The sequence below is a fragment of the Neodiprion pinetum genome, chromosome 3 (genome assembly GCF_021155775.2).
Source record: "Neodiprion pinetum isolate iyNeoPine1 chromosome 3, iyNeoPine1.2, whole genome shotgun sequence".
In the NCBI taxonomy this organism is placed as follows: Eukaryota; Metazoa; Arthropoda; class Insecta; order Hymenoptera; family Diprionidae; genus Neodiprion; species Neodiprion pinetum.
This window is the reverse complement of record NC_060234.1, coordinates 9535649-9607737: the sequence shown is the minus strand read 5'-3', so window position 1 is coordinate 9607737 and position 72089 is coordinate 9535649. Positions and strand designations below refer to the sequence as shown.

The window sequence follows — 72089 nt, the reverse complement described above, 5'->3', positions numbered from 1 at the left end:
GGCTATAGCTGTGAGGGAAACATTAAAAAACTATTTTGTGTCTGAAGAAGGTTCGGTTGAATGGCCGTCTCAAATGGTTCGACTAGGAAGAAGAAATATTTGATAGCATGTTAGCAGTCAACTGTCGTTTCAACTACATTAATTCAAGAAACTACTGCCAAAACACTAATTGAAACCCTGGTAATTATGGATCCGATGTATGGTTTGTCATGGTTATGGTGGCAATTAAATGACTTTGATTTCAATTTTTTTTGAATAGCGATTTCTTACATATTTTCGGAGCCGAATAACTTTCTAACGAAGGTCCTAGAGGTATAAACATGGTCAATTGGCCCTGGAAACATATTTAAATTATTCTTAGTAGATATGTAAGTACTAATAATATAATAAGATCCTCAACGTCCTCATCTCTAACACAATTGGTATTCGAGAAATATCAAAAATAAAAAAAATAAAAAATTTCACAAGATTGACTGAACCGATTAATCATTCTTATTATTATTATTCAATTTTTTTTCAGGCCCTGAAGCCGAAGCTCCCTAAGGGCCTTACATAAACAAAATACATGATTTTTGAGGCAAGTAAAAACAATGATTAACATCTAGAAATTAATCTAAATTTATAACAAAGAGATGCCGTCTTGTACCAACCTTTGGAATAATTTTAAAACAGTGTAATTTTACAAAAAAATTCTCAAAAGTGAATATCATAACATTGTGGGGTAATGTGTAATACTTTAAGAAAAAGATTGAAAGTTATACCAAAATTGTATCACGGTGAAAAAATCAAATTTATAGAAAAATTTTTTTTGTAAGACGATCTCATGAAACTACATAGTTCTTAATTTGTTGATACGGTCTATTATCAGCCACCAAAACATATTAAAAATGTATATAAATCGGTTGAGTCATTTCAGATACAAATTTTTTTTTTGTTTTTTACATATTTTGCTTGTTCTCGAAAATCAATTGTGTCGGGGATCTGAAACTTTCAGTATATTATCATTTTATTACTACCTGCATATTCTCCAAGTATTATTTAAATATCTTTCCGTGGCCAATTTACCATAAGCACGCTCTTTCTATGTGTAAAGTTACATAAATTGGTGGTTAGGTAAATTTTTAATCATTTGAACAGTTTGAAAAAAAAAATACAGGTATTTATTTGAGTTTTATTGGACATACTCCAAGTTACCGTGCCTTGGCACTGAAATATCATATTTACGACAAAAATTCATATCGTTTCCCATATAATCAGGGTTACCCAGTAGCTTGTGCATGTTTTATCTAATATATATTATGTGTTTCGTTGAATAAATTTTATTTTTAAAACATTAACACACAATCACGGATTTCGATGAATGTGTATGTTAAGACAAATTGTAATTATTTTTTTTTGGACTTATCTGTCTCTTTTATTGCTTTAGCAATATCTTCCCAGCATTGGTTTTTCCTCTGCTGGTTTGAATACTTTGGGTCACTCATGTCGTACAATTTAGTGTACGGCTGAATCAGGAGGATTAATATTTCTTCATACATTATTCAAGTAAATTAATATGCACAAACTATTGCAACGGAAAGACCTATTCAAGAGCTGAAAATACGAATCAACGCAACTTCGTTTTGCGGCGGGAGCGTTACTCATTTTTGTTTGTTTTCCGATAGCTTTTTTCGTCATGATAACAATACAATACGGATTTGATTACGTCTACATCAAATATCATTATTTCGATTGTCGTTCGTTATCAATTGCTTCACTATGTCGTTGTATAGAAGCCTCTACGATACAAAACGATGCGATTCAATTAACTATAATTTTTTAAATTATCATCACACATGGTGCTATAGGAAAAACATTAGTTTAGATCGAAAAATGACTTTTGTGAATTTCCACGAATCTCTATTAATTGTTGGCTCTCTAGTATCAAAAAAACATGCTTTTGTAACAATATCGATTTCACCACAACCCTTAACAGACACCCTTGAGGATGTTCTTGCGGCATGGTTCTAGCATTAGGAAAACGATAAAAATTTGATGTATAGTTCATTTCACCTGTATGAATGTGTGTGCAAAATTTGCAGTCGATGGACTTCACGGTATAAAAGTTATTCAAGATTAAAATCAACGTGGGTTCTTATGGAGTAACACCATATTTCTGCATTTGTGAATAAAATAAAAATAGGAGTAGCATTCAGATTTCATCCAAACTTTTTATGTGTATACATCCAATACTAAAGAATATTAATGAAAAAAAAATGGGGGTTATCGTAGCGGTTGTCGAATTATTTATTAAAAACGCAAGCGAAATGGCCAAAACAGACTGCAGTTCGCGTTTCGTCTGTCAACGTGAGAGAGAGAGGGCGATGCGCATAGGGATGCGCGTACGGCATGGAAGAGAGTGTGAGAGAGAGAGACGATGTGCAATGCTGAACATAGTTTCTCGCCGCGTCGCAGTAGGGCCAACCGTAAAATAACGAAATAACGCAGTGGCATATTACTTTGACTTCGAAAAAGTGATACAAGTGAAAATATGTCTTTATTAATGATCAATAGTATATTTCATGCTTTTTAACTATCATTTTATGCTTCATGTACATCAAATATGTCCGATATGGGCGACGGTTTTTTTTTTACAGTTGGATTCAGGTCAAATTCATGTCCAAAAGTTTTCAGTCAACCGTCACAAAATAGCAAAATTAAGTAATATAATAATATCCGGAGCCAAAGAAACGTGGTCGGTAACATCATTGTAGTCCTTTACAACATCTAAGTGCCTATGGTGCGTATTGTAACGTTCTAGACGTTACGTTAATAAAATATGGATCCGCGAGTTTAATTATCAAGCCAAAATCAAAGGCGGAAATAAAATGTTGTGAAAAAGCTTCAATAGCGTAATATGTGTTTCTCGTTTAAAGTCTGAAACAAGACTGTTTTTGCAATAATGTTGGTTGACGCAGCAACCTTATTCTTTTGAAAGACATAAGAGGTTTATAAACGTCTTTTATCTATGCTGACTACTAGATCATTAAAGAGGGGGCAAAACGGGTGATTTCACCCTTTGTAACACTACTCCCCCCCGAGGAAAAGAGTCGTCCCGACTCGGGAAAGATAAAACAATTATAAAAGTGATCTAGCAGTCAGTGCTCAAAGGTGAGTTGGAGCTGTGGCTCTAAAAATTTGGAGACTCCCTTTTTTTACTATCTGGCATTTGCCCACAGTCTCAAGGTAAACCACAGAAAACCTTGAGCAGATAATTGAGCGTTAAATAATTTCAAAAATTTATGTGCCTTGTTTTATAAAGGTAAGTGTTATTGAGTGTTATGTGGCTTCATGAATTCGAAGTTATCAGCAACGGCCCAGATTGATGTCGGAAAGAAATTCAATCTTCTTCATGAAGGATCCCTCCGAAACAGGTTCGGATGAAAACATCGAAGCGGGAACCGACAATTCCAGGACCAAATAAAATAAAAACAGACTTCTCTTCATAGGAAATAAGGAAATAGTGAGGTGACTGATCCTAATCTTCTTTAGAAATAGTTCACCCTAGAGTTTTGGAAGGACAAATGTGAGTGATGGTACAACAATTCAAATTCACTAAGTGAATTTGGGAGAATACTCGAATAAAATAAATTGAATATGTATTCAAAAGAAAAGAAACGATCTTATCTGATTCATTTCTGCGTCCTTCTTCAAAATTAGGCCACCAGTCATCCTAAGGAATCGGGAAGGTCGGAAGGAAAAGGCTGTTTGGTTAATAACCTGAAAAAGTGCTCACAAAAACTGACACTTAAGGTTAATAAAATGTGAAAATCAAGCAATCGCTCAACGACCTCGAAAAATAATCGTGGCTCTATTCACATTGACAAACCAAAGCCTATCCGACACAAAATCCGATTCAAAAGAAGAAGTTTCTAGAAAGAAACAATCGAAGAAAACAAATTTCAAATTGATTAGCAACTCAGAAATAACAACACATTATCAAGCTTCCGTAGTAAGAAGAACCATGTCCAAAATTCACAACTTAATAAACGTGGGGATATTAGCCCAAACCTTTGACTTTGCTAACTTTAAAAACTTGTCAGAAGAACAATTAGAAAGCAAATTCCAGAATTCATGGAAAAAGTTTTCTTGTGGGTTTTTCGATTTTCGAATCGAAGAAGGAAAAATTGGTCCTCTCTGCACGTTATGCTGCACCCGCAGGTAAATGAAAAACAAACACAAGAAACATCCCCTTATTTGAATAGAAATTTAAATTGAATTTTTTTTTTTTTTTTTTAAATTTCAGTCCTGAACATCTGCGAGGTAAAGTTGACCTCCACGCAACTCTTCAGAAGGACAATACTTCCTGCACAGTTTGCAAAGATAGCCTTATCCTTATTGAAAAACCGACGGAAGGCTGCTCCGAATGTGAGGCCGTAAAGATTGAATTGAAAACCATCATTAAAACCGCATACCACTTCCAAATTATTTAGTTTTTTTTTTAACTGTTCAAATATTCTTGAAAATGCAAATGAAATAAAATTAAATTGCAAGGTTTAACTTTATCCGTGTGTCATTGCAAAACAGAAGCTAGAATAAACTTGATCGGCTGTAGATTCTGCATTGATAACCAAAACAGGAGCCGATAAAGAAAAAAAGGTTTGTTTTACTAGCCAATATTCATGAACCTCATGAATAGTTCTGAGTAGCTCTAAAGAAATGCTCGATTCCTCCTCACGAAAACGGAAACTAACTCGAGCAAAAGAGATTTCTGGGGAAACTCGCAAATAAACAATCAAATCTACTCTGAGTTCAGACGAGCGAATGAGAAGATCGAAATTTTTCATCAATAAATGAGATTCGAAGTCGCGAAAATTACCTAACCTTCGACGAGCTTCTACAAAACAATTGCTACGGAATATCGATCTTTCCATCACCTTGACAGGCAATAAAGTCGTCTAAAGATGTCTATCTAACATAACCATTTGAGCGAAATGCTGAAAATAATAGCAATAACGATCTGGGTCCTGATACATCAGATCTAAAAGATTGATTCCAGTTACGTCTCGATATTCCTCAAGAGGTTCCAAAAGTGTACAGACCTGACGATCTGCTAAAAACCTCTTGGTGAAAGTTGTTTTTCCGCATCCGATATTCCCTTCTATAATGATCGTAAGCGGTCGAGTTTTATTTAAACGAATTCCAAAAGACAGATTCTTCTCCCAATCGATGACCGACTGTAAAGAAGGTCAAGTCGATCACAGTCGTCAAGGGTGTTCGTTTGAAGATCTAACCTTGAAGGATGTTCCTGGTCTTGAAGACACTGTTCCAGGTTGATCTTCTTCAAATGGAGCAAGACGATCCAAGTGTACCACTTTCTGACGTGAATGAGGAGATCTTCGGATTCTATAAACAACATCAATTATCCGGTTAACCACTAAGTAAGGGCCTTCCCAATTTCTTTGAAGTTTTGGACATCGTCCTTTCTGCCTTCGGGGTTGAAAGAGCCAGACGGAATCTCCAGGATTAAATTTTAAATGTCTGGCTCGAATATCATAGCGAGTTTTTAACTTATCTGAAGCCATAGAAATTCTACTCCTAGCAAAGTGATGAATTTCTTCTAAACGTTGTTGTAATAAAAAGGCATAATCTGTTTGATGCTGTCTTTGCACAGGAACAGGGCCTTTCTCTAAATCTGACGGAAGTCGAAGATTTCTTCCTGTAAGCATGAAGACCGGCGTCTGCTTCGTCGTCTCATGAATCGCAGATCTATAGGATAAGAGGAAGAAAGGGATCCAGGAGTCCCAATCTCTCTGATTCTGCTCTACGAAGGACGACAAATATTGCAGCAAAGTTCGATTCAGACGCTCTATCATGCCGTCAGATTGAGGATGCAAAGGAGTCGTTCGAGTTTTTCTAACCCCTAAAATCTGAGTAACTTCTTTCATTAAGGTTGACTCAAAATTTCGGCCTTGATCAGTATGAAGTTCTAGAGGAACTCCGTGTCTGCAAATAAACTCTTTAACGAATGCCTGTGCTACAGTGGAGGCTTCTTGATTAGCGAGAGGGATCACTTCAGGCCACTTAGTAAAATAATCAGCAATAACCAGAGCATATTTATTTCCAGAATGGGTTAACGGGAGAGGTCCGAGAATGTCCATCGCTATCCTTTCAAATGGAGCTCCCACGTTGTAAATTTGAAGAGAGCTTTGTCCTTTCGCTCGAGGTCCTTTCTTTGCCGTGCAGATTCGGCATCTTCGGCACCATTCCTCAACGTCCGTCCGGCAACGGGGCCAAAAGTAGAAGTTGCGAATTCTGCCCAGAGTTTTATTTGAGGCGAAGTGTCCGCCTGCAGGAGAATCATGATGAAGAGCAAAAATCTCCGGAACTCGTGTCCTGGGAACCAAAAGTTGCCACCTGATTTCTTTCAAGTCTGCAGATTCCCATTTTCGATATAAAATTCCATCAATTAAAAGGTTAGAGTCCCATTGTGCCCAATAAACTTTCAAATCTAGCTCGGCTAAAGATATATCCTGCCAGTCCGGGCGAGTTTCTGCTTCCTTCCAAGACTTCACTTGAGTCAAAGTGTCGTCCTCTTGTTGTGATTTTCTCCATTCCTCCAGATTATTTTCGAGAGAAATCTTCCGTATTAAAAACGAGGGGTCACGGTTTTTCTCTAATCGTGCACACTGCTTACACTCTGGCATTTCTTCACAGGGTCTTCGAGAGATAGCATCGGCGTTTCCATGATGAATTCCTGCTCGATGACGAATGTCAAAATCGTACTGACCGAGCCTTTCTAACCATCTAGCTACCTGACCTTCGGGAGATTTGAACGAAAGTAGCCACCTGAGAGAAGCATGATCTGTACGTATCAAAAATCTCCTACCGTACAGATAATGGTGAAAATGTACTACGGTTTTAACAACAGCTAAAAGTTCTCGACGAGTGACACAATAATTCCTCTCAGTTTTACTCAAAACTCTGCTGAAATAGCTTATCAGTCTCTCTTGACCTCCCTGAATTTGTGACAGAACCCCGCCTATTCCTGAAATAGAGGCATCAGTATCTAAAATAAAAGGAAGTTCGACCTCTGGATAAGCTAAAATCGGCGAAGAAATAAGATTTTCTTTCATTTTCTTGAAAGCCTCTCCGCATTCCGGGGTCCAGTCAAAAAGAATCTTGATTCCGGTCAAATTATTGAGAGGTTTAGCTATACTAGCGAAACCTTTTACAAATCTTCGGTAATACGTACAAAGGCCTGAAAAGCTCTGAATTTGTTCTTTATTCTTAGGTGTCGGCCAAGAAGAAACCTTTTCGATCTTGGATGGGTCGGTCTTCACACCTTGTGCTGAGACGATATGTCCGAAGAAGCCCACTTCTTTCTGGAACAAATGGCATTTTTTCGGGCTCATTTTTAGGCCTGCTTGCTTCAGCCTGGCGAAAACTTGTTTGGGATTTTGAACTTCTTCAAAGTTCTTGCCAAAGACGATTATACCGTCTAAATAAACAAGGCAAATTTTGCCATTGAGCCCATGGAGAACAGCCTCCATCATTCGTTCAAAGGTAGCCGGGGCATTACTTAAACCAAACGGCATAACCTTGAACTGCCATAATCCTCCTAAACCCGTAACAAAAGCTGTTTTTTCTTTATCTAGAGGACGATTAGTGAAGCCCAGGGACTAGACGATGGCTCAATCACATCGTTCGCTAACATGTCTTCCACAAGCTTCTTCACCTCTTCTCGGGCGTTGAGAGCGAGTCTTCGAGGAGCTTGTTTAATTGGTGAACTCTCTCCGACGTCGATCTTGTGCTTGACAGAAGTACATCGGCCCTTATCACCACTATCTTTGGCGAAAGAATCTATAAATTCTAGCAAAAGAGATTCAAACAATTCTACCTGAGCTGGATTCAACGAAATCAAAGATTTCTCAAAAAGGCTCTGTAAATGTGCAGGAAAATGGCGTTGAGAATCATCCTCTGAAAGTTCTATTTCACGAATTCTAGGAGGAGTCCAATAAATTCCATTTCTATTCGTACAAAGAGCTATTTCGCGATTGTTTGAAGCTAGTGAATTTCTCTTGGTTGAGATAACACAGTTATGAGCTGTAAGAAAGTCTATCCCCAAAATACCTTCATCCTTTATATCTGCTATAAAAACCTTATGTGGAGAGTCGATATACCCAAAAAGGTTAATTTAGACAGTAACCTGTCTTAAAACCAGGGTCGTCTCTCCAGTGGCTGTTCGCAGGGGTAAAGAGGGAACAATCTGGTCATCGGATTTACAGAGATCCGACGGAACTACGGTTACTTTCGCGCCGGTATCTATCACCCAAAGACAATCGACGCCATTTACAGTACCGTGCGCGTAGAAACCAGACTGTCGTAGACTTCTAATTAAAAACTGTTCTCTAAGAGGGCTTTCACTCTTAACAATCTGCGATGATTTTCGCCCCGACAAATCATCCGAAATTAGTTTTTTGGACGAGTCCCTGCTGAAGAGCTCGTCTGAGGACTTGCTTCCCCAATCTCTTTATCTTTCTTACGCCAGTTATAAGTGTTTGGATTCGAACTTTGCATCGGCTGCCCGTTAATCTTTTTAATCAGGAAACAATGGTTGGCGTCATGTCCTATTTTTTTACAAAATATACAAGTCAAGCTGGTTTGATTTGACATGGCCGCGTTTTTAATTTCACGTTTGTTTTTCTGGTCTTGAAAAGAACCACGATTTCTTTGTTTAAAATTATTATTGTTATTTTTATTTCTAAAATTTTGAGGTTTTGGTTCCTCCGAGTATTCAAAACCTCGTCTTTCCGAGGTGTTTTCGGACACCTCAATCCGACGAAGCTTGCTCGTCTCAAAATATTGTTTCCGCATTACCTCCACCTCAAGTGCTTTGGCCGTTGCCTCTCGCAGAGAAGTGAGACCCGATGTCCCAACGGCCATTTTGATTTCTGGATCACTAATTGCGTTTAAAAAGGCTTGAGTCGCTAATGAATTACGAGACGGCTCGTGATCTGGCAAAGCTATACGAGAAAGCCGTTCAATATCTTGACTAAGTGACGCGAGGTCTTCGTCTCGTCCTTGTCTTCTTGTCTGTAATTGAGCTGTGTACAATTTTGTCAGATGATCATTTCCATATTTCAATTTAAGCGCGGAGCTAAGTTTTTCGTAATCGGAAATTTCTTCTTCAGACAATGCCGTTAAAACATTCAGAGCCGGCGTCCGAAGACAAGAGGCAAGGCTGTGGGCCCTCATGGCGGAGTCCCACTGATTATGCTTTGCAATAGTGTTAAATTGACGTTCATACTCTGCCCATGGAATCTTTCCATCACAAATTGGCGGTTTCAAAGGACAAAAGGGTTTCTCATAAATCTGAGAAGTAACCCCAGGAAGTCTCGAATTATTCAATTGACTCAAATGAGAATATTGAGGCTGAACCTGAGACAGAGGCTCGGAAAAATCAACCTCATTATTTACTCTGTTTCTACAAACTGGGGATTCAACTACTCCCCTAATAAAAGGCACAGACCTTGAGTTTCGAACATCCTGGATTCGTCCTGGATGTCGGATCTCTTGAACAACGGGAACAGGAACAGGCGAGGGAACAGGAGAGGGAACAGGAGTAGCGACTCTAGAACCTTGTGGTGTAACAGCCGGTCCTCCAGTGCCACTCATTTGATGAACGGATTGAAGGGCCGCCACAGTCGTCCGAAGAAGGTCTTGAAGATTAGTTTCTGAACGCTCTCGAGCCTCCCCTTCTCGCCTCCGTTGTTCCTGTTGCTCTTGAAGCAGCTGGATTAGTTGTTGCTGTTGTCGAGCAGCAGCTTCTTGTTGTTGTCTTGCCGCTTCTTGTTGTTGTGACAAGATCTTCAGCAGATCAAGCTGAGAGACCGCCGAAGGAGTTAAAAGAGGGTCCACTGAAGGTGATGAAATTTCTTCTGGAACCCTCGGATTTTCCATGAGAGAAGATTCTTCTCCGCCACTTTCCCTTCGACGTGAGCGTGTCATACGACTATTGCTCATAGTTAAAGTTCGCGCACTGAATTGACTCGATTAATAAGAACTCAAGATCCCACTTCTGAAACCAGTGTAACTTTCTAGACGTTACGTTAATAAAATATGGATCCGCGAGTTTGATTATCAAGCCAAAATCAAAGGCGTAAATGAAGTGTCGGGAAAAAGCTTTAATTGCAAGATATGTGTTTCTCGTTTTAAGTCTGAAACAAAACTGTTTTTGCAATAATGTTGGTTGACGCAGCAACCTTATTCTTTTGAAAGACATGAGAGGTTTATAAACGTCTTTTATCTATGCTGACTACTAGATCATTAAAGAGGGGGCAAAACGGGTGATTTCACCCTTTGTAACAGTATTTTATCTTCGTAAGCCGAAAAATTCAATCTATTTCGAATTTCAGTCACTTTTGTCTGGGATTGTACACCAAGAACATCCTTAAAATCTCGTTTTTCAACAAACACCTTAAGGTCCTTTTCCGTTAGCTGCGGATTTAAAAACGTTATTGTTTATGCATGAATCTAAAGAGAAAAAAAATAGATTGTATATACGGGCAATTCCATCGATTAACGACAAATGAACGGAACGTCATAAATTCGATCTGAAATTTTAGTCTTTAATAACTTGTACTCAGATTGGATAGTCCACCGAGTTGCAGCCCTTTGCGACTCACCGGTGGCGATAAATCGGACATAGTCCGTACGCTAGGGGTCGAAAGGTGGGCAATACATCCCGTGCGGAAATTGAAACCGGGAACTGGCCAGGTACTTACTGGTCAGTTCTCCCGGTTTCAAACCGGGCGCTGAGCAGCCTTTCCGGCCAGCTCCCGGAAAGACAACTTATTAGCAAATGTCATTGATAATAACGCATTTTACAATTAGATCTATTAAAATAAAAAACCTAGCTCATCATTTTCTCCCAACCGGGGCTCGAATCCCGTCGCTTGCAGTGTTTAAGCTCACTTGACAGGTACCCTACCTACTACGCCAAATTACTTTGTGAAATTAACGACTTCATTTTATTCATAATACAATGCACGTTCTACAGACGGGTATGACAGATGATGCAGTCACTGAAAATTCACCAATAAGATTATAATTTCAGAATTCGTACTCACAATTCAATTTTAAATAAATTTACAAAAGCATTCACTTTCCAAAGTTAGTAAATTGTTAGATAGTCCGTAAAATTACAGTGTAATTATCTGAAATTGAAAAATTGCTTATTCCAAAATTAACGTGGGAATTCTTTGGTCTTTGTTGGGATCTGATACTGTTAAGTATGCTGTATAAAGTTTATACGCGCACAACTTGAGTAGATTCACAAGAAAATTCCGGAGTTTCCAAAAATTAATGAGAAACCTTGTAATACAGTACGCGTGACATACTATCAATTGAAAATGAAATTCTCTAGGGTGATCTTAGAACCCAGATTTGGGAAAGTCGAAATCTGACTGATTGTAAGGAACTGAAGGTCCACATGCGACTTTTCGGAATTCTTATTCATCATCTTATTCATCAGAATTCTTATTCATCAATTTGTAAAATTGGATTACTTCTGAGAACTATGGGCTTTATTCATAACATCGAGCTTACACAAACCTACAGCTGGTTACTTACGCCGTTGGATCCGGACAGCCGAGAAAATGTCGAGGATGAAGAATCATAGGATCTTCCTCCTACGATGTAAGAAACAAGGAATAATGCCTAAATACTTAAATTTCTCTAAGACTACCTTTGATTGTATTAATTTTAACCTGCCAAGATCAAAAACCAAAGCTAAACAACTCACAACTGATTTCCAAATAGCGCTATTGAAGTTAGAAATCAATGATGTTCATACACACATTATCAACTCTGAACAGACAATGATTAACCTCGCAGAACAAATTAACCTTGAACTAGGGAGTACTTTAGGAAATAAATTTTTTGAATCCCAACATCGGATGCTAAACAATAAATTCATTGCTATCAAAAAACCGGAATATCATTAAATTCACTAATTTACTTGCTCAAAAAAAATCTTTGAACAAACACAAAGACTCGTATTCAATTGGAAAAAATAACTGGTTAATAAATCTAACTGATACTCCTATTCCAGAAAATGTTACTGAAATAGTACAACTAGGTCACAAATTCGGACGAACATACAACAAACGCGATCTTCCGGTCTTCAACCTCATTTCCAATTATGAAGAAAAAATTACGAGTTTTCCTAATGAGTCAAGAAATAAAGTTAGATCCGATTTCACTAACCGTGTACTTGTTTTCCCAAAGTACCCCAAAAACAACATCAATAATTATGTCACTGACAAAAAAATTCGGGACACCATGATTTTTTAAAAAAATAACCCTGAAATTATGTTTTCAAAAGCTGACAAAGGTAATACGTCGGTTGCTATGTATAGAGACTCTTATAACAACAAAATGAGACAGCAGCTTTCTGACACCAGCACTTACAGAATTGCTAAATATGATTTGTGTAACTCCCAACAAACTAGGGTGAATAAGCTCACGTTTAATTGGTTTACCTCCAAACTAATAACCAAAAACCTACATAGAAGCATTTCTACTTACAACAGTGTCCCTCCACGCGCATATGGGCTACCTAAAATTCACAAAGAGGATGTCCCATTAAGAATCATCGTCTCATTTGTCAATAGCCCGACCTATCCCTTAGCAAAGACAATTAATTCATGGCTCACCACCAATATCACTCCTCCCACCTCGATAGTTAAAGATAGCTTTTTCTTAGTTGATACAATAAAAACATTGATTATCCCGGACAATTATACGTTAATATCGCTAGATGTAATATCACTCTTCACCAACGTTCTTACAGATCTCGCATTGCGTGCAGTAAACAACCGTTGGGCTTCTCTTGAAAATAAGATCCCAATTCCCCTTATTGAACTTGATAAAGCCTTAAAAATATGTTTTGACTCCGCAATATTTAAATTTAATAACGATACTTATGCACAACAATTTGGTTTGCCCATGGGATCTCCTCTCTCTCCAATCCTGTCAGACCTGGTCATGGAAGACTTGGAAACGTCTTGCATTAACAATCTTGGTTTTGATTTACCGTTCTATTTTCGATACGTGGATGATATTCTTACTGCCGTTCCAAAAGAAAAAATAGATCACACTTTTAACCGATACCATCCAAGATTACAATTTACTATCGAAACAGAAGAAAATAACGCCATCAGTTTCTTAGATGTATTGTTGATACACAACAATAATAATGTAACGTACTTTGACGTTACGGAAAATAAATATGGATCCGCGAGTTTAATTATCAAGTCAAAAGAAATCAAGAGCGTGAATAAAATGTTGTGAAAAATGCTTTAATGCAAGATATGTGTTTCTCGATTAGAGTCTGAAACAAGACTGTTTTTGCAATAATGTTGGTTGACGCAGCAACCTTATTTTTTTGAAAGACATAAGAGGTTTATAAACGTCTTTTATCTATGCTGACTACTAGATCATTAAAGAGGGGGCAAAACGGGTGATTTCACCCTTTTTTAACAATATTATTCGTGAGCGATATATTTTTCTGTATCTCCAAGTACTGTATGTATACCTAAACACCTGGCAGCTGCCGCACTAGCAACGCAGATGTAGGGAAGGTCGTTGATTTGGCATGGGACTAATTTTGCGAACTTTATTTTTTAGCAAATAACAATCAAGGGATTTTCAATCCAGCGGGGATTCGGGTGGATCCCAACCAGCCAGCACCTCCGAGCGTTGAGGCGGAACCTCAATGGCCCGGAGGTGTCAATGTGCGACTGAGGCCCCCGGTCCCACTACAACAGCCGGGGGTGGCGTGGGGGGTCGCCCCGAATCCCCAACATCCGGGATACCACTGGGGCTACGCGCCGCCCCAGTGGTATGGATGGCGGCAGGCGCCCCAACAGCCCCTAACGCCGGTAAGTAATCTTGTGTTTTCGTACACAATTACGCGTGTGCTTATGCATTTTCTTTGCCTAGATTCCGGAACTGTACGGCGAGCGACAGGGGCTGTTGATGGCGGCCCCTGTACAGCCGCCACCGCCGCCAATCCAGTCCCCGACGATGGTGGTTCCGCCCCCCTCACCTGCTGCCTCCTCGGCGGCGAGGCCTGATCGCGCGGCTAGCCCGACGCTTGAGGTACGTCCCCAGCTACATATTTGATTGTTTCCAATTTTTTTTTTTGCAGTTATTAAAAGAGTCTGTCTAAGAATTAAAAAGTAGCCAGTATAATGTAACGATGACCGTCAGTAGATATCTTCGCGAAGCATACCATATTTTTCTGATACATTTTTATTGCCCATGGAGTTGGGATGTTATACCCTAGCCGCGTATGAACCGCTGTATACTGTCACTGCCGTGGCGAAACAGTTTTACTTTTCACTGTTTTCGTATTTTATAATTTCATATAGAATAGCTGCTCATCGGTCAAATATGCTCGTGACATTGAATCACAATTATTTGGTTGTTGATAGGAACGGATCACGGAGGCCGTCCGGGTGGCGGTGGCAGCCGCTATGGCCACCGGCGGTCCCGTTCCTCGAGGGGAAGGCAGCCGCCGAAACCGAAACCGCCGCCGTCGAGGAGGTGGCCGGCGAAACCGCAAGGGCGGGAGAGGGGGGGGGGGGGGGGGGGGGGGGGGACCAACCCACTTTTAATTTTTATTAAATTTAAATCTTCCGAATAAAATATAATTTTGTAAAATACTCTCCTCGATCTGGTCAGTACTATTCATTTCACAACTTCCCATAATCCTCCTATTTACGAATCACGTTGAAGAAAACCCTACCGTGCAGCCCGAGGGGGAAATAACTCGGTGAATTGTCGTGCCGATAGGTTTGTGAATTCATTATAATGCACCTGATTTAATGAAAATTAATTGAATGGATACGAAATAACTGAAAACTGAACTACTAAAAGTTCTGACTGAAATAATGAGAATTAACTGAAAAATAAATGAATTCTGGAAAATGAAGTCAAGCTGATTTAAATTAGTTTGGATTCATGCCCAAATTATCTGTTTACTGCGAAATAAATTTAAGGTATTACTACGGTAAGCTCTGTGGTGTGTAATCGAGCTCGGTTTTTTTAAAACTTTTCATTTGGATAACGATTAACATCTTTGCAAATTTTCAACACAATTGTTTCGTGCATTTACTAGAAAATCAGGGTTGAAGTCAGCACTCGTAACACGTATTCCCTATTCCGATACAATAAAACGCGAATGTTTTTTTTTATATCGTACTTTACCCGTCCGCGTCAATCTGATGAAAAATAAATATCTGGCAGAGAAGAAATGCAGGTAATAATGTTTAAAATATTAGGAATTTTTCATTCATAGCACTTATTGATACACACGTAAAAAGTCCTATATTCATGACAAAATCTCTCGTGCGATGGTTGAGGGAATCAATTTTACTCATTGATAAATGTTTTATTTGTGTATTGTATGGCAATTTTGCCAGACATCATAGATGTTACATAAGTTATTTCGTCATTAGAAAAATTGCTTCATGAAAGTTCCTCATTTGATAGAAATTCACGGAAAACTGTTATTGTTTCACATTCAATAAACTAGAGGGAGGATTATAATATCAACGAGTGGTATTGAATTTCAAAAAAGGAGGGATAGTACTTGGAATCCGAAGAAGTTGATTCCTTCGAGAGTTCCAAATTTCTGTGAAATCTAATAAGATTGGAGTGAATCCGTAGAAAATTGTAACGTCTTCGAATGATTTTTTATGGTTTTTCGTAGCAATTTTCAGTTGGGCGCATGATTGACCGTGCCGGACTTTGATGTACAGCAGTAACACATACCCTGACTTTTCATGGGTCGTATACGATGCGGAAACCAACCCAAAACTCACTACCGTATCCGTAGCGTGTACCATCTACGAGAAGTCACGGTATGTAGTTTTATAACGATTTCTACCAAATGAGTAACTTTCAGGTAATTCGTCTAATGTAAAAAAAAAATTTGGTAGCATCATTCAGAACTAGGCGTAATTGACCAATGCAATGAAGCATATTTTAGTATGAAATCCTTATTTGTTGAGAATTAAAAACAGAAAAAATTGGCAAGCAAATCTTCATCAGAGTTTTAACAAGGATCGGCCCTGTAAAATATTTGCAACGAATCTTGAACCATTGTATGCGGTAATTGTATGTATTGTAACGTAGCAGTTCGGTTAGGCCTGCCCGTTACAAGAGACTCCCTGAACCCTGGGCGAGATCCCGGAATCAGGGTTTAGAAAATCGAGTCGCGAAATAATCCTAGAGAGCGCCAGAACTGGAGTCACGCACCCGAGCTTCGACAGGGACGAAATAGCGCATTGCGACCAAGATATTTCAGGCTTTTGTTTTTCTTATTTTTTTTCGAGTGCACCGGCTACCCTACAGCGACCGACTCCGACGCTGAACATCTTTCGAGGCAAGGCGAAACCACGGAGATCCTGCGGGAAGGACACCGAGGCTGCGGAGGGGGAGGCAACGCAGATCCCTGCAGCGCGGGAATCCAAGGCGGAAGCGATTCCCGCTGGCGGCCGGCGCGCCGCAGCCTCCCCGCTCACCCCGCCTACGCCGAACCAAGGCAACCGCGAGGTACCAGCTAGCGAAGAGGGAGCACCACCCCGCCCAACCCCAGGACTACGTAGCGCTGCGCGGGAGACGACATCGCGATCTAGCCTTAAGTTCTGCGCCGCGTAGAGACGACAGGTGCGCGGCAAGTTGCGCAATCCCCAAAATCGATGACCGATCGATTGTTGCGCATTCTTGGGGTGATGACGTCACGAAGGATTAGCGTGACGAGATCGGCGTTGCGACCATTCGAGATCACTCTAGATCTGGCGGTTAGCGAGGGCTATCGTAAACAGTGATCGTGCGTTTTGTTTCGAGGGGTTTCAAAGAAGTAGAGTGATTGCGAGGCGAGATGTCTGAAAAAGATCACGAGGGAGTGGGCGAGTTCATCGCGTGGATGTGGAGCGGTAAGCGCTGTTAACCTTCTTGCGAGAGAATTTCGAGCGTAATTGAGCGAGGGCCTATCCGAAAAGAGATAGCCGTTTGGGTAATTTGCGTGTCGAAAAATACTCGAAATTCCTTTGCCGCTTCTCTCGTTTGGCGAGCGTAGCCTGAGTTGCGCGTGTTAACATAGAGCCACGATTAAGCGACCGAGACGGTCGAGTTTTCCAAATTCCGTTACACGGGGTCACGTCAAATCAGTACGATAACGTATCATTTCTCGTGTAGGGCGCGAGCCGTCGAAAGGGGAGCGTTCGAATTCGCGAACCGCGTCCCGACGTCATGGAGAAAGTTGAGCTCGGGTGCGTGTTAATAAGCATTTTCTTTTGTAGAGGACGAACCTCTTTTTCGTTTGGACTTTTGCATTAGTGGTTAGTGATAAGGTGGCGATTAGCGCCCGTAGGCATAAGCAATTTTATTGTTTTGTTTTTTTGTTCGATTTATTACCGATCGCGGACAGCGTCGGCCGGGAATTCGGTTCCGTTTCCGTCGAGGAGTTTATTATTTAGTTGGCGATTAGCGCCATTCTGTAGAGGACGATCGCGGGCAGCGTGTCGGGTCCTGTTTTGTTTTTGGTTTTTGTAAATTAGCGGTTATTATTAAGACAGCGACTAGCGCACGTAGGCCGTAGAGGTCTTCTAGATTTGTTAAACTTTTTTTTTGTTCTTTCTTTTCTTTTATTTTGTATTATCGCTAGCTGGAAATATATTGTTTAATTTCATTATTGCTTTGGGAAATAACGTGTTGGCGTTGTGAATAACGCGTGTCGTATCTCTCTCTACCCAAAAATCACCCCTCCCCTCGCCGCGGTACTGAGCTATCGAGTATATGGTCGCGGTATATCGTATTACCGATTTCGAGGCGTGTTGACCACGCCAGGCGCCCAACAAATTTCGCGATATTGTTTCAGGTCCAGGATACATCGTGGACGCCGCTTCATTGTGCACGCGGTAAGTTCTCGGTCATTTTCTCCGAGTGACCGAGGAGCGGGAAAAATCCACGTCACACTGTAAATAAGAAAGCATCATGAATTCCCAAGTCTGTAGGGACCGTAATAAATTCTAAATTCATGTTCAACACTATTCACTATACATCCCTCCCGCAACCGACATTTCACAGAATGTTCAAGTTCATATCATAACGATTTATATCATTAATTGTGCGATAAATTTATGCAGTTGCACTTCCACGATGAAAAAAAATGTCATTCTTATATTTATATGTCGCATGTATAACGAGCTCATAAAGCAACCGTATGACAGTGACCTGGCGAACCTTCATGGTTACTTCTTGGTTTGAAGGTGGCGGCTAGGTAGCGGAAGTACGCAAAGTACATAGCTAGACCCGGTTATAGCTGAGCAGCCGCCATGTGAGGGATTCGTGGCTTTTTCCCGGCTATTACTCTGCAACGACAGCCAACTTATGCGGCAACCGTATGACAGCGAGCTGGCCAATTTTCTCAGTTTTTTCTTGGTTTCGACATGGCATCCAGGTGGCTAAACTAGCCAGCACCTACTTGATTTTGATATAGCCGCATGGGAGCTTGGCTTTGTGAGAGCTTGGTTAAAACCAGATTGAAGCTGACTATTTTGGCCATATAGCCACCACCTCGAAACCATCAAGAAGCCATGAAAATATGCCATATCATAACCTCATGTTTGCCACATGTGTTGGTTGTCTTTGTCATGTATATGCCGGGATATAACCACGAACTGGCTACATTGCAACCACATAGCTAGGTTGGTTTGGCCATGTAGCCGCCATATAGTTGCCGCCTGAAATTGTTACACAGGTAGTGTTAAAACGACAACACACACTGTCATCTGCTACTCAACATGCTGCCAAATTGGCACCAAAATTTAGTAGACTCTACCGAATCTTCCGTTTTCTCTCCCCGGTGGTGGTTGAACTGCAACAGGTAGATGGGAACAACGTAGTGGGAAAGGTGGATGGAAAGGTCCTAAAGAACTATAAAACTTATTCCTCGTAATTTAACATACTAGATAATGGGAGACGAGGCTCCACCGCCCGCCTACGTCCTGCGCGGCTGTGGGGCGATTCTGTAACTCGTTATAAGAATAACGATTCCGAACGCTATCGTAACGATAACGAATTTCGCCGCGTGTAACGACTATCTTATAACGACGGTGCGATTCCGTAACTACGAATAGCGACACTTCGACATTACAGAATGGGATAACGAATCGTCGTTGTGGATACCGACAGGAAGTGACGTATTGTGACAAATCTTTAGTAAATAACTAGAATTTTATCGAAACTCGCCTTAAAATAGTTGAAATTCGTGCCGCGGTGGCACGCATAAAGGCTTAAATCGACGCGCGCACAATCAGTCAGTGTAAATCCATCGTATAGTGAACATTGTAAATATAAATATCATAGTCAATTCCAGTGAAGTGAATTTTTGCTTTGTTTGCATCATTACTATGGTTTCGGTTGGGAAGTTAGTATAATCAACGATATTTATGATACATGTTATGTGTGATCTTGTGAATTATATGTTATGTTTTGTGTGGTTTATAGGTTATGAACATGTGAAAATTTAATTCGTTCATGTTTCTGATATTTAATACTGGTGTTTGGTGAGAGTAGTTATGGATAAACTGTTCGTTGTTACAATTAACGTTTATTACAGAGTAATCAAGTAGAGATAAAGGTGCAAAATAAAAACGTTGTAATACAATAGGTGCGTGGAATAAATATACACGTGCTCAATACAATACACTCAGTTACTGAGTCCCGTCTAATCCAAGACGACCCGGTCAGTTTTGACTCACTCGACAGACTACTTCTATCGTTCGCTTACAGTCGTTTATTACCTATGTATAAGTGACATCTATACTTTCACACGCATTGTACATTTGTATATTTCTCATGATCTTCGCATATATCAACAGTTTCCGTGACTAATTTTGATTAATTTTTTCTAGAAACAAACAGAAGAGACAGGCGAAGGCCACGCCAGCCCAAATCGGTTATATGGCCGATTATTTTATCCAGCATCCGCACATCGCAACAGGGAAATTTCAATCTCTCCGTGGAAAATCGGATTTGGCCGCGTCGTGGGAGCAACTCGTGGCGGAACTGAACAAGATGGGAAAAGATGAGAAAGGGAAAGACGTAAAATCATGGAAATCAGTAAGTTAATACGAGTATATTATGTTACTTTGAAAGGTGCTTATTGAAATTTGGTTGGCGAACATTTGCATTGAGTCACGATGCTCAACGTTACTCAACGTTGAGTTGTTCTGAACACGTCCTTTATTTATCGTACAGAATCTTGAGAAATGAATTTGCAAATTCAAATTTGCACCCTTTTACACATCGTTTCATATCGCATTTATAAATTTGCGTATTTTATATAATCTGTAATTTTTCATAATAAATGTTTCAAATTTTTATTCTAGACGTGGCGAGACAACAAGACCATTGTGTCGCAAAAAGTAGCGAAAATTCGAGCAAATCGTTCGAGGACAGGGAATTTGGGTGACCCTCGAGTGAAACTGACCGAACGAGAGGAAAAAATTATGGGCATTGTGGGCTTCGATGACGTGGAAGGAGTGGAATGCCCTGATGCCTTTCCCGAAAAACAGGTAATATTGGTTTTGCACTGATGAAGCAAAATATCGAATGTCATAAAAATTATTTTTGAAAGCCATTTGTTTCCATAAAAACCATTTCAGTTAAACGTCATAGAGCTACTGGCAGAAGGAGACGAGAGCATACTCGATGAGGATGGCAGCATCTTAACTTGGCGAGACTACGTCGAGGCCAGTGCTCTCGATTACACTAGTAAGTAATCGTTTTTGAATATGCCATTAATTATTTGTTAATGAATCAAAAATTGTTAGTCATATCGCTCATTTGACTTTTGTGTTTTTTCAGATATAGAATTTCTCGAAAACTTCGATGGCGGGGAGGCAACTTTGGAGGAAGGCTCTTCAATACCTGAAGAAAATACAGACGCTGCATTGCCACCACCACCGCCACCTCCTCCAGCAATAACACCATCTCCAGCAAATGCATTGGCAAAACCTGGCCCGAGTGGCCTTAATCAACAAGGAACAGCCTCGAGAGTCACAAGACCTAGTAAGTATCACAAAATCGTAACTTGTTTGTTACAAAATATGGAAACATGTATTTAATATTGGTTTCAACAATCTTTCGGATAATCGAAGATTCGGCACACAGCTGGAAAATTCACGAAACGACTTCGCAACTCTGGCTGAGACACAAGTTTCATGCATGGAGGTACTTATTATTGAAATGTCTTTAAAGTTGTCTTCATCGTACATATTAAGCGACATTTTACGATAAATTCTGTGTCGAAAATAACTGAACAAATTTTTTTTACACAGATGTTTGCAAAATCGATGGAGAAGATGGCCGAGAATAACAGGCAGAGGAACGAAAACGAAAGAAAAAGGAACGAGATTCTCCGCACACTCGTCGAATCTCAGAAAGAGCGGGACTAAGTTATGAATAACTTGACAAGAGTGCTGCAGGAATGTGTGCAACATTTAAAAAAATAAAGAATTAAGCACCAAAGAATTAAGACATAAGCTAAACAATGTATTATTATTATTGTCGTTAATAGTTTTTAAACAGATTTATTGCGTTGTAGAATTAAGATTGATCTTGTCAGAATATTTTCTATAAATAAGTTTTTTTTCCCACAGACGAAGCTATTGTGATAATAGAGATTATTATTATTGTTTCTGCATTCTTTATTACGTTTTTTAAAATTTTTTCTCAAAGACGATGTTCTGCAGATAATCATCATTGTTATTATATCTCAACACCGTTTAATACTTTTAATAAATTTTAATACGAGTGAAAAAATTTATTTGCACTCATATTCTTAAAAGGAGCCTTTTGACCACGTGTCGTGAATCCCCATGCAGCGTTTACTGCGTCTACGTTTTCCTCACTATTCTTGTTGCATGGACCACCATCGGGTTCTTCGCGTAGAACCAATATTATGAAGAGTAAAATTATATGGGCATTTCTCCACTAAATGGAAAATCGCTGTCCCAAGCTAAATTCATGAAATAAATCTTAAAGTTTCCCAGTTTATTGTATCAATACCAGCATAGAATTGGGTATTTGCATGATTTTTATATTTCTTAACTTTTGATGTTTTTCGATTCTATAAATTTTTTTAGAATTTTTGAAAAAAAAATATTTTGTTTTTGTTTATAAGTATTTAAATAATTTAATAAATAAAAAAAAGGCAATATTTAAATGAATAAGTAGCTCCATCTCGCGTATGTGACGTCACAATGCTGAATTTTTTTGAAATTTTTAGCGCCAAGTTCTCCTGTAAGCACGCCGTACGTGTAATCAGCTGTTGCTCTGTGTTGTGATTGATGAGAAGAACGTCTGATAGTGCTGTTTATTATAAACTAAAGTTATTAAATTATTTAATATGTCATTAAAAAACGATTTTTGTTGGTGTATAGTACCAACTTGTAAAAATACACAAACTAATGCTTGCTTAACATTCTTAGTATAATAACATTGACGTGATCATAACCTCCACACAATTATCCGTGTGAGTTAAAAAAAAAAAAAACACCACACAAAAATTGATTTCTATTTTAATTATTTTCACCGAAGTCTGACATTAATTATACAATGTATCAAACTTAAAGTTCAAAAAACTTACTTAAAATTTTTTTAGCGCTAGAAAATATTGTACATTACTCTTTGTGAATTCAAATAAACGCGCCAGTAGCAGCACAATGACGTCAAACCAATCACATTCCGTTTTATGTCACGTGACTTTTATGTGATTTAGTACCACTTTTATTTATTGAATTATTTAAATACTTATAAACAAAAACAAAATATTTTTTTTTCAAAAATTCTAAAAAAATTTATAGAATCGAAAAACATCAAAAGTTAAGAAATGTAAAAATCATGCAAATACCCAATTAGGTATTCTTGGCACGCCATAGCTTATTTAGTAATTTACTAATGGAATATTCGAATAAATGAACCTCATACGTCTCAAAACACAGTCCCCTGGTACGTCCCTTTTCCAGAATTACAAATCTTGTTACAAATATTCATTTTTGTGCCGTTGATAATTAAATAAAAAATATCCAAATACATCAACAAAAATAGTTAGCATCTTTATACATCACAATTATATTTTTACAATAGAATTTTTATTAAAATATCCATGTGTGAATGCTGTCCTCAAATTATTAAAACAGCCCCTTGTTGAAACTTTAAAATCGCGCTGAAGTTATATTTAGTTTTGGCGCGAAGTATTTAGAGTGCGAAACGGAACGCAATCGGTGTGAAGTTTGTTCGGTTGCGTCGCTAGCGGGCAGCCACCATTTTGTTTGGTGCTATTACTGCGTCTTTTGGTGAACCACGCGTCTCGGCCGTTAGTAAAAACATTTCCCTGGTAAGCCTTTTTTTTTTACTATTTTAAGACTTTTAATAACGATAATTTGTTTAAAATAATTGATCATTTAGTATGTAGCCACATCTGTTGCGCTTATCTGAATGTTTGTAATGATATTGTTTTATTAAGTATTCATGTAAAAATTACAGTCCCCTGGCCAACATTCCCCTGTCATTTCATAGCACAGGGAACTGTTCATACTCCTGTTTCCTTGGGTTTTGACCACTAAAAGTAACGTCTCTTTTTTAGGTAGTACCTCAAAATGCCACCGAAAAAGAAGTCACCCAGAACAAGAGAAGAAATACTTGAACAAAAACTTATAGCTGAGCGTTTGAGATATCAACGACTTAAAAATAACCGTCAAAAAAAAAGGAGAATTGGAAGAAAAAGAAAGGCAGAAGTATCAACAGAAAAAAGCAAAAGGTAAAAGAAAATTAGTTAAAGATATGCGTCGTCGTGAGCATAAGGCTGTAACAAAGGTTTGGAGAGAGCATTGTTATAAGTATCGTGTAAAAAAAAAAGTCATGAGTAACTTTTATGAAAATTTGTGATAAGAAGGGCCACAAGTTTAGAATGGACGAAAATGATATTTTTGATGTCAGTTTTGACCAAATATTGCAGAAGTTACCAGATCCAGATCTAAGTCTAAAAGGGAGAACATTACTTTATTATTTTCCTGTATCTGTACCGGTCTTTCAGAAGAATTAATTAATTTAAATATTTTTCCCCAAAGTACAATGTTAAGACTGATTTGTTTGTAAGGTGTTGTACAATTAAAGTTAATTACTTTAGTTACTTCAAAAGTATTATGTCGACCTAAAATATCGGTTGTGATAATTAATTAGCAGTAGTAATGTTTCTTTGTTTATTATTTTTTATATTTTTTGGTTGTTTTAAAAAGCAGGATACCATATTTTTCATTATCATAAAGATTGACTTTAGTGTTAGTTAGTAGTGTTAGCTTTTCGACCGAGCCGCGTGGAAGGAGTTGATCGCTGTGGTGTCAAAGATGAGACTTTAATTATGTTGTATGTACACCTTATGTATTTACAGTTTAATATACATATATACAAAAGCAGTCACTTAATTGGTTGCCACGCGAGGGAAGGGGTGCTCGTGGTCTTGTTGCACCGCGGTGGAGGCTGCAGCGATGATGTGCGGTGCTGAATCGGTGCGGTTCTCGGTGGTGGCGTGTAACTGCTTTCCGGAGAGCTAAGCGGCGTTGGAGGACGGCGGTTCTGGTGCCGGGTTGTAAAAGTCCGTCATGCAGTTGTCCAAAAAGCCTGCGTGCTGGTCTGTGGCTGTAGCGTACTCGTAGCGTAACAGTGTAGGTCGTATAGAAACCGTGCACTAAATGTAGAGGCAGCACTTTAGCCGAAAGTAGCGCGCCCTGTTGTTTAACAAAAGCAAAAAACGGGCAAAAATGTCAATATAGTTAATGTATTTATATGGATTAATGTTAATTAAAAATGGAAAAAATTATTAAATACGGTTTTCAACCAATTAATAATACTAATTTTCGAGGTCAAAACGACTTCAATGGTAAAAAACTCTATGAATCAGGTCATGTATTTCATGTCGTGGAAAAAAGGCTTCTAAATAACGTTGTGACAGTAACCGGTGAGGTTCTTTCTGCGGTGTATAAAACTAGAAAATTATAACGTCAAAATAACGGTATGTATTTATATCTCTTAATTTTTTTTTCAACTTTGAAATGAAATTAATAAACGTTGATCAGTAAATCATTTTATTTTAGTTAGATAACGAGCGCAATATTAGTCGTGCTGTGTGTACCTGCTAATCTGGATTGTCTGGTAAATGTAAGCACACGTGTGCTGTGATTTATTATGGCAATTCAGCTGACACAGCGGATTCTAAGACTAGTCATGGTCAAGAATGGGGTAAGCCCTCTTGTCGACAGCTTTTGGATTACGATAAAGGAATAAGAATGAGCAAATTGTTCCCTCTACCGCCTTACTGTGTCAAAAATCCAAACATAGTGCCATGTAAGTTGGAAACTCTAATCTTTCCGAATGATTTGGCTGGGACACCTCTTGCAACAATGATAAATATTGACCGAAGAAATGAAAATGAAATCATAGCAGCTGAATCATTGGTAGCTTTAGTTAAAATAAATAAACAACGTAAGGGCGAAATAGAAATTGAAAAAACGCTGTCGGAAATACTTCAGCTGCAGTCTGTAAACGAACTTTATTCACAAGAGAATATTATAACAAGTGATATTTATGATTTTTACATAAGTGAAGTGTGTTGTGATAAAACAAAAATGATAAACATTTGCATGCAAACGATTTTACAGTCAAAGACGGATGAGTGGTACAAGCAACGTATACTACGAATAACAGCAAGTAATGGCCACAAATTAAAAGGGGACCGTTTTGATATTGATAAAGCTATTAGAGAGTTAATTACACCTAGTAAAGTGGAGACAGCAACCATGGCTTATGGTAAAAAAAATGGAAAAGACAGCTTTGAATGAATATAAAAAACTCCTAAGTCCAGATTGCAAAATTGTTCAAGTCGGCCTTGTGATTAATATTCATCAACCTTGGTTAAGCTGTTCTCCTGACGCTATTTTAGAATATGGTCCTGATATTTGGCAAAAGCGATTGATAGAAATAAAGTGTCCTTACACGTGCAAAAAGATACCAATTTACGACGCGACAGCAAGAAAGTGTAACGTGCAATATTTGAAGTTAGACGAAAATGGAATTTATTTGAGTGAAACTCATTCCATTTATACGCAAGTCCAGCTGCAAATGTAAGTAACAAATATCGCTTTCTGCGATTTATTTGTTTACTCACCTCTGGGCTGTGTTCTCATAACAATTGCTCGCAATAATTTGTTCTTGAGTAAATTAGTTCCTAAACTAGAGCAATTTTATTTTGTTAATTATCTTCCAAGATTATTTATTGATTATAAAAAGTAAACAATTACAGATATCTTTTAAAAGTTATTTAAAAATAACTGTCAACTTATAGAAATTTTTTAAGAATGTTCTGTTAGTTTTCCTTTTTTTAATAGCTAAATATAAAAAATAATTCATAATTTATAATAATACAGCCAAAATAACATTACCAAATATTTTTGTAAGTATTTTTATGATATAAAAATTCATAATTTAAGCACAGTTCCAAAAAAAATAATATATACTTTGATTATTTTAATAGTTTATTCATCAGATTTTAATAAAGTTACATTTCATACTAATTACACATGTTATTTAATTCATTAAATTTACAATTTATTCCTTCGTTTTACATTCTGTCGTTGATTGATTTCGTTCTTTAAACAGAGGCTTTTGAATATTCATAATAGCACAAATGACAAAAACAATTTCATCGACATGAGAAAATAGTGATGCTGGCACTTTGGAGAGAATATAAAAGTCTTTCATTCTTTGATTCATGCGTTCAATGTGTATTCTCACTGAAGCAATATTGTAAGTTTCATCTACTTCCTCAGGTGAAAATTGATCTTTTGTACAAAATGGAGGCATCACAAAGATTGCGTTTTTTTCTTCGACTTTAGTTTGTATTTGTGGGAATCCTTTATCTGCTAGCACAACATCTCCAGGCTCAATTAAATCCACTAAACCACAATCATTTGTAATGTAACAATCACCAGCACGACCACCATAACACTTTGACAGAAAACTTATAAATCCATTTGGAGCACATCCAACTAAAAATTTTATTGTGTGATGATGTTTATAATCTGAATACATTAGAACCCGATGTTTAACTTCTGGTGGAACTTCTGTCTTGACTTCGGTGCAATCAATAATAACACGTGTGTTGGGGTAATGTATTTTGAATGCTTCTGGTAAGGTTGTTTGTACAGCGACTTTTGATGGCTAAAAAATGAAGTTTTTCATTATTATGTTCATCTGCTGCAGATTATTTATAAATATTCGATAAACAGTAGTGCGATGAATATCGAACAAGACTGACATCGCGGTAAATGTCAAACCGGTTTTTAGTTTCACCAATGTTATCAATAATTTTGTTTTTTTATCAACTTTAGAATTTTTGCAGTCTGGGAGTAGATTTAAAAGGAATGAGAATATAGGCAATGTAACACCTGTTGAGCTACTCATAGCTTCATTAGTTGTGATAGATAACCCACGAAAACCTCGACATTGCGATTTTTTGGATTCAAAATCGATTGGATCGCAAATGGAATCTTGGACCTTTTTCTTCATAAGTGGCATCGAAGCTTGACACATTTTATCCGTGGTTTTTGTCACAGATATATTGACCTGGACTGCAGCGGTACTAATGCCATCATGATGATTCAAATTACAAAAAAATAAGTACAAGTATCTGTCGAACTATCTGATATAAATTGCTCAGTGTGACAAGTTATACTTCGAAAAACCCGAGGAGAAGTATTCATATCAGAAGCATTCGTATCATTCATAAAAAAGTCTTCCTGAACTTCTGTGTCTTGCTCCATGACAATGTCACTTAAACAACTAGTATCCTTATATGCTATTGAATTATCACTGTTTATACTGCTGTTTGTATTATTAATCACTGCAGATTTCGAGACGTTGATTTGTTTATTTAATTGACGTATTCTTGACCGTTCAAATCGTTGCAGCCGTTGAATTGATTTCTTAACATTTTCTTTTCCAGGAAAAATAGAAGGAATGTATGATGGGTGATTGGAGTTATCTGATTTACTATTATTTATGAAGTGAGCACTACAAATTCTCGTATGTTAATTTGACTCCCAGTTTTTCGGATTTTTTCTAAAATAAACAACAAAATTTGAAGGTTAGATTTATACTACTCCATAAATTTAAATTTAATTATTGTATGTAATTTTTTTTTTAACAAAATATCACTGTATTTCATTTAAAAATCTTTGAATAATAACATTACTACTATTGCTAATAATTATAATTCATTACTTACACATAATTTTTTACGGCATTTATCCACTTGATACGTTTATCATACTTCCATGAGACTCCACGTTCACTCGAAGGAAAACAATAAAATTTTACTGGCGAATTGACTTGGTGCATCCGACGTGATTTTTCTGTACATCCTTTGATACAGCAAGACTTTACGGATGAAGACGTTATGAATAATTTTAATATTTATATTATTAAAAATAGAGAAACAAAATATCGCGTGCTTTTGCCCAACTTTTTTGCCCGAATTTTTTACATTTCTATCACCAGTTGGCGTGACGGTCTAACGCACGGTCCCTATAGCTGGTCAATTCCGGCGAGACCGAAGTTGTCCTGCCGATCGGTGAGATCGGTGGTCTCTTATCGCAGCCTCGGTTCCACTTCAACAGCGGGAGACCACGTTGGCTGATTGCGGGACGCGCTCGGCTGCGTGGGTGGCGTGAGCGGCGCGTGTGACGTCGTGCTTTCTTCTGTGGCGCGCGACTGGAAAGCGTGAAACGCTTGTTGCGGTGCGTGAGTTGTACGGCGCGCGACCGACAAGTTGGTTTCACAAGGTTGTTTGTGAACAGTTCTCCTGTATTTATGAATTTTCTGATTGTTCGTGAATTTCTATTAGTCTGCTTCTGTAGTTTCTATCGTATTTTTAGCCCTAGTGGCTTTACCTTTCGTTTCGTAATTATTTGTAATAGCAGTGTTCCTTATATTTTATTTCTGTTATTGCTTAATATATTTTTATTTATTTTCTGCTTATTGTGTCGTACATCGAGTTCCTTGAAGTATACTCGAGCGTAGAATCAGCCAGTAAATATTACCGCACCTTTTTCTATTGCTATTGGCAATTCTATATTATTTTTGCCTCTGTATCTTGTTAAGTCAAGTTCTGGGTATTATTCTTGATTCTTTTGTACTGCGGTATATTTAGTGTATCTCTTTATTTTGTGAACTCTCCGAAATTCTCACTCTCTCATAATTTTGTATTTGTATTCTCTCGAAAATTGTGTTTGGGAATTCATTGTTCAATTCTTCAGATCCGTAATTATTGGAAATTATCCATTTTATCAATGATGAATAACTTTATCAATAATCATCTGATCGATCGTTTACGCTTCCGATTTTGTAAATTAGTAATGAATGTCAATTTCTCGTACTGGTTGTAATCTATGGTAAATTCTTCGTATTATCTACCGAGCTATCGTTACTTTGTTTTCTACCGATTGCAGTCAAGTTCTCACTGTCGTTTTTAATTGACAGAATAATAATTTTCGTAGCGTCATTTGCACCTTGGGTAAGATCACGTCTCCCAGTGACGTGTAGTTTCAAGTAAATTCTTGCATTACATCGCTTCTCCAGACCTACCTTCATTTTTCTGTTAACTACCGTCTCTCGTTTCAAAGCTAGCGTTTGAATTCTATTCTACCGAAATTTTTGTAAACAACGATTGCTCATTTTATCAACTACCGCTGTCGATACCGTTTCATTTGCCGGTCTCAGGCCTGTAACCTTCTCGACAATATATGATCGATTGACCTGTTCATTTTTCCGGACTTGAGTTCATTATTTTCTTTAATTCTGTCATTATTGTTAGTTGCCTTGAATACCGCCACTCTACCAGTTCGTGTGAGTACCTGAGCCTAGCTAGCCATACAACCGATTCTCTAATTATTTTTCGTACGGTTTCGTGTCAATTTTATTGATTCATATTATTGCTTGAAAATCGACGCTAACGCGTCTGGCACCCAACATGATTGATTTTGTTATAGTTTGATGGTCCGAATAAGCGGAGAATCGTGCCAAAATGTCAACGGTGAGTCCTCATCTGAGGATAACAGAATTTAGCGTTACAATATATATATTGTTATAAAAGGGTAAAATCACCCGTTTAACTCCTCTTTGTAATGATATACTAGTAATGTTAACAAGTGACTAAGGTTGCTGTATCAACCTATATTCTTATTCCAGACGTAAAATGGAAAGCACGTACTTCTTTATTCATGTATCATTACAACATTGTCGAAGCATTTTCAAAGCATTTTCTTTCCTCACTGTAATTGGAATCCAGTCAAGCTCGTGAACCTGTATTTTTGCGCAACTTCTCCGAAAATTACAACATATTATCTCAGTTGTCTTATTCTTAGCATCTTATCTCTCTCCTTTATCGCAGTTTCGATTACATTGTCTGTATCTTTCTGTCTGATTCGATCAATGTGCCTGGCCGTCGATCACTAATGAATAATTAATATAGTTTATAAATCGCGTGCGCGATCTTCCATCGCTACGCGGTGTAACACGTCGTTCTCGGTACCTGAAGTATTGCGCTGTACCGAGTTACATTTTTCTGGTCAACTTTCGCTTTAATTATCGCTGGCACGTAATTTGCCCGTAGTTCTTCTCGCTAGTAATATATCGCATTATCGTGCCTTTCGTATAATCTCTTTTCTTAATACGTTAAGAATATTTGTATCTTCCCTGTATCTTACCATTATTCATCTGATATCTATCCGCATATATTCCAAGCTAGACACTACTTATCAATTTGTCTTCGTTATTATAATTTTCGAATCCTGAATTCTGTATCGAGTATCGTGTTTTCCTAAATTGAATTTCTGAACCTCTGATCTAACTTACAAAGAAAGTCTTTCCGCTGACATCCTTCGATATTGATGAAATTTATATATGGTATTCTACATCAAAATCTAAGAGACGTGTATTTTTGTGTTATCGGCGGGAAAACGTTTTTAGGGGGTGAAATTATCGAATATGAGTAAAAGTTTCTTCTCTGCATGCACGATGTATAAGGAGACTGTAGTGTGTAGATGTTGTGTTTACCCTTTTTGAATCCTCGCTTCCGATGAGAAGCCCGTAAGACAAGCAATGCCGTCTAATAAATGAGATGCGGATGTGCAAATCATTAATCTACGAGAGAATTTTGTTGAAAGAATGTAAATTTGAAAAACTGGTGAATTCGAAAAATTAACGACGGAGCCAGGAATCGAACCTGGTATCTAGAGATGCTTGACCGGAGCCATACTCCACTAGACCACCTAGCCGCCCTGACTCTGTTGTCGTTAATTTCTCTCATCGCCAGTGAGTTCGAATTTTTTTTCCTGTGCCCGGTTTAAGTATGAGTAAGAGTTTCTTCTCTGCATGCACGATGTATAAGGAGACTGTAGTGTGTAGATGTTGTGTTTACCCTTTTTGAATCCTTGCTTCCGATGAGAAACCCGGCAGACAAGCAATGTGCAAACGGTGAAATTATCCTTTGAAGTTGAGACCTTCGAGGGGTACTTTTCAGGTTTCACCTATTTTCACTTGAGATAATCGAATGCACCCAAATGGATAATCACCTTAATGATAAACTCTGAAAAATGCAACTGGTTTCATATCGGGAGGAAAAAAGTTATAGGGGTTGAAATCCATAAAATCGTTATAACAAAAAAATTATTGCACCTATCTCGATGGATTCAATTGCACTTTGAAAAGCAAAAAAAAATAATACATATGGGTTTTTGCGTTTTTCTCGCAAATTAAGTTAAGGGGGTGAACTACCCCTACGTATGTTTACATTTAATCTCAATAAAACGGCAGTAATCCTTTGTTTCCTTGTTTCGTCTCTCAGTGATACGTATATCTGTAAATTCTCAACATCTACGTATTAAACGATGCACACATTTTTCTCGAAATTACATTTTCATAATTGGTGAAAGTGATATGACCAAAAGTATGCATCCAATCTAAATGGTTTGTTTTTTCTTCAAAGGCAATTTGAGACTCTTCTAGTTATACTTAAAACGTTTTTTTAAAATTCATATAAACAATGGATTTTACCTAATTGAGCAAGAAAAATTGGAAAAAATCAAATTTTTCTGCTGAAAATTCTACAACTTTATCAATTTTTCATTTTTTGTAACTTTTTACGGTATTCATACGAATCACATTCACAGTTTAAAAGAATTCGCTCCTTTATTTTTGCCGCCAAAAATGACAGATTGGATAACTTTTACGGATAACAATTTTTTTTATTAGTTAATATTGAATATACCACAAGACGAATTTCGAAAAATATCTATTCCTTATATTTTTTACAAAAATTTAGTGAATGCTGACATATTTTCATAGTTGTTGTAATGCCCCCCCCCCCCCCCGGCCCCCTTACTTGAAGGTGTTATCTGGGAGTCACCTCTGTTTAGTCTGTGACTCGCTCCCATAATCAGATTTGAAATACGACGTAGAAGCAGTGATAAAACTGCGATCGCGGAATATAATCACCACAGTCCGCTATAATTTCTCTACACGACGAAAAAAGTCACTTACAATTCGAGATTATTTAAAATGAAATTGCAAATATTAATCAAAATGAAGATTAATCCTTTGAACGTTATTAGAATGCGCTTACCGGATTCGCCAGTAAATAACGATGAAATACAGTTGAAAGAAAACTTTGAAAATATTTTGTTGAGTGCAATGAACGAATACAGTGGTTTCGAAATGGTAGAAGAAAATTCTTTACATTCTGAAGAACCGTACAAGGATTAGCAAATGGAAATTGTTGAAGATGAAGAATGGGCAAACGCCCTGTACAAACCAGTACTTTCGCCTGATACATGATCTCGCGATAACGAAGACTTATCTTACGAGTACAAATTAAGGGCCGTTGAGTATTGGCGCAGCGGGAAGAAAGGGAATTTGGGTTTGGGCAGTGTTGAACAAAAGTTCAAGAACGTGCGATCTATACGGAAGTTGCACCGGTGGGCCCACAATTTGAACAACGGGGCGACATACAAAAAAATATTACCACGAATTTGTGGTTACGCACATAGTGCACGATTCTGATTTGAAAAAATGGGCTTTAATGCTCAAAAAGAGATAGGGCATACTGATTTTCGTTTCAAAGTGTCTCGTACGTGGATGAACTCATTCAAAGCAGCTCATCGTATCGTATCGAGAAAAATTAATAAATTTATTACATCCAAAACAATGTAAGATGGAAAAGTCTTGGAACAACAAATTCAAAAATTTGTCTATGACGTAAAGCAAAATATTAAAACGTACGGATTGTCAAATACATTCAACGCAGATCAGAGTGGCTTCCAACTAGAAATGCATTCCGGAAGAACTTAGCAGTCGAAGGAGCAAAGCAAGTACAATGTCTTGTACAATCAGTCTCTTCTACCAGCCACAGTTACACTATTCAGCCGACTATATCAGCTGACGGCAAGCTTCTATCTCCTCTATTTTTGGTTTCAAAAGAACCAACTGGCAAGACTGGTCCGATAGTGGAGAAAACGCTTTTCAGACCAGATAATCTGTACATAGAAGTATCCAAGTCTGGGAAGATTACTTCAGGTATAAATTACACCCACTATTTTTGTACAGACATTTTTTCGAATGAAAAAATAATAGTTTTTTCTATTTTCAGATCATTTTATAATTTGATTGCAGCATGTATTTTTCCCGAAAGTCGGTTCAGAATCTTTATTGCTGATTGATTCTTGGACTGGACACTGTCCCAAAGCTGTACTTGATGTGAAACCTTCAAACAGAGATGTCCAAGTAATGATTATACCTAAAGGAACTACCGGAAAAATCCAGCCCCTCGATGTTTTTGGATTCCGAGTGTGGAAAAATTTTGTTAGACATTTTTCTGATAAATGTCTTTTGATGAATTATGATACTGATTTGCATTTAAGAAACAATATCATAAAGCTTCAGTCACTTGTTCATAACCAACTGTCGTCACCACGTTATATCGATCTTTTCAAATATTCTTGTTACAAAAATAGTTACATAGAAGAAAAACCAGCGAATTTTGAAAATCCTGTACACTTTGCATTCGGAGATTCCTGCAACTCACACTGTGAAGTTCCAGGATGTGAAAATGTTGCTATTGTTCGCTGTTCCTGGTGTAAAAAGTCGTTACGTTTTAAACACTTTTTCAATAACTATATCATTACTGCAGTACTTACAACGGCTAATAGAGCATATGATTATATATTCGCTTCTATTCATTGCTATAGTTATTATTTTGTTAAACGGTTGATATATTATCAATAAAAGAAACAAGCATATTGTACGCTCTCTTTTATTCATTTACTTCGCAGTTTTTATGTGCGTCATCCCAAAACTTGGTCTTATCTACCGAAACCAATATATGTAAGTGCTTATCGTATGCTCATGGTATCCCATTGCCAAATATAAATCAGTCAGAATTATTGATAGGTCAGATATAAATACTTTTTCAACCAAAGATCGATCTGTAAATAAGTTGGCTCCTAGATAAAACCGTTCATTCAATGCTATATACGTGATACGGTTGTCATAAATTAAAAAAAAAAGAATTACTGCCGTTTTATAAAGATTAAATGTAAACATACGTAGGGGTAGTTCACCCGCTTAACTTGATTTGCGAGAAAAACGCAAAAACCTATATGTATTATTTTTTTCGCTCTTCAAAGTGTAATTGAATCCATCGAGATAGGTGAAATAGTTTTTTTATAATACGATTTTATGAATTTTAACGGCTATAACTTTTTTCCCATGCAACCCCCCGATGTAAAACCAGTCGCATTTTCCAGCGTTCATCGTTAAGGTAATTATCCATCTGGGTGCATTCGATTATCTCAAGTGAAAATAGGTGAAACCTGAAAAGTACCCCTCGGAGGTCTCAACTCCAAAGCAACATTTCACCCCCTAGAAACGTTTTTCCGCCGATAAAAAAAAATACGTGTCTCTTAGATTTTGATGTAGAATAACATATGAATTTCATCAAAATCGAAAGATGTCAGCGGAATGACTTTCCTTGTTAGATATCATCTGATTGACTTCTCTCTCTTGTTCTTTCGTTTCTCATGATATTTCTCAATTTCTTCATCATTTGTAAGATTCTGTGCTTTAACCGTAGACTACCTAGGCGTGGCTTCTCCTTGCAGCAGAAGCAGTAACTATTCTAAAACGCATTTTTAAATCAGCTGTCGTGTTCTTATGTGAAAGCGTGTATTTATTTACAGTTATTAAACTCGAATTTTCAAAAAAAATTCAATAAAATATGAAAATTTCAATACAAGAAATTTGCGAGTTTGCAAATACTCAGCCTAGTCATAAGAATTTTATTGGTGGTGAAGATATACTTGATGCGGGACATCTAATGAAATGTGGCCTACAGCAATCAGATACTAGTTGTGATAATGTGTATAAAATAATTGCATTCTGTCTCCAAACTTCTCGTTTAAAAGATCCACCGCATGAAATTGTGGGTGCAATATCGCAAAATGGGAAAATAATGGGAATGTCATGTTCGTGCAAGGCTGGTCTAAGTGAAAGCTGTAAGCATGTAGTAGCTACACTTCTCTACTGCAACAGGTTAGTTTTTTGCTTATAAATAAATTTAACAAGCATAGTAAAATTTAATTCTATAAAATGACTCTACTGTTAATATTATATCTCAATTTTTTTAGAAATGCTGTTGAAAAATTGCAGCTTATCACTTGCACTGACAAAAAATGCACGTGGAGTGCTCCGCAAAAGGATGCGCTTGAAAAGTATGAACCTAAACCATTGGAAGAACACGACTGTTTTCAATTAAAGCTACAGAAAAATTTGGAGGCTCCAGGTAAAAAACATAAAAAAAAAAATCAAGACCCACCGGTTTGTATGGAACTAATAAAGCTGACTGAAGAAGAAAATGACGAACTGCTAAATATTATGTTAGAAAATTTACCCTGCAGTGCATTGAAGGAACACATGTAACGAAATATACATAACTAAATAATTTGTATATTTTTTTTCTTTAATTTTGCACATTTGTTAACTATTCAATTCTTTGTTTTATTTAGAACTGGAAGACACGACGTTCTTGAGATTATTAATAATAATTCTACGTGTGATCTATCTAGAATCCAAGCACTCTTCAAAAATCAACTTTCTTCTAATTTTTTAAGTCAGCTAGAGCAAGTTAAAGTACAACCTATTAGAGAATGCCGCCAAAAAATAGTATCTGGGTTGAATGGAAATGTTGTTGATATCTGTGTAAAAACAATGCAGTTTCATTCAACTTGGCTGGAAGAAAGACAGTTTAGAATAACTGGTAGTGATTCTTATCAATCATTTACCTATCGCAATAATAAAAAACCTGATTGGCGTCAAAAATCAGAAAAATATTTTTATCCAGAATCGATAACTAATGCTTACACACAACACGGTTTAAATAATAAGCCTTTAGCTCGAAACCTGTACGATGAATCTGAACCTTCTATCACAGTAGCTGAATGTGGTCTTGTTGTCTCTGAAAAAAACCCATGGTTAGCATATTCACCAGACGGTGTGGTTTTTGACAAAAATAATAATCCTGTAAAATTGGTTGAGATAAAATGTCCTTATGAGGGTAAAAAGCGAAAACTAGAAGAAGTATTTCAATTATTAACATGGTTAGTTTTTGAAAATGGAACTTGGAGCTTAAAAAAAAACACTCCTATTACGCTCAAGTTTAAATAGGTATGGCTGTTTTAAACATGTCAGTCACTGATTTTATTATTTATACATCTTTTGATGACAAATTAGCTGTATTGACTGCTGATTTTGATGAATTGTATGCAAAAGAATTGCTGCATTCTTTGAAAAGTACTTACTTTAATAAAATGATTCATTACATCTGCATCGCTCAAACTTCAAATGATCCTAACAATAATAATTGAACAAATTTTATTTTTTATCATTGTAATTGACAATATTTATGTTTGAAAGAAATTTAACTACTTTACCATCCAAAAATATTTCTTTATTAACCTTTTAAATAATTATATCTTTAACAACTGTTTGTTTCATTAAATAACATTCTTACTTGTTTAATAATTATTTGTGTAATTTATTACTATAGTTATAAAAGCACAACTATAATTACTATTTTTTATTGTATTTTAAAAATGTTTGGACTTAAAAAATTCACAGATTATAATTAATATTTTTTTGTGAATAAAAAAATATTTATATTTATATGGAAATATTATAAATAAACATCGATTTATAAAATTTAATTACTTATGAATTTTTTCAAACCAAAAAAAATAATAAATCTATTTTTTCAGCTATAAAATTCATCTCGGCGCACTCATATTTACCACACCACAAATAATCGTGAAAATTTCTTTAACTTTACTCATAAGACATGCAGGCATAGTTGTGCCTAAAATGTCAAAAGCTTTCAAGCGTTGATTACTTCTTTCAATATGTACCCGAGCTTTAGCAACATATCGATTTATATTTGCTTCAGATTTTGAAAATTGCTGTTTGTCTCTGAGAAAAAAAGGTGTACACAGCGTGACGTCATGTTTTCTGCAAAACTCATTCATGGTGAATCCTTTATCTGCCAGTACAATGTCTTTTTTATCCATCATAGTAATAATATTGCTTTGTTCAAATATGGCATTATCTGACACACGTCCACCATACGGAAGGCTTACGAAAGAAATGAGCCCTGCTGGTGTAACACCAGTCATAAACTTAATCGTATATGTAGATTTATAGTAAGAGTAGGCTTGTAGTTGACAGCACAGTTTGGAAGGTTTCTGAATTTTAATTTCAGTACAGTCAACAACTACTCGAACTTGTTCAAAATCTTTGAAGCACAAAGGAATATTCTTTAAAATATTTTCTTTGCTAGGCCATCGAATACTGGGTTTTAAAACAACGTATAAAATGTCGATCATTTTCCAAATCAATTCTTTGCAAGCTTGACTGGATACTTCAAAGAAAATTGCTAGAGTTGCATATGACATGTTTTGCTTCAATTTCATAAAAGTCATTATAATTAACTCTCGTAAATTAAATGTAATACAAGCGATTGAGATACGACGCAGTGATTGTGCTTTAATGATTAACTTCTCGATAGTAAATAAAATTTGAAAATTAGATAATCCAGTTAACGTACTAAGCTGTTTATCAGTTTTTACTTTACTCGATAATTTGGGAGTCAGATAATCACTCTCGACTTGAATCGCAACATCACGATGTATAATAGGCAAACTATTTTCGGATCTTGTCACGTTATCAACAGATACCGTGTTAGACAACAGCAGCAAGTCTTCAGTCGTTACTTCAACATTAGATTGATCTCCACTACACGGATTACCTTGTGTCTGGTCTAAGGGGTCATCTCGAGTAGCTGTGGAAATACCTTCAAACGTATCAGTGATGATAGATGATTTTTTCTTCAATGATCTTTGACGTTGTCTTTCGTTTCTGCTTTGGATTTGACTCACATTTGGTTTATCAAATGATGTTAATGATGTTTGAGGAAGGTTGCATGACGGAACGCTTGTTTTTTTCAAATGAGAACGAAGAGGATTGACATTGGCTGCAATGAAAAATAAAATTTAATGTTTATTGTTTTTTATTTTTTCTGACAAATATTACACGACAAAAAATTTCATTTCATATTGATGATAAACAAATAATTATAAAATGAAATTCTATAGGTAATTACTTACATGTTGGTATGAAGTCATTTTTGGTGAAATGTAATGAACACACTTTTTTTGACTGTGTAACCTTATTCCCAATTTTCAATGCTTTTATCCAAGCTAATCGACGATCAATTACTTCATCATCACCAAATTTATTTTTGATTACTACAAAACTAGAATTTGCCGAAGGAAAAGCGTAAAATCGAACTGTATTGTTCTTACTAGACTTGCTATTACACCCATACACGCAGCAGACAGTTTTATTTTTATTTTCTCGTGGTGGAAACTCCATGATTAAATTTTTTGATCAAATATTGAAATTTAAGATGTTTTTAAGTAATAACTAAGCTTATAGATAATGATTGATTACTTAATATTTAAGAAAAAGTTTAACACTTTTAAACTACATTTCTCACATATTATATTTGAGATCAGCAGTTTAAGCTTGACCTGCATAGAGTAGTTTATATTTGATCCGTCAGGTAGCGTATCTGAGTGGATGATTTCCCAATATTGGGTAGAAAATATTTGGTTCCATGTATTTTCTTGTTGAAAAACTTGTTTTTCCTCATTCAATGCAAAACAAAGTGTAGAAACGGCCAAAACTGACGAAAATAACAGTATTTCGTAATTTTCAGTGTGTTCCACCACTTTGTGAAATTTCAAAAACATGAGTGTTTTTCGAGTCAAAATACACTCGGAGTAGAAATTCGAAATCTGCTTCTACCTTAGTTGTCGAGAAAAAAATGTGTTAAAAATTTGGGAATTTTTTTTGAGGGGAAGGGAGTGAAAAAAAATCTGTAAAAATCAAGTTGAAAGAATTTTACTCTCTGTGTACACCGTATTTTTTCATAAGAATTCGTTGACTTAGCGGTAAGTTAAGAAACAGCCGAAAAACTGGGTTTTCTGGGGTGGTAAGGCCAACAGAAGGGGGGAGTGGGGGGTTTGGGGACAACATTCGTGTCGAGCACTTTTTTTTGACTGTACCAACGTAATAAAACCATAATTAGCCCAAAAGATTTCATGTGCCAAATTACTATTCTTATCCGGCAATAGCCTTTAATCTATGCCATTGCCAACGTACTTATTGCATTCAACTCCGGTTTAAACATCTTCCTTCAAAATTCGCGCGCACTTTGGTTATTTCATAAATGCGCCACCCACGTCGCACGGTCGGTTTGTACGCTTTGCATTTGTTAATTCTACACGCTATTTCATTCAGTCGCCTGTTAGTCTTTCCGAAAACAGTTAATATTTCTATTCTAACTAGTGTCCGATACTTTTTTTGAAGATGAATCCGGTGAAAAGACGCGGAAAACCGTCTATTGTTAATAAAAATGTTCTTACCGAAACAGTTTTACGCCACAAGGGACAAATACTTCGAGCCGAAGTGTTTTTCATGTAATTAGAGTAATAATTCTTATTTTCCGCGCGGGTAACCAACTGAAAATTATGAAAAAAATCGCTCATCAAACATCATTGCAAATTGTTCAAATCGAAACCAAAACACCTTTTTCTCGGCGAAGCCAAAACAACACCTTCCTTCTTCCAGCCGACGACTTGTTCTTTTTTCTGAAATCATACGTTTTCTGTATTTGTTCTATTTTCGTTGTTTGTTGTATTATTTCATGTTTGTACGAATTAGAGTAAGTGTTTTGATGAAAAAATATGAAATAAATACATATGTCATTCAGAGTTCACAAATTCTCAAGTTTGCATCCCATTTGACGTTGAAAAGAAGAAATGATCCAAATTGTCTAACGATATCTTTAAAAATCATTCCTGAAAGCCACTTCCATCCCCACGCGGTGTTCAATTTTCTACAAAGCTTGTTAAAAAGTTTCGTGTTTTCTTCAATATTGTAGTGGATTGATTATGTGAAACTTACGTGACGAGCTAATAATTTTTATTTTTTTCAAATACTCGTGGTCAGTATGGTATGTAGAATTGCGTCGTTCGCGGCTGAGTTATGCAGTAAAAGGTAAGCTTCGACTGTAGTCAGAGTAAGTGGGAATATAAGTAGTAAGTAAATATGTACCAACTATATACATATATTATGGCATCCAATTATGGATTACATTAAACGGAGAACCCTCCAAGAGCAGCGAAAACAAACAAGTGTCGGAGAGTAATTTCACACATCATGCAAATCGTATAAACAGGTACATTCGAGTCACCGACATTTTAATATTTCATCTCAGAATCAACTTTGTCGGATTCTCCTTTCTCTTCAATCAAAGTACACTCTATTCTACAAGGCGTTACACTTGTAGAGAAAATCTGTTCTGTTTCAAGGGTACTCAAGACTGAAATCCTTCGAAGTACAATCACACGTAGTTGTGATGTTATCGAGAGAAGTCAGCACTGCCATCGATATTTTTTAAATTCAGGTTCCGACAAATTTCAAAATTGCATGAGTGAGTAGCGGCTAGTTGGCGGCAAACTATCCAAGAGATGCTAATTCGTATTCTGTACAGTTACCGTACGTGAAATTAGACAAACCCACGGGAGCTCGTGGAGTTTTAACATTCCGACATGGCGGCATCCTTACCGCACCCATAATTCAGACCGAATGTTTGAGTACACATATTGCATAAATTACACGTCAGAATCTCTTCAACGGCATATGATGAACGTTGTATCACACAAAGATGATAATCATCTCTCTACGATAATCGTAGTTCCGAAATTGCCCGCGGATTCGGGTGCGGAATGACCTTCCGCAGCTCATCCGGCCGCCGCTTGGTGCAGTGGGGTATATACCTAGCCGGCGTCGCTGGAGTTGCGAGAGACGCGCGCCCGTAGCGGGCGCGTGCGGTACTTGGACAGTGCCAGGGGTACGGCGCGCGGCGACAAGATAGCGGCAGCGGATTTCTGACCCCAAGACGTGCGGTGTTTCGGAGTAAGTTCCGAGTCGCTTCGACCATTCTCTCAATAATTCCGATATGATCAAACATAGCTCAGGCCAGAAACGTCAGTATGTATAGCTTTGTGTCTCTCTTTCTCTTCTTGGGTTGCAGCTCGAGGCTGATGTTTATCTGGAACGGTCTCTTGCTATACTGTGTTTATATTTAAGGTGTGGACGACTTTTCTTAGGTACCCCCCCCTATATCAATTTCAAATCATTAAAAAACAATTGCCTAATTTTTTCAGATTTTTGTCTCAACTCTAACTCGTGCTGTCAACACGGTGGATTTCCCCTCTAAAGTACACATATTTCGGACCTGTTCTCAGTATATTTTTTATTATAAAAGTACTGCTGTACAAAAAATTTTGTAACTGTAAGGTTATAGTGGTCATTAGCGTAACTATCTGAGAAAAAATTCATATCATCATACGATGCAATCGCGACGATTTGCGCACCCTCGAAACTGACTGTTTTTGCATTTAGAGGAAGTGTAAATTCGTCGAGATTGTATGGTATGATGATGTGAATTTTTTCTCAGATAGTAACAGTAATCCTCGAAGTAACCACTAAAACCTCGCAGTTACAAATTTTTTTGAACACATTTACTGTTATAATATAATACTCGTATATGGGCTATTCCGCGTCAACCGGATCAGTCATCTCTCAGATATTTTTTTAATTTGGCATGTGGATTGTGTGGGACGAGTTAGATTTTTGTGCCAAAGCGCGAATCTCATAATGCAAAATTCGATTTTTTATTAACAATAACAAATTAGACTCCCATTTTTTTCAAAAATTCATAACTTCGGCAAAAAATTAGATACAATATATTTTTTTTTTTCAAATTACGCGGAAAGCTCCATAGAATTTAAAAAAAAATACGAAATGGTAAAAACAAGTTGTTATCAATTGTTTATTTAACAATTAATTTTTCAAAGATTTTCAAAACAGTGACTGACACGATCAAAAAATTTTTTTAAAATTCTGACATGTTCCTTGAACTGTACTACAACCTGTGAATTAATTCCAGAGGGGTGTTTTTCTTCGTTTTCGAGTAAAAAATCATTAAAGGTGTCGATGCGCATGAAATTGCGGCCCGCCGAGTCTCTACGTAATGGCGGGCGGCCGGTTGCCGTCCACCGCTACACCGCGGTGGCGTCGCAGCGTTATTTTAGAGTCATTTTCACGATGTAGGACATGATTGAAGAATCTGAAAAAAATACTGTACCTTCACAAGGCCTGCTCAAAGCGATAAGTGAAGTTTCAGGAATGTGTTTTTCACCGTTTTTTTATTACAGAGATTCAAAATAACGGTTACACACCATGAGAGTGCACATAAATGATAATAATTACATAACTTGCTACTTATTTTAAAATAAAAACACATTCTTGAAACTTCACTTATCGCTTTGAGCAGGCCTTGTGAAGGTACAGTATTTTTTTCAGATTCTTCAATCATGTCCTACATCGTGAAAATGACTCTAAAATAACGCTGCGACGCCACCGCGGTGTAGCGGTGGACGGCAACCGGCCGCCCGCCATTACGTAGAGACTCGGCGGGCCGCAATTTCATGCGCATCGACACCTTTAATGATTTTTTACTCGAAAACGAAGAAAAACACCCCTCTGGAATTAATTCACAGGTTGTAGTACAGTTCAAGGAACATGTCAGAATTTTAAAAAAATTTTTTGATCGTGTCAGTCACTGTTTTGAAAATCTTTGAAAAATTAATTGTTAAATAAACAATTGATAACAACTTGTTTTTACCATTTCGTATTTTTTTTTAAATTCTATGGAGCTTTCCGCGTAATTTGAAAAAAAAAAATATATTGTATCTAATTTTTTGCCGAAGTTATGAATTTTTGAAAAAAATGGGAGTCTAATTTGTTATTGTTAATAAAAAATCGAATTTTGCATTATGAGATTCGCGCTTTGGCACAAAAATCTAACTCGTCCCACACAATCCACATGCCAAATTAAAAAAATATCTGAGAGATGACTGATCCGGTTGACGCGGAATAGCCCATATGTATACTGCTAGCGTGTCCAAATTACGTGTATTTTAAACGTGGAAATCCACGCTGTTCTCGGCACGCCGGACGGGTTGAAGTTGAGATATAAATCCGAAAAAATTAGGCAATTATTTTTTAATTACTTGAAATTGATTTGGTGGGGATGCTTGAAAAAAATCGTCAAAACCTATGGGACGCCCTACATATAATATATTCACATAAAACGTGTGCGGTCGGGGAACCCCCGTATTTACGTCGTTTCTATTTGTCAATTTTCCTGACGTTATGAAAAGGGTTATGCCCCTTCTTTCTCTCTCTCTATTCCCGCTTCGTCACCCAGTGAGGTCACGAACTCTCCTGAGTTCTTAGTCGTCGATATTAATCAAGACCGGTCAGATTTGCTTTTATTCGCTTCTATTTATAGACGACCTAAGGGCCTCCGTTTACAAGAATTTTCTACTATATTTAATCAGTTTGCGTATGCTTATAAAAATCTCATTATTGCTGGGGACCTGAATTGAATCTTACTGTCAAATAATTACGAAGCACCGGTACCTTACCGACTTGGTTTTCTCTTCGGCTTTTCATGTTGTTGAGTCGCAAGCAACGTACCACACGGCCATGTCTAATTCGTGGTTAGATGTATTTGGGTCAATCCATATCAATTCAACGACCTTGCGACGGTGACCCTCTCAGATTGTTGTGATTTTTTAATATGTTTTTATACATACAGAAAGAAGTCCTCAGCAATTTTCAGCTCTTTATCTCTTCCCATTCCGGAGTTGTCGATTTCTGAAGTAATTAACGAAGAAAATTCATGTTTCTGACAAGAATTGAAATAACCTCATTAAATACAAATATTTTGAAGTATTTTCTGATGCTCGTTCTGAAAAAAAATACGAAAATTGAAAAAAAATTTATTGATGCTTTTTTCGCCATTTTTGATCGAAAAATTGGATTTTCGTTCAATGGGACACTTTTAATTTTAACTAAAAAAATATACCAGATTCAGCGTTAAAGAACAACATTTTTGAGCTATAATAAAAGATGGGCTTTCAATAACTTCTGGTGAAAATAATTTAAAAACAAATTTTTTGTCGGTGATTTTGATTTATTTTCCTTCTCAGATCACGTAGCTTATTTTTATAGTCTAAAGATACATTATTCTTACATTTCATTCAATTTAATACATTGACCGTCTTGTTATTTTATTTCCTATCATTTTATTACTTTGTGCGTTGTTGATTCTGATGATCAAGAAAATCTTTTGAAACTAATTGTGTTATCGGTATTTGGTACAGCAGAATGAATTTGTTGTGTGTTAGGTACTGGTTTTGCACTACTAAAACGATCCAACAATTTTTTTTCCATCGCTTCATAGTCAATTTTAGGCAAAAATCTAACTTCTATATAAATCAATATTACCGTAAAAAAATTTGTTTTCAAATTATTTTCACTAGAAGTTATTGAAAAGCCCATCTTCTATTATAGCCCAAAAATTTTGTTTTTTAAGGTGCCGCTGACCTGGCATGTCCTATATATATTTCGTGACGTTAGAAGTAGGGAAATCGCCTACACAAATCCTGATAAAACGGGGTTACGAATCTGACTGGGAAAATTTTCAAAACATAGCTTGAATAAAATTGTACGTCTGTATCTCAGTCACCACTATCACAGATCACTGATAACGTCTAATAAAAATAATGATGAATTCAATAAAATTACGTCTCGTCAAACATGGCCGATCGGGCTAGTGACTTGTTGAATATTCACTGCTTGTGCGATATCAGAATTTCTTCCACTTTTGCCAGGGAGATACCGACGTACAAAAACACACACGTAATCCGGGAAAACCTAAAGCACCAGTCAGTTTTCCGTAAATGTGGCACGATTTGTGCGGGCGATTTTCAGGTGACAGGAGCAGACAGGAGCCCGTTCTGATACACGAGAAGTCTGTAATTTAGTTCAACGTTGAACCTCCAGAAGCGCTGTAGTTGACCGAAGCGGTACCAGATGGTAAAACGACATGGTAATACGCACACGTCCTATGTTTCTGCTAAAGCAACAATCTGCAGTGCCGACGAGAACATGGGCTTTTAGGTGGATACGAAAAAATGTACAACTCACTCAGAATAACCGCTGGATTTTGAAATTCGTGCATATTATAAGGCATCGTTTGGAAATGGTAACATCAGTTCACAATCGCGGTAACTATTCGTAATCGCACGTAGCCCGACTGTACGTGAACGAGGCATTCCATGCGAAACCGACCTACCCGTGACCCCGACCAATTTTGATTTTATTGAAAATTTTACACTTTCTCGTACCTGCCGAAAGCAGTCTTTCTGAAATATTTTATATGGTTGTCTCAACCCATCCAAACACCTTAAATTTATCAAAATTTCGCACAATTTTTTTTTTTAAATGCTCATGGCTTTTTCAAAACCCGATATTGAAATAACATACTGTTTCTTTTCTCGTTTTGAGTCGTAGTTCCGAAAAAAAAATTTTTTTTTCCATTTTATTGGAGGGTTTTGGGGCATTGTACATCGAGTACGCACCACTTAAATTTGCCTTTTTTCATCGATTTGATAGAAAATCATTAACAAAAACGAAAATACCCATCCATTAATTCCTGTTCGTCGAAGAGGCAGATATAAATAACGAATAATTGACATAGAATGCCCCATTTACGCTCCGGATATCCTCATCTAATAGTAGCATCGATGTCCACAAAATTTTCACACTTACAGATTATTGACCGGAAGATTAGATGCGGCAGTAAAATAAATACCGAAATTGCAGGAAACACGCAAGTATAAGCGTGAGGGTTTCGGGTTGAGATAAAAAATTGTGCTCTTGAACAGACCATTATTTATTTATTTATAGCAAATTTGGGGGAGGGGGGGGGTGGGCCGGTTGACAATCGTCCGAGCCTGTTTTAGAGATTAATATATACGCGAAAAGTGAATGTGTTTAACAATACCAGAAATACATTCCGCAAAAATCTATGTCACTGTACATACATACAATTACTACATACTATGGTTCAAGATTCCTGGCAAATATTTTACAGGGCCGATCCTTGTTAAAACTCTGATGAAGATTTGCTTGCCAATTTTTTCTGTTTTTAATTCTCAACAAATAAGGATTGCATACTAAAATTTGCTTCGTTTCATTTGTCAATTACGCCTAGTTCTGAATGATGCTACCAATTTTTTTTTTTTTACATTAGACGAATTACCTGAAAGTTACTCATTTGGTAGAAATTGTTATAAAACTACATACCGTGACTTCTCGTAGATGGTACACGCTACGGATACGCTAGTGAGTTTTGGGTTGGTTTCCGCATCGTATACGACCTACGAAAGGTCAGGGTATGTGTTAATGCTGTACATCAAAGTCCGGCACGGTCAATCATGCGCCCTACTGAAAATTGCTACGAAAAACCATAAAAAATCATTCGAAGATGTTACAATTTTCTACGGATTCACTCCAATCCTATAAGATTTCACGGAAATTTGGAACTCTCGAAGGAATCAACTTCTTCGGATTCCAAATACTATCCCTCCTTTTTCGAAATTCAATACCACTCGTATATATTAAAATCCTCCCTTGAGTTTATTGAATGTGAAACAATAACAGTTTTCCGTGAATTTCTGTCAAATGAGGAACTTTCATGAAGCAATTTTTCGAATGACGAAATAACTTATGTAACATCTATGATGTCTGGCGAAATTGCCAAACAATACACAAATTAAACATTTATCAATAAGTAGAATTGATTCCCTCAACCATCGCACGAGAGATTCTGTCATGAATATAGGACTTTTTACGTGTGTATCAATAAGTGCTATGAATGAAAAATTCCCAATATTTTGAACATTATTACCTGCATTTCTTCTCTTCCAGATATTTATTTTCCATCAGATTGATGCGGACGGGTAAAGTACAATATAAAAAAAACATTCGCGTTTTGTTTTATCGGTATAGGGAATACGTGTTACGAGTGCTGACTTCAACCCTGATTCTCTAGTAAATGCATGAAACAATTGTGTTGAAAATTTGTAAAGAGATTAATCGTGATCCAAATTAAAAGTTTAAAAAAAATCGAGCTGGATTACAGACCATAGAGCTTACCGTAGTAATACCTCAATTTTATTTCGCAGTAAACAGATAATTCAGGCATGAATCCAAACTAATACAAATCAGCTTGACTTAATTTTCCAGAATTCATTTATTTTCCAGTTGATTCTCTTTATTTCAGTGAGAACTTTTAGTGGTTCAGTTAATGCTTATTAATTGACTTATTTCGTATTAATTCAATCAATTCTGATTGATTCAGGTGCATTATAATGAATTTACAAACCTATCGACATGGCAATTCACCGAGTTATTTCCCCCTCGGGCTGCACGGTAGGGTTTTTTTCAACGTGATTCGTAAATAGGAGGATTATGGAAAGTTGTGAAATGAATAGTACTGACCAGATCGAGGAGAGTATTTTACAAAATTATATTTTATTCGGAAAATTTGAATTTGATAAAAATTAAACGTGGGCTGGTTCCGCCCCCCACTCCCGCCCCTGCGGTTTCCCCTACCACCTCCTCGACGGCGGCGGTATCGGTTTCGGCGGCCGCCTTCCCCTCGAGAAACGGGTCCGCCGGTGGCCATAGCGGCTGCCACCGCCACCCGGACGGCCTCCGTGATCCGTTCCTATCAACAACCAAATAATTGTGATTCAATGTCACGAGCATTTTTGACCGATGAGCAGCTATTCTATATGAAATTATAAAATACGAAAACAGTGAAAAGTAAAACTGTTTCGCCACGGCAATGAGAGTATACAGCGGTCACACACGGCGAGGGTATAACATCCCAACTCCTTGGGCAATAAAAATGTGTCAGAAAAATATGGTATGCTTCCCGAAGATATCTACTGACGGTCATCGTGACATTATACCGGCTACTGCATAGTTTTTGAAAATTACGCAATTAAACCACTTTTTAATTCTTAGACAGACTCTTTCAATAACTGCAAAAAAAAATTAGAAACAATAAAATGTGTAGTTGGGGACGTACCTCTAGCGTCGGGCTAGCCGCGCGAGCAGGCCTCGCCGCCGAAGAGGCAGCAGGAGAGGGCGGCGGAACCAGCATCGTCGGCGACTGGAGTGGCGGCGGTGGCGGCTGAACAGCGGCCGCCATCAACAGCCCCTGTCGCTCGCCTTACAGTTCCGGGATCTAGGCGAAGAAAATGCATGAGCACACGCGTAATTGTGTACAAAAACACGAGATTACTTACCGGCGTTAGGGGCTGATGAGGCTCCTGCCGCCATCCATACCACTGGGGCCGCGCGTAGGAGGGTTGACCGTTCACGCCACCCCCGGCTGCTGTAGCTGGACCGGGGGCCTCAGCTGTACATTGACACCTCCGGGATATTGAGGTTGCGCCTCAACGCCAGGAGGTGATGGCTGGTTGGGATCCACCCGAATCCCCGCTGGATTCAAAATCCCTTGCTGATTGTTGTTTACTAAAAAATAAAGTTCGTAAAATTAGTCCTATGCCAAATCAACGATTTATCAAAATCAACGCGAGCGACCTTCCCTACATCCGCTTTGCTAGTGCGACAGTTGCCAGGTGTTTAGGTATACATACAGTACTTGGAAATACAGAAAAATACATCGCTCACGAATAATGAAGTGGATTCAAAATCTTGGTCCCGAATTCCCAGCCTATATACCGCATCGCGATGGCCACTAAGCTAAAAATAATCGATGCATCGGTTAATCGAGTCGAAAAAAATTATGGAATAAGACTCGATTGAATCGGTAATAATTTATCGATTGATCGATCATTTGATATTTTATTGAAATTGTGCATTCGAATCCCTAATTTAGTGCGGTTTATAAATATTCTCGAGCTGCTGAAGCTGAATACAGGGTGGCTCGGAAAAAGAAGAAAAAAACAGAAAAATTAACGTTCCAATTCAAAACCTGAATAAACTAAGATCGCGTTTCTCTGTCCATAAGATCTTTTTGAAGCGAAGCTTTCCAAATCAAAGCTCTTACGCACGTTTGTAACGGGGATCTAACTCACGAAAAGTGAAACGTCAGGAAGGGAAGTTGCAACGCGTATTGTTGCTGTGAGTAAAGCGAACCAGAGAACTAGAGAAGGTAACTGCAAAAGTTTCAGTGTGATCGGGTTATAAATATTATAACTATGAATGATCTTATAAAAAAACGCTCGATGCGCGAGCGGCTTGGACAGCGTTCGTGCGCTGCGGTAACGGAATATTACGCGTTATTCGCAAATTTTGTTATCACTGCGATAGTACATTGCAAAGTTTATTGTCATTTAATTATTTACAATTTTTATGTGTCGTATGATAGTGTGCGTTCGTTAATAAAATAAAAAAAGGATGGTAAAAGATCACACAAAAGGCGAATCAGGTAATTTAGGCTTGTATATCCGAGCGTTGATGGTTGGTTTTTCTTTTTGGTTCAGGAGTCTTTGCCCTCACCTCAGACAGTAGTCTGGTCGAGAAGTGAGTTCACTGCGAAAAATCGTTAGAATGGTATTAAAAATATGGCGATTGGTGCATTGGATTCAGAATTTCAAATGATGAAACCGGTATTTCTTAATCAATCCGCCATTAAAAATTTCAATTGTTATAAACAAACAACGAAAAGAAAAAAAGGGAGTCTCCGTTTTATAGCTATAATTTCAAAAATATAAAAGATAAATGAATTTTGAAAAAAGATCCTAAAAGAGGAGGAAATTTCCGATTCAAACGTCCGTGCTCACGGAATTCTAGCTTTATTATAAATAATTTTAATTTAACGTTGAAAATAGGGCTCCGTGCGGCCGTTTCGGTGCCGAGGCGTCACCGCCTAGCGAAGCATGCAACACGAAACAATTTTTTTATAACATTCAATATTAATTTAAAAATTTGGATAAATTATAGTGTTATCTAGACACTTGAAGGAATGTAGTCTTACCAAAAAAAAATTTTTAACTCGATTTTCGTTTAAGTTATTTCATTGTTAATCAACTCATTTTTCGTGGACTTGACTTTTCATAAAATCACTTGTAAAAGTTCAAAAAATGGGTCTCTAAATTTTTTTTCTTTTGTGAGCTCTTCTTATATAAATAAAAAACAAGATTCAGTGGTAAGAGTTTAGAAAAGTTTTTTCATTTGTTTATAATGATTTTTCAAAGTTATCAAAAATGGAAAAATCCGACTACTGTTATGAAAAAATTTTTTTTTCATAAATCTTGAATTTTGGTTGTTTTTAAATTATTATGTTGCGTTTATTAGCTTGGCTGAAAATTTTTTTACGTGTATTGTTTAAAAATTTATTATAAACAAATAGAAAAGTTGAATATTTTTGAAAAATTTTTTTTGGTCATTTTATTGTCTTAGTGAAATAATGATTTTCAAAAAAAAATGAACGATCAAGATCGGAGATATAAAAACCTCAGCGATCGAATCGTTCAATCTATGTATCAACGAACACTACCAATAGATTCTGCATTTTGTTTTCAATTCTATGATTACTCGAGGTCTGACCAACTAAGGTTCTCGATGGGTGAACCGAAAGTTTATTTCTTTAGGATTTAAATCGGGATTCAAGGGTCTTTCGTGACTTTGACTCTTCTGGTCCACCGAACCCTTCACAAAAGGATAAGGCTCGTTCAGCATGTTCAGAATACAGCTGACAAGTGTATGTTGTAAGCGAGAAGTAAGTACGTAACTGTCGAAAGTAAGAGTCTTGGAAAAAAGTTGACCGATCGTTATGGTACCTATCGAAAAAAAGCGTTTCGAAACTCACCGGTGTGGATCCGGATGTGTCCTTTGAGTTGACCGTTGTTACTGAATGCGACGTTGCAGTGGGGGCAAGGAAACTTCATCGGCCTTAGTTTCTTGCTCTGTTTAACAAGAGTCTCGTGATGTTGTAGCGCCCTCGCTGCCTCTTCGATAGCTAAATGTCTTTGATACTCCAACCGCTTGCATGCCGCGATATGTTCCTGCCAAGCGATGAGTTTCTGGTGGTCAAGGCAGGGTCCATTGCCACTGGGAAACGGGAAGGATCCCGAAGGGGTAATTGGCCGGATGTGCTGGACCGAGAGCCGAGCACGATGCTGACGGGTGATCGTGGATGAAACGACTGTTTGGCAAACATACGATTTCACTGCTGGCTTCAACGGAACCATCGGTTGTCGATGTGCTTGAAATCGCCCGATCGACGAGGCTCGACAGCTTCGTAAGATTGTCGTTCTCTCGACCTTGGGAACTATTGCTCTCGACGGTGGCACTGGAACTTCTCCCGGAAACGGAAACGGAACTTGACGGCGAGGGGAGAACTTGATTACCATTTATCAGGTCGCACTTGACGTTCACTTGGATCGGCGACGTCTCGGTTTTACACTCTACGTCCCACGGACGGAAGATGTGGTCTACTTTTGGGTTTCCATCCATCTTGTTGCCTCTCGACAAGAATCGCACCGATTCGATGTCTCGCCAACTATCGCGCTCTTCCAAACTCTCGGTGATACCGAAGAGCCGATTCTGTCCAACTAGATTTGACGCGAGTCACTTGTTCACTAACTACTCGTCTTTTCCAAACTTTCGTCGATACCGAGGACTCGATTCTATGCAGGGAAGATATAAACCCCAAGGTTCGGAGACGTCTAGTCCGCTGCTATTTTCCCCCTTCTCATTTTAACAGGGGTGAGGGACTGACGCCGCCCTTCGAGGACACACTTCTGTCGAATCGCTTCTATTCCAGAGGGTACGGGGTGGGGTTTCCAAGGGCTTGGGAAGGCGCTCGTGTAGGCCTGCCGTAGGCGCTACGATATTCCTCGTGTTCTTTGTCCACTATTAATTCACCCCTCTGCGGAAGGCCGGGTAACCGGCTACGCCAAATACCCTGCGATACAGACTTACTGCCAGGGGTGCTTTACGACACCCTCCTTGGTTTTTCGAACGATACAACTGTGATCGGGATTTTTCAGACCCCCCTCACGTACGGATGCATAGATTTGGTTGAACTAATGCCCACCACTTGACATCTGCAGGGGCTTTATTAATTGAATTCACTTTTTGCGGTCACCCTGCGAAACGGATATACATATATGTATGGACGTGTTACTTGTTTCTTTTTTTCATATTCGTTCACATTGATTCGTAAAATTTCTTCAAAACTTTCGTTAATTTCTGCACTCGGCGTTATTGGAAACTTACAAGTATAAAGGTACCGCATGACGATCTCGCCAAATTCGTTTGTTTTTTCAATATTTTAGTAATTAGCTGAGCGAGATTTATTTATTTTTTATCATTTATTTATGATAGATATTCACAAGATTTGGCAGGTCATTTTTTTATTCACAAACTTTTCGAGAATTTTTCATCAACGGAATTGGAAGTGAATTCAGGTTCTGGAATTGAGACGCGTTAGATCACGACTAAGGTACAGAATGAGATTTTTGTATAATTTTCGGCAGTATGAAATATTTGTTACATAACCATGTGTATAACCATGTGAACTTCTCGACAATATATGACCGATTGACCTGTTCATTTTCCTTTTGACGTGAGTTTATTCTTTATTTCGTTATTTTCTTTGATTCTGCAATTACTGTTAGCTGCCTTGAATACCGCCACTCTACCGGGTTGTACGTGTGCATACCTGAGCCTAGCCAGCCATACAACGAGTTCTCTATTTATTCTTTTTGTACGGTTTTGTGTTATTTTTATTGATTCGTATTATTGCTTGAAAATCGACGTTAACGCGTCTGGCGCCCAACATAATTGATTTTGTTATAGTTTGATATTTTGAATAAGTGGAGAATCGCGCCAGAGTGTCAACGGTGAGTCCTCATCCGAGGGTAACAGAATTAAGCGTTACAAATTGGCGCCCAACGTGGGGCCACAAAAGGCCAGATAGAGAAAAATTCCAGTTAATAATTCAGTTAAAAACTTGAGAGAGAGAGGGAAAGAGAGAAATTATTATTAACAAAAGAAACCTCTTCCCGCTTTTACTCAGTCAGTTACTAACACAAAGATTCAAGTAGTACTTGAAAAACAGTTGATATTGAATGACCAATCGACCCAAAATACTTAAATATTCAGCGGACTGAACATCCCGGATTACAGATATTATTACGACGACGGAATAATCCCTCGCGAGTATTACTTCTAGCCGACGCGACGCATTGTTCGCGGAGAGCAGCGCGCGGCCCATAACAATGTTTTTTTTTGGCCCGCTATAGTTGTTGACAACTCACGAGTGAGACCGTATTTCTTGCTCGTGACCGCTTTTTGACACCCAGGATCAGCCGTGTGTATGTCGCTCGCTCAATCGTGTTCGCTACAAGCGGTATTGTGAATCGCAAACAACAATACATGCCTTCGTTGCCGTCTGTAAAGGACTCGTGGATACATTTATTAACTGCAGCGGAATTACGTTACGAGCTAAGACAGCGTCCATTATCGGCGGAGGAACTTTACCGACCTTACGAGATCGTTTAATCCGATTCTACCGAATTTCTCGCGGAGAAATGACCGATCCCGCTACTCCCGATAAAACGACGCTTGATGCCGAAGTCGGCACAACGTCTTTACAAATACCGACGGACGAAAGACAGAGCCCGCAATCGACGCGTGAACTCGGAATAAGCACGGAAAATAATCTGTCGTTAAATAATACTTCTCCCGGTAATACGCATGATTTATCGTCAAACCAAAACAGCGCTGCGGCTATCGATATCAGAGGTCCTCTGGAACACCGGACGCATATGGTAAACACTGCGCGAGAACACTTCCCGATACCGCCTAGCTTTACACCGCGTCGCGAAGCTCCCCCGTTCCATCATAACACGCCGCGACAACCTTTTGACTCATTCCCGACAGCTCAACCGCCGCGTTTCAATGACAACACCCCAAATACACGCGCCGCATACGAGGTTATGCGAAAATGGAATTTAAAATTTGCAGGATCGCGTAATGAAGATTCGGAAGCCTTCTTAACGCGGATAGAGGAGGGTAGAACCTTATTTAATTTACGCGATAATGACATACTTAACAGTCTCTTGTTTTTTCTTTCTGGAGTAGCTTTGTACTGGTTCCGCAACAAACGACCCCAATGGCACAGTTTCTCCGATTTCGAACACGTTTGGCGTTATAGGTTCGGTGATCCAAATTTACAGTTTACATTGCGTGAAGAGATCCGTAACCGTACGCAAGGCGAAAATGAGCCAGTCGCCGATTACCTCACATATATGCGTGCGGATTTTGATCGACCAAGTCCCGGATTCTCCCACGACGAAGAGAAGGACAATGCCTATCGAAACCTGCTACCGCGTTTTCAAGTGTTGATAAGACGGAGAGATCTCGAAGATCTTGATGATTTATAGGATACCGCCCGACAATTGGAGATGAGTTTTACGGCAAGTAATAAATACCAAGCACCACCGACTCCCGAAAACTCACTGCTACCGGATCTAGCATATCGCGGAACACGCGCTAACTCCCGTCAATCGCGATTCGCGTTAGCCAACCTAAATCTAGCGGATGAACCAAAGGATAACGTTGATGCTGCGTATCTAACGTCTATTCAAGAAAATCGATCAAACTCGAACGTTAATAGAAAAGCCCTGGATCCTAGACCTCACACACGTTATGATCAACGACCACCGAGGAATCATACCAGCAACCGGAATGACTACCGCCAGAATGAAAACCCGAGTAACGTTAACTCGCCTGTAACTTCTACCGCTTCGTCTGCCGACTCCAATCCATTTCTAACGACTACAGAACAAATAACTGCACGCACACGTCCTAGATTTGCATGTTACAATTGCCAGCAACTCGAACGTCATCAGCGACAGTGCACCGCTCCACGCACGAAATTTTGCTTCACGTGCGGGTTGACAGGATACACCCGAGCCACATGTACCCGGTGTGCGGAAAACTATCAGGGGAACCGCGCGCAAGGGCAACCTCGGAACCCAGACCCACAGTAGAGCCCGAAATCTCGTTCGAACAAATTGTCAGACCTTGTTCTTTACCTACCGAAAGGGCATAGCCGGATAAGCAGGTCGAATCGGCCCCCGCTGAATTTTTTGTCGGTACTTCAGGGATCAATTTGGACCCAAATGAAAATAATTCAGTGAAAATTTCAGCTATTAATCTTAAACGGTTTCCGAGTAATTGAAAAGAAACCTATTTTTTAGTATTTATTTTTTTTTAATAGTAAAATTAGAAATTTTTTTTTGCTGATTTTTTTTTAAATACTTACGAGTAAAAGCTGTGAAAAAAATTTTTTTTCATGATTTCTAGACTAATAGCCGATTTTTAAACTAAAAAACAAAATTACAGTTATTTTTTTATGCCTATTTTAAAACATGCAATCACCAAATTTGGACAGAATACGTCTTTTATACCCCTCTGTACTCAGGAATTTTTTCAATTTTTTTGGTTTGGTGCAACGTCATGAAAAAAATTAAAAACCAATTTTTTGTTAATTATTTTATATTTCAACTGCTTAGAAGACTACTTACAACTAATTATAAAATGTATTTATTCATAAAAATATTCATCAAAAACGTAAGTGGTCATCAAAATATTTGTTAATATTTTCGTCAATCTTCATCACTGTCTTCATTAATAACTACACAGCGCCCGGTATTATTGAAAATGCGACTCAAAATTTCTGCTGGTCTTACAATTCTCGATAAATATCTAGCATGTGATAGGTAATAAATAATAGCTGCTACATGCGAACAACAACCAACTGTACGCCGACCGTTGGCACAATCACAGCAATATCGAGAAATTCCGTCAACTCCATTTTTGCCACGATGATACTCAATGAAGCAGCGATATGTTTTTGCATTAATATGCCGAGATCTTACTTGAAATCTAAGAATGTTTTCAGCCGATCTTACGTACTGAAGGCCTATATTATTATCTTCATCCATCATCTCAGCTAAGTATGACACTGCTTGAGAAAGCTGGTATGATCCTGTCAGTAAAATATGCAATTAAGTCGCATTTTCAATAATACCGGGCGCTGTGTAGTTATTAATGAAGACAGTGATGAAGATTGACGAAAATATTAACAAATATTTTCATGACCACTTACGTTTTTGATGAATACTTTTATGAATAAATACATTTTATAATTAGTTGTAAGTAGTGAATAATAAATTTTCTTGGGAACTTGGACAGAATTGATCAGATTCAATTTATCAAAATTTGCAACGTTTCGTTGGTCTTATTTATTTTCCAACTTCATCAGGCAAGCTGTAACAGATGTGCATAAACTTTAAAATTAAGTTGCATAAAACAATAGATATGATACATGTAAGTTACAAATTCAGAAATGATAAACTAAACAAAATTACAAAATATTTACTTTTGAGGTTAAATCATCGTTAAAATCCTCTGGTCCATAACATCAAGTCAAAATATATGTTTAAATAAGACTAGACAGATATATACATTTTTTTTATAATAAAATTATAAATTCATTGTGCCAATAAATCAATTTAAATAAAATAAAATGGACAAATATAATGATGGGCAAATACACATGTCAAACGTAGTGACTCTTAAATCACAGACTGTACTGCTCTCACACAGTGTGATAGTACGTGTGGAGGTCGCATTATCTGTATTGTCAACATGACTCTGTTGTCCATGACTAGTACTGTTCGTATTATGCGCGAAAGTTCAACCTCTAAGTAAAATAAAAATAATTACTATGACTTCACTAAATCCTTAACATCATTTATCAGGTCACTGTAAATTGTACTGAGATTTTGCGTGTCGGATCTAAAATTGACACAATTCATCGCCTTAATAAAAATCATTTCACTTAGGTTTCTCTTCATGTAATTTTTCTCCAGATCTAAAATCTCCACATCCTCGAACTGAAAGTTATGACCATCTTCAACAAAGTGATGTTCCGCTAATGCTGTTTTGTTGTTTTTTGTGGACTTCTCAGGTCTGCAGTCAAGTTTGTGTTGTCTCACTCTGGCTTTTAATTTTTGCCTGGTCTGTCCAACGTACCATTTCCCACACGAGCACGGAATCCTGTATACCAGGCCAGATCTATCTTCTTTCCCCATTTTGTCTTTTAGCCGGGAAAATAGATCCTTAACCTTGAATACATTGTAGAATACCAACTTGCAGTTGGTGTGCCTGAATAAAGATCCCAGTCTTGGTGACAAGCCTTTTATGTAGGGAAATCTGCTAAACGACCAATTCCTGTTGACATTGTTGCTCCTGATGTTGTTTCTAATCCTCTCAGACACAATTTTCTCACACTTGTTGATGACCTTGTTTGGATAATTGTTAGATGACAGTAATCTTCTAACCATGCGAATACTTTCCTTGGTCTTGTTCACATGACTCAAGCGCATGGCTCTGTTCAAAAACCCTTTTGCAACCCCCAATTTCTGGCTCAATGGATGATTGGAATTAAAATTCAAAATTCTTCCTGAGCTGTACGGTTTCTTGAACCAAGAAGTTATAAGATCACCATCTTCTGATCTTTCTATTAGTATGTCCAAAAAAGGCAACTTCCCGTTATTCTCAACTTCCAAGGTAAACTGGATGTCCTTGTCAACACTATTAAACACATCTAAGATGCTGTCTACTTTATCCTTTGGAACCACTGCGAAGAGATCATCAACATACGACTTAATAATCGGAATTTCAAAGTCAAGGTGAGTCAACGCCATTGAAACAACATAATCTACTGCAATGATGGCAATTGAAGGACTTGCTGGACTCCCCATAGCAATGATTTTTATTAAGGCGATGAATTGTGTCAATTTTAGATCCGACACGCAAAATCTCAGTACAATTTACAGTGACCTGATAAATGATGTTAAGGATTTAGTGAAGTCATAGTAATTATTTTTATTTTACTTAGAGGTTGAACTTTCGCGCATAATACGAACAGTACTAGTCATGGACAACAGAGTCATGTTGACAATACAGATAATGCGACCTCCACACGTACTATCACACTGTGTGAGAGCAGTACAGTCTGTGATTTAAGAGTCACTACGTTTGACATGTGTATTTGCCCATCATTATATTTGTCCATTTTATTTTATTTAAATTGATTTATTGGCACAATGAATTTATAATTTTATTATAAAGAAATGTATATATCTGTCTAGTCTTATTTAAACATATATTTTGACTTGATGTTATGGACCAGAGGATTTTAACGATGATTTAACCTCAAAAGTAAATATTTTGTAATTTTGTTTAGTTTATCATTTCTGAATTTGTAACTTACATGTATCATATCTATTGTTTTATGCAACTTAATTTTAAAGTTTATGCACATCTGTTACAGCTTGCCTGATGAAGTTGGAAAATAAATAAAACCAACGAAACGTTGCAAATTTTGATAAATTGAATCTGATCAATTCTGTCCAAGTTCCCAAGAAAATTTATTATTCATTACATTTAACATGGATGAGAACCAAGATTTGGGTTGTAAGTAGTGTTCTAAGCAGTTGAAATGTAAAATAATTAACAAAAAATTGGTTTTTAATTTTTTTCATGACGTTGCACCAAACCAAAAAAATTGAAAAAATTCCTGAGTACAGAGGGGTATAAAAGACGTATTCTGTCCCAATTTGGTGATTGCATGTTTTAAAATAGGCATAAAAAAAAATAATTGTAATTTTGTTTTTTAGTTTAAAAATCGGCTATTAGTCTAGAAATCATAAAAAAAAAAATTTTTCACAGCTTTTACTCGTAAGTATTTAAAAAAAAATCAGCAAAAAAAAATTTTTAATTTTACTATTAAATAAAAAATAAATACTAAAAAATAGGTTTTTTTTCAATTACTCGGAAACCGTTTAAGATTAATAGCTGAAATTTTCACTGAATCATTTTCATTTGGGTCCAAATTGATCCCTGAAGTACCGACAAAAAATTCAGCGGGGGCCGATTCGACCTGCTTATCCGGCTATGCCCTTAATAATACTACCGATTCTACCGCCTCTACCGCCTCTGCCGTCCCTACCGTCTTCAGCTACCGTCAACCTACCGTAAAGATCTAACTTCGTTTTCGCAACGCTAAGCTGTCGGAAAATTTGACTCTACCTTCACCGTTCGAGTCATTGTCTGAGTTCCACCTTATTTCTACCGTCTGATTTATCCTCAAACACGTAACTTCGTTTTTACCGTTTTAAGCTATCGTTAAAAGTTTACTTCAGTTCTACCGTTCCGAGCTGTCGTGGAAATTTAACGTCCTTTCCTACCGATTTGAGCTACCGTGAAAAAACTCCGATTCTGACTTATTCCGTCAACGTTAACTGTCTCGTAATCACTCCAAACCACCCTCTGTATCAACTGATTTTTCGCAAAAACCACCACTGTCGTCTGGTCGAGAAGTGAGTTCACTGCGAAAAATCGTTAGAATGGTCTTAAAAATATGGCGATTGGTGCATTGGATTCAGAATTTAAAATGATGAAACCGGTATTTTTTAATCGATCCGCCAGTAAAAATTTCAATTGTTATAAACAAAAAACGAATAGAAAAAAAGGGAGTCTCCGTTTTATAGCTATAATTTCAGAAATATAAAAGATAAATGAATTTTGAAAAAAGATCCTAAAAGAGGAGGAAATTTCCGATGAAAAAGTCCGTACTTCCGGAATTCTAGCTTTATTATTTATAATTTTAATTTAACGTTGAAAATAGGGCTTCGCGCGGCCGTTTCGGTGCCTAGGCGTCACCGCCTAGCGAAGCATGCAACACGAAACAATTTTTTTATAACATCCAATATTGATTTAAAAATTTGAATAAATTATAGTGTTATCTAGACACTTAAAGGAATGTAGTCTTAGCAAAAAAAAATTTTTAACTCGATTTTCGTTCAAGTTATTTCATTGTTAATTAACTTATTTTTCGTAGACTTGACTTTTCATAAAATCACTTGTAAAAGTTTAAAAAATGGGTCTATAAATTTTTTTTCTTTTGTGAGCTCTTCTTATATAAATAATAAACAAGATTCAGGGGAAAAAGTTTATAAAAGTTTCTTCATTTGTTGTAACCAAATTTTGTGAGGTTGAGGGTAAAACGATCGAAACGAGATAATTGGTTACCCTACGGCACAGTCACTAACCTGAATAATTAGATAGAGAGAGAGGTAATAAGAGAGAAAGATACGATTGTTGGGCGCCAGACGCACATGCGTCAAAATTAGATAATGAGAGAAAAAGATAAAGGTAAAGGTAAAGGTAATAGATAGAGGTAAGGTCAGGTTCTACGACGGTTTTGTACAGTTTGCTCAGATAGACAAGATAATGCTAGACGGGCGGGGTCGAATCCAATAGATAAAATAAGAAACAGGTGAAACAGGAATAGTATCAAATATATTAAGTAGGAAGCGATAAGTTTAATGCCAAGCAAGTAGCTGAAGAGATTGAGATACAATTACGATAAATGCGATAATTAACAATATTTACAGCCAGAGAAAAGTTAAGCGAGAGATTTAACAAATAACGGAACGTTTTCTGAATAAGCGGGAAATATGCGCAAGCTCGCGATACTATGATTCGAGGTAATAACTAATACGGTTCTATAATGAGTATGCAGAACGGAAAAGATATACGGTACTTAAATTAAGCATTAAGGAAATAAACCATAAAATATGAGAAGCGATTATAAACACATGCGAAATACAACAATTGTAATAGTTATCAGATTACCAGAATGATCAGAAACAGGCAGACGGGGAATTATGAATTACAAGGTAAATTCAAGCAACAGGTCAAGTAGAAAATTATCATAAAACATACGTACTAACAGATAATACGTAGTCTCTAGTTTGCGGTAAGTGCGAGAGAAAGAGAGATAATATTCAGTACGATAAAAGGTAATTCAAGATAAGGCAAACAGTATTCAAGATAATTAATATGCAACGTACGGCAAACCAAAGAGACTACGGACAACTACGATCAGCGATATTAGCGAAGAAAATAATGAGAAAGATATTATGCGATACGGCACAATACTCCAATGTCAAATGAACGACGAGCGGGACCGCGCAGCGATGTAAGATCGCTCCCGCGGTACACTCATTAAGATACGATAATCAACGGCAATAGGTAAAGAGACAGATATAAACTAATCAGAGAAAATATAACGAAATAGCAATGCTCAGTAGCTAAGATAAAAATTGATCCTCCAACGGAACGCGCTGCGATATTAGACATTCAAATATTCCAGAAGAGAAAGATGATAAAATAAAGCAATAGTCACTACAATGCGTAAGTAATAGTCAACCAGTCGCGAAGTTACTTGCAATAAGACAGAGAAAGGGACAAGATAAGAGATAAGAGAGAATAAGATACGAGCCCAGGTGGCTCAAGCAGACCAACTGCAAGATAAAGAGAGAAAGAGATAAAGGCAGAGGTACTATATATTGCAAGTAATCTCGTGGCTTCACAAAATAGAAAAGGAACCTCACTTACGTAAAAAAAGATATAGCAGGTACTAGAGAATGCGGTACAATAGCGAGAACTAAATCGATAGATAGCGATAATGGCACTGAAGATCACGATAGCACGTCTTGGTTAGTCAAAAACTGAACGTAGAGTGACGAGATGAGCGATGATCCTGATTTTCGTCGAGCTGCTGTCACGTGATTCTACCTCAAATTTGCGGTATTCTAATTGGACCAGCAGGTCGCGTAGGTCTGGTCTGCGGATAGGCGGCGATAATCCCTCGCCGCTTGTTTTTCTTCTCCCTCGACGACAGGTATCGAGGTATCGGGACGTCGGAAGGTGGTCAGAGATGTTTTCCCTCAGCTGTGCGGTATCGTTGGTGAGAGGGGGGGGTCGTACTGCTCAAGTGTAGCGATATTGAGGTGTGCGGCAATATTACGTCACCGGTCCTTTGGACTTGCGACCGACTGTAACTCACTCCTTGCTTTACTGGTACTCCCCGTTGTAGCTATTTCGTCGGCGCTGCATCCCGGCCCTCGCTCATCGAAGCCCTCATGCCGGAACGATCTGGTGGTGATGGCCCTCAACCCGGATCCCCACACTAGATCCACCAGATCCACGTGGTCAGCATATCATTAGCCTATTCCACGCCGCAGTCCTTCGATAAGACGGTTCGTGAAGAGAAAACCGTCTTCTATTGGATAGTCAACGACTTAGTAGATGTTAGGGTCGGTTCAGCTCCAGGCTGATAAGTATCGTCGACGGGAGGCTTCGTTGTGTTTTTGACGCACAGCCCTGTACGCCGCCTGACGATGCATCCGAGCGGTAGAAGCATTCGTTCGTGGTTCGGCTCCTGGCCGATAAGTCTCAAATAGTTGGAGGTGCTGTTTGTGCATCACGCACGACCCTGTTCGACAACTAGATAGGCATCCATCGGGAGTGGTTTCAGCGGTATTCGTTCGTCTGTAGTCGGTGGTGGTCGATGTTGAGCTGGTACGTGACCCCTGTCAGGCAGTGTCCTGGTATCTTGACGCGAAGGTCTCGCAGATGGTTCTCGTGGAGCGTTACAGAATTAGAAAATAGCATACAATTAGCTTAGTAAAGAGAATTCAACTTAAAGATAATTAGTCGTTCATTTTCGGAGTATTGGCCTCAGACCTGCTTTCGTTATTTTTAGCGATATCTGCACCTAGGGGAATGCGATAATTAAACAAAGTGACGGGGTACGAAATACCACGTCACATTGTTTATAATGATTTTTCAAAGTTTTCAAAAATGGAACAATCCGGCTAATGTTATGAAAAATTTTTTTTTTCATAAATCTTGAATTTTGGTTGTTTTTAAATTAATATGTTGCGTTTATTAGCTTGGCTGAAAATTTTTTAACGTGTATTGTTTAAAAATTTATTATAAACAAATAGACAAGTTGGATATTTTTGAAAAATTTTTTTTGGTCATTTTATTGTCTTAGTGAAATAATAATTTAAAAAAAAAAAAAAATTTTCTCAAAAAAATCATTCAATTGTTGAAAACTGTTGTTTTCATTTATCCACCATTTAAATTATTTCTTCAGAAATAATTTTTTTTATAAAAATCATCATTTACAATTGTTAATATAATTATGAAAATAAATTTTTTTTCTATTTGAATTTTCATTGTTTATTTTGTAAACAATTTGTGATAAAAAAATTTATATTTTCTTTTTATTTTTTTTTCGTTGCTTTAAAAAATTACAAATACAGCCATGTGCATCAGAGTTGTAGAAAAAAATTTTTGGGGTAAAGTATTTTAAAATTCAATAATCAATAGAGAAAAATTTTTTTTACAACTCTGATGCACATGGCTGTATTTGTAATTTTTTAAAACAACGGAAAAAAAATGAAACGAAAATATGAATTTCTTTATAACAAATCTCTCTATCTAATAAAAAAGTTTCATACAAATGAACGTAGAAAAAGATTATAATAACAATAGTATAAAAAAGATTATAATAACAATAGTATACGCATGAAGTTGGCGGTGGGGTGAGATGCCGAAAACAAAACAAAAAGCATCTAGCAAACCCTTTGACAGCTGTCATCGGCTGTTTATGACAGTCTTTGACAAATATCTTTATAGGTATCTGTTTCTGACGCGCAAAAAATGAACATGCAAACGAAAATTATAACGATGATTCCCGACAGGAATTGTCTTTTTCGCGCGTTGGCGTATTGTGTATACGGCACTCAAGATCGACACGCAGAGGTGAGACTGAGTATCGTTTCAAATATAGTGGATAATTGGTCTAGATTTGCGGGTTTTATTACAGGTAATGAGTCAAACGGTGCTGTGATTAGGTGACCTGGTGATTACAAATCACATATGAATAAAAATGCAATATATGCAGCTGCGGAAATTTTTAAGATATGTTAAATCGAGTATCGCGAAGAACAAATTCATCCACACCGGATCGGATCACAAAATGGAACACAATTCTCGCTACTCTTCACCGGTGACGGAGAGAGTGGACACTTTGATGTCTTGCAGAACCAAAATAAAATTCAGATAGTGAGTAATAAGTATCAAAAGTAACAATCAAATAATAGTAAATCAAAATATATCACCAAACAGTCAAAAGGACAGCCAGGATTTACGATGACAATGGAGAAAGGAGGAGTTTCAAGCAGCAGACAAGGCGATGAAGATGGTGGATGGTCAGAAATATTACAAAAGAAAAAGGAAAATAAAATCGTAAGTGCGAAGAACCAAATAAGCCATAGAATAATATCCATAAAATATTCGTATGACCAGGTAAGAGGACGACCAGGATCGATGTTGGCCACAAGAGAAGGAGGTGTTTTGCGGAATAAACAGCAACGCAAATATAGAGAAAAAAATAATATAAAGAAGGTGATTTTGGAGAATAACCGGCAGAGCGGTAGTAAAAATAATTCAACGAAGGGTGTCGAAGAATTAGAAGAATCGATTGAGATTATTGATTTGGAAAATAAATCAAGAGGACGACCAACCAATGTGATGGACATAGAAGAGCGAAAAATTAGACGACGAGAACAGCAGCGAAAATATAGAGAAGCGAACAAAAAATATCATACTGGCTTTTCAATAAACGAACAGAAAGGAGGAGTTTCAACCAGCAGACAAGGCGATGGAGAGGGTGGATGGTCGGACGTATCACAAAAGAAAAAGGAAAATAAAATTGTAAGTGCGAATAACCAAATAAGCCAGAGAAAGATAATAAACAAATATTCCTATAACCAGGCAAGAGGACGACCAGGATCTATGTTAACCACAAGAGAAAGAGGTGTTTTGCGAAGTGAACAGCAAGACAAATATAGAGAAAAAAATAATATGAAGAAGGTGATTTTGGAGAATAACGGGCAGAGCGGTAGCAAAAATAATTCAGCAAGTCAAGGAGATAGATCGATATCAATAGAGAAGGTACACCAATTTTCAACCAACGAATGGAAGCTTAGATTGATGAAAAAAAGAAAAGTAAGCACAGAAGGAATTGAAGTGGACAGCAAGTGCAGACTTGTCATCAAATCAACATGAAGGAATTCGCCTGTCTACTAGACAATGCGTAAGGAAATAGTGAGGCGCGCAGCGCCGAGATGGGGTTGGCGCTCGAAGCGCGCAGGGGCGAAGCCCCTAGTTGTTTATAAAATAAACAATGAAAATTCAAATAGAAAACAAATTATTCCTTAATAAATAATTTAAATGGTGGATAAATGAAAAAAACAGTTATAAACAATTAAATAATTATTTTAAGAAAAAAATTTTTTTTTAAATATCATTATTTCACCAAGACAATAATGTTACGTCCTCCAGACTTCATATTCCTTTTCCACGCTCTTAGTTACCTTACGCTCTGTAGTCTACCCTTATCGTTCGCAAGTCAGCAGGTTCTCCTGTACCTCGCGGCTAGCTTGCCTGCTACATCCGGCAAAACCAGGCAGATCCATCCCAGCGCTCAAGCAAGACACCCATCCCTCTAAACCAAGACCATACCTTTTTCCCTTGACCGACTCCATTGCATTGACCACTAATAAACAACCATATACTTTAAATCGTTTACCTTCCCTTAATACCGATCCCTTTCTATTCCCATCACTTCCTGCATTGGGAGTAGTAGCACGCGAGTGCATAGTCGACGTGAACGGACCCTACAATAGCCAAATAACACCTTGGCTGGGCGTGGAGTAAGCTCCGATTACCGCTCATCGGAGCCTACGCAATCTACCCCGTAACATTTTGGTAGCAGCGGTTTTGCCCGTCGACCTACTCGTCAGTGCAGTGCTGCATGTTTTCTACGAAAGTGTTCAGTGCTCAAAATTTCTAACGCTTAACCAATCAGTGATAGCCGTGTTACGAACGAACTCTGGGCAACAAAGTACTGTGACAGGCACGCAGAACCTATTCAACTCGCCACGGATACAGGCTCTGCAAAGAGTCCCCAATTTCAATAACTCTGTCACATTTTGGTACTATTGAAATTCATCGATAGATACGACGTCGAAACGAAACTTTTCCTCTCATGCGTAATAGACGTATCAAAGAAATAAAAGCTGACCTATTACAGCGAAAGGATAACTTGGCTCATTGCATATCGGCTGACTGCCAAATGTCAAAAGGAATCGCTTCAAAACTGACAGAACGTAAATTCATAAACCGCGAACAACTTAGAGAATTCGACCCGACTGTGACTGACGTTATTTCTGTGGTACATGGCAACCGGAAAATCTATAACCTAGTTACAAAGTCCAAATACAGTGACAAACCTTTGCCCCACGTTTTTTTTGACACCTTGATTAACTTTAGGAAAACCTTGCAAGAAGATGGCGTAACATCCGTCTCGATACCATTAATAGGTTGCGGACTCGACAAATTAGAATGGAGCGCGGTACGCAGAATGATCCATTACGTTTTTAAAAATTCGAAAATAAGAATCACCGTTTGCCGCCTCGACTCTCCGCTTCCTGCCACCGCGCGCCCCTGCATTACACCCCCACCCGTTTATACTAACCTCCCTGACCCTGTCCCTTCCACATCTGGATTACCCCCCCGCCGCCATCTCCGAAAAGAATCGGAACGTCCGACTAAACCTGCAGCACCTCGTCCGATTCCACCTCCACCCCCACCCACTGACGCCATCATGCATTCCCCTGTCGGGCCTCCGCGTCCCGCTAGGAGATACCCCCCCGCTACTTCCAGGCTGACGAACCCTTCCTTACACTCCTGTTCCCCTCCCCCCTCGCCCCTCCCGCCCACCTCTGATAACGACGCCAGTTCCGACTTGCTCACGGACGCTGAATACTATACGTGCACTCAACAATACGACTCCCATATGGAAATTACTGACCACAACCATGACAGTGCTCTCAACACTAACGATGATCAAATTAATGACCCTCACGGTTTCGCATATTTTATTGACAACTTGGAGGACATACCAGTATCGGACAATGTCAAAGATACCAATGATGGACTTTTGATGCTCAAAACCAACTATGCGCACTTCATATCGACAGACTGCGCTTGGATCAAGGGTATACCAGCTCAACTTGCCGGCGAGAATATCGTTGACCCAAAAATAGTAATGAAGCCTCGTCCGCGAAAATTTGATATCATTGAATCTAAGCACAATAGTCGACGTATTTTCACCCTAGTATTGAAAACAAAAGGCTCGGATAAAGCAACCTATACGATATCTTCAAGCTATTGTCCAAACTGAAAACGGCTTTAGCCGATTCAAACCTAAAGTCTCTTACCCTCCCGATAACCGATGACAGTTTAGACGCTCTCGATCCTCCCGTTATCCGAAAACTTCTATCCTATATTTTCGCAGACTTAGGCATTCAAATCATGCTTTGTCGAAACACGACTGTCATCCCAGACGAATGTTCACGAAAAGAAATAATCAGAGAATACCAGGAATCGTTAGTCGGCGGTCATCAAGGTGTCACTAAAATTTATAACCGCATTAGACAAAAGTATTTTTGGCCCCGTATGAAAGAACAAATCCAAGATTCCATAAGAACTTGCGAGAGTTGCCAAAGAAAAAAATTGGTCAGAGTAAAAACCAAATTGCCAATGATAATAACGGACACGCCTGCCGATGCATTCGACAAAGTGGCATTAGATATTGTTGGACCTCTACCCCTTACTAAATCGAACAACAAATATCTTTTGACGATACAATGCAATTTGACAAAATTCCTGGACGCCATCCCTTTACCTGATGCCACCGCCAAAACTATAGTCGCAGCATTCGCAAAAGAATACATTACACGTTACGGTGCTCCTCGAGCAATACTTACAGACCAAGGACAAAATTTTATGAGCACAGTCATCAAACAACTTTGTAAACTTTTCAAAATTAAGCAAATACGAACCAGAGCTTACCGCCCACAGTCGAACGGATCTCTAGAACGCAGTCACCTTGTTCTCACTGAGCACATCAAACACTACACGGATGCTGGTAAAGACTGGGACGATTACATCCGCTTTGCAATTTTTTGTTATAACACCGCAAAGCACGAAGGTACTAACTTCACCTCCCATCAACTAATTTTTGGCTCTCAAGCCAGACTCCCAACAGACGCGAACCCTGTCAGCGCGTATACTCGTTCCTACGATTCCTTCCTTCTAGATTTAATCGCTAATCTATCCAGCATACGAAAACACGCCGCGTCCAACCTACAACAAGCAAAGCATCGTTCCAAGACGTATTACGACCGTAACGTCAACAGCCAAACTTTCGAAGCAGGCCAAAAGGTCTATCTACTAAATGAAACCCCATCCAAATTCGACGACCATTATAAAGGAGTGTATACGATTAAGCGTATAATTAACAATATCAACGCTGAAATTTGGATTACCCCCCGAAAAACTAAAATCGTTCATTTCAATAAATTGAAATTGGCACAAGAAGAAAGCAATTAAAATAAAAAAAAAAAATCAACAGCCATATGCTACCAAATTGCCTGCGATCGCGTTACATTACGTCTCATACTCTTGCATATCGTTGCAGGTGCAGTGCTCTCGACAGCAAGACAGACGATTCGACTAACGTCGAGATTAAGCAACTGAATCAGAACCCGGGAATCTTCTTCGAACAATTGCAAGACCTACGTACATATAACAAAGAATGGACTTTGCTGAACTACATAGACCTCCAATATTTATTCGACCGACTTGACCAAACATCAGAATTCTTAACCATAATAGAAGGTAAATGCTCTGTCGCCAAAAACTACTGTTACACCGGTGACCATATTCAAATGTTAGCTGATAGAATAAAAACCATGAAACTATACCAAAACCGAATAGAATATTTAGTTGGCCATCGCACAGGCGAATCCACTCACTCCGAACTTGCTAAATTAGCCCACCATCGCGGAACACGAGGCGCGATTAATTTCATTGGTAGCGTATCAAAATCCTTATTCGGCACCCTAGACGTAAAAGACGGAGAATATTTTAACCAACAAATTGACAACTTGTACAACGACAGTAGACACTTAGCATCCCTGCTTAACAAACAGACAAATATCGTACAGTCAACGTTGGGCGTCTACGGGAAAGAAATCGACAGCATGATAAGCCACGACCGCGAACAACATAAATTACTCACGGCCCTCTCGACTGATGCAGCTATTTCAAAAGCCTTAATCGCCAACAATACCTTCAGAACGACTTTACTTAACCGACTAATTGACCTGGACCGACACTTGAACGAATACGAACTTGACCTGTCCAGCTTAGTAAACGCTATCCTCTTCGCTCAAAAAGGTATCGTCCACCCTAAAATTCTATCACCAGAACAAATTATTTCCAGTCTTAAACATATCCAGTCACTCACACCACAAATAGAGTTTCCTATTCCAATGGATCCGAATTACGCTGAAGAACTGATTCGAATCTCTAAAATCGACATAGCGTATTACGAACCCAGACTGCTTTATGTGATATCTATTCCGTTGCTCAACTCCGAGGCTTTTGACCTGTACCGACTGCTTCCCGTCCCCGTTAGACAGACATACGACTCTGCAAATAACAAATTCGCTTACATTCAACCTGGCAGCGACTACATAGCTATAGCACTTAACCGAGCGTCGTACTTTCAATTCTCGGAATCCAAATTTAGTAAATGCATTTTATCCTTAGGAAAATTCATATGTAAGTTGACACAACCGCTTTTCCGACCGTCGACTCACAAACTCTGCGAAGTAGACCTTTTTCTGAACCCGTCCAGAAAAATTTCGAAACAATGTGATATCAGATTGACCGCATTCGATGGAACCTACTGGACGGAATTATCAACATCTAATTCTTGGATTTTCTCAGCTTCGACTCCTGAGACTCTTCATACTCTTTGCCCAAATGACCAGACCTCTCGTGTCACACTTTCCGGTTCAGGCATTATCACCCTAGACGACCTGTGTACGGCTAGTACTTCTGAGGTCACTCTCAAAACTTCGAAACGCTCACAATCTACCGAGACCCTCTCCTACGTCCCCAAAGTTACCTTGGATCTAAGTCAAGTATCTCTCAGTCTTGATTTTAATATTTCCACCGACTTATCCTTAATTGCAATCCCCCCACTCCACAAAACCTCGCACATAGATGTACATGCCTTGGCCAATACCGGACTATCGCTGCAGGATATCGCAAAACAAGCTACTGATATCAGCACACACCACCGCACACAGTGCTATATGTTGCACATCAAAGACACTCTTACTTACTGCGGTGTTGGTTTGCTATCTCTCGCAACCCTATACTTATTCTACCGTCACTCATGCCTCGGCAAGGTAATTACTCTGTGCACACATTGCAAAACAAAAAAAACGAACCAGAAATTTGGAGCCATACAAACAGGGTATGACAATCCAATCGAGCTAACTATTATTCACCCACCTACTTCTTTTGTCCTACCCATTCCCAACGAAGTAGAAACCCATCATGCAGTTCCTCACACACCACCTCCGCTTCCTTTAAACCCACCCACCTTACGAAAACCTTATTACAAATAGGCAATTACTATATTGCTATCAAGATCTGCTGTTGCGCTGTCAAACAGACATAAGTAAAATAAATACTTGTGTACACTACTGCACTAAAATGATTGCAGTGACGATTTTATACCCTTAGTTTACAATTAGCCCAAAATATATCTACACTCATAACCGATATCATTGAACGAATAGGTCAAACTCTGTATCTTGATATATATATGAAAAAAAAAAAAAAAAAAAAATATAGTATTATTTAGTACCCAGCTAATCAAAGATATCATTGTTGTTTAGTCTCAAATGTACTAACCCGCTTCCATGCGCATTAACCCTAGGCGCCTAGCTTTAAACAACATTATGTAACCGTAGTATTACAACTATATGCCTTACGCTCATACGTAATCCAGAATATAAACCATACACTACCTATAATAAGATAAATTGTAAAACTAATTTTAAGCACATACTTTAAAACCATGTTTCACATTTCCACCTTCTTGCTTCCCATATTCGGGACCATACCTACCGCTATGCTCCCTCTGACGGGGGGGGGGGGGGGGGGGGGGGGGTGTTACGTCCAGCATACCACTTCTCTCTATTTTTCCTACTCGCTAACTCTCCCACAGTTCTTACATTAATCTCATGGTCTCTGTCCTGTCCTCTTATCTCTACGTAGTCTCACGCTATTCACTATCACGCTTACTCATCAAATTCCATTCCCTACTCCTAGCATTGTCACACCTTTTCTGCACCCGTACGATTCACGTCTCGAGGGACACTTCTATTCTAACTCTCAACAACGTCACATCTAGACTT

At 37.9% G+C, this 72089-nt stretch overlaps 2 protein-coding genes and 2 long non-coding RNA genes across 4 annotated transcripts; 2 read left to right on the top strand and 2 right to left on the bottom strand.

Annotated features, from left to right (window-relative positions):
• Positions 1 to 19986: 19986 nt before the first annotated feature.
• On the top strand, positions 19987 to 21597 carry LOC124214604 (uncharacterized). Its single transcript, XM_046617034.2, has 6 exons — positions 19987 to 20178; positions 20448 to 20633; positions 20724 to 20832; positions 20926 to 21129; positions 21219 to 21291; positions 21399 to 21597. The coding sequence occupies exons 1-6, from the start codon at positions 20020 to 20022 to the stop codon at positions 21520 to 21522; spliced, it is 855 nt and encodes a 284-aa protein (XP_046472990.1). The 5' UTR covers positions 19987 to 20019; the 3' UTR covers positions 21523 to 21597.
• Positions 21598 to 23418: 1821 nt separating this feature from the next.
• Positions 23419 to 25032, top strand: LOC138190685 (uncharacterized). The gene is made up of 3 exons (XR_011176725.1): positions 23419 to 23458; positions 23708 to 23881; positions 24512 to 25032. It is a non-coding gene; the product is annotated as an uncharacterized lncRNA (long non-coding RNA).
• A 23391-nt stretch (positions 25033 to 48423) lies between these two features.
• Positions 48424 to 49216, bottom strand: LOC138190689 (uncharacterized). Its single transcript, XR_011176732.1, has 3 exons — positions 49080 to 49216; positions 48860 to 49018; positions 48424 to 48493 (listed from the first exon to the last, which is right to left on the bottom strand). It is a non-coding gene; the product is annotated as an uncharacterized lncRNA (long non-coding RNA).
• A 2172-nt stretch (positions 49217 to 51388) lies between these two features.
• Positions 51389 to 52257, bottom strand: LOC124214306 (uncharacterized). Its single transcript, XM_069134315.1, has 3 exons — positions 51964 to 52257; positions 51611 to 51896; positions 51389 to 51450 (listed from the first exon to the last, which is right to left on the bottom strand). The coding sequence occupies exons 1-3, from the start codon at positions 52255 to 52257 to the stop codon at positions 51389 to 51391; spliced, it is 642 nt and encodes a 213-aa protein (XP_068990416.1).
• Between the last annotated feature and the right edge of the window lie 19832 nt (positions 52258 to 72089).

What these genes read in the sequence shown, in the direction of transcription:
- LOC124214604 (XM_046617034.2), top strand. Translation starts at nt 20,020, where the DNA reads ATGGCCGATTATTTTATCCAGCATCCGCACATCGCAACAGGGAAATTT. An exon ending in ACGTAAAATCATGGAAATCA is followed by an intron (nt 20,179 to 20,447) that starts GTAAGTTAATAC and finishes TTTTTATTCTAG; the next exon opens with ACGTGGCGAGACAACAAGAC. An exon ending in CAGTGCTCTCGATTACACTA is followed by an intron (nt 20,833 to 20,925) that starts GTAAGTAATCGT and finishes GTGTTTTTTCAG; the next exon opens with ATATAGAATTTCTCGAAAAC.
- LOC124214306 (XM_069134315.1), bottom strand. Translation starts at nt 52,257, where the DNA reads ATGGATGGAAACCCAAAAGTAGACCACATCTTCCGTCCGTGGGACGTA. An exon ending in TTGAAGCCAGCAGTGAAATC is followed by an intron (nt 51,897 to 51,963) that starts GTATGTTTGCCA and finishes CTCTCGGTCCAG; the next exon opens with CACATCCGGCCAATTACCCC. An exon ending in ACACATCCGGATCCACACCG is followed by an intron (nt 51,451 to 51,610) that starts GTGAGTTTCGAA and finishes CCTTTTGTGAAG; the next exon opens with GGTTCGGTGGACCAGAAGAG.